The sequence below is a fragment of the Nicotiana sylvestris genome, chromosome 5, assembly GCF_000393655.2.
Source record: "Nicotiana sylvestris chromosome 5, ASM39365v2, whole genome shotgun sequence".
Taxonomy (NCBI): domain Eukaryota; kingdom Viridiplantae; phylum Streptophyta; class Magnoliopsida; order Solanales; family Solanaceae; genus Nicotiana; species Nicotiana sylvestris.
Genome location: NC_091061.1, coordinates 144,659,556 through 144,731,644, shown reverse-complemented (window position 1 = coordinate 144,731,644; position 72,089 = coordinate 144,659,556). Strand labels below are relative to the sequence as shown.

The 72,089-nt window shown below is 37.5% G+C and overlaps 2 protein-coding genes across 9 annotated transcripts; both read left to right on the top strand.

Moving 5' to 3' along the window:
- Positions 1 to 45,628: 45,628 nt before the first annotated feature.
- LOC104230018 (protein SENSITIVITY TO RED LIGHT REDUCED 1-like) lies at positions 45,629 to 56,502 on the top strand. Of its 6 annotated transcripts, none has more exons than XM_070174686.1 (7): positions 45,631 to 45,715; positions 46,153 to 46,295; positions 48,362 to 49,978; positions 53,533 to 53,868; positions 54,429 to 55,244; positions 55,340 to 55,403; positions 55,771 to 56,502. In XM_070174686.1, exons 5-7 carry the CDS (start codon positions 54,524 to 54,526, stop codon positions 56,165 to 56,167), a joined length of 1,182 nt encoding a protein of 393 aa, XP_070030787.1. In that variant the 5' UTR covers positions 45,631 to 45,715; positions 46,153 to 46,295; positions 48,362 to 49,978; positions 53,533 to 53,868; positions 54,429 to 54,523; the 3' UTR covers positions 56,168 to 56,502. The 6 variants fall into 6 exon arrangements, with proteins under 6 accessions (XP_070030783.1, XP_070030787.1, XP_070030784.1 ...); XM_070174685.1 differs by lacking the exons at positions 45,631 to 45,715; positions 46,153 to 46,295 and adding exons at positions 47,476 to 47,843; positions 47,938 to 48,001; XM_070174682.1 differs by lacking the exon at positions 46,153 to 46,295 and having other exon boundaries at positions 45,629 to 45,715.
- Positions 56,503 to 61,040: 4,538 nt separating this feature from the next.
- Positions 61,041 to 65,733, top strand: LOC104230036 (uncharacterized). Of its 3 annotated transcripts, XR_011407699.1 has the most exons (6): positions 61,041 to 61,117; positions 61,258 to 61,358; positions 62,372 to 63,268; positions 63,365 to 63,425; positions 63,775 to 64,567; positions 65,321 to 65,733. XR_011407699.1 is itself a non-coding variant. In XM_070174681.1 (5 exons), the coding sequence occupies exons 3-5, from the start codon at positions 62,611 to 62,613 to the stop codon at positions 64,301 to 64,303; spliced, it is 1,248 nt and encodes a 415-aa protein (XP_070030782.1). In that variant the 5' UTR covers positions 61,041 to 61,117; positions 61,258 to 61,358; positions 62,372 to 62,610; the 3' UTR covers positions 64,304 to 64,779. The 3 variants fall into 3 exon arrangements, 2 of the variants coding, with proteins under 2 accessions (XP_070030782.1, XP_009781071.2); XM_070174681.1 differs by lacking the exon at positions 65,321 to 65,733 and having other exon boundaries at positions 63,775 to 64,779; XM_009782769.2 differs by lacking the exons at positions 61,041 to 61,117; positions 61,258 to 61,358; positions 65,321 to 65,733 and having other exon boundaries at positions 61,451 to 63,268; positions 63,775 to 64,779.
- The last annotated feature ends 6,356 nt before the right edge of the window (positions 65,734 to 72,089 follow it).

The following is a 72,089-nucleotide window of genomic DNA, read 5'->3' as shown; positions in this document are numbered from 1 at the left end:
GTCCATGTGAGTGATACTTCTTCCTCATCATTACCAAAAGCAATTTATTCTTTGCTTTTGGATCATTCCTTAAGTGCATCCAAGATACACGGACATGGTTATGATGGAGCTAGTAATATGCAAGAAAAAATAAATGGTCTCAAGTCTTTGATTTTACAAGATACTTTCTCTGCATATTGTATTCGATATTTTGCTCATCAATTGCAACTAGCACTTGTAGCTTTTTATAAAAAGCATTTCGGATGGGGATAACTTCTTTTATGTCGTGATTAATGTTTTGAATACTGTCGAATCTTCATTTAAGCGCATGGAGTCACTTCGACAACATCAAGTAGCTTAAATTTGGAGAAGTCTATACGGGGCAAGGATTGAATCAAGAATGTAGCCTCTAACGATCGAGTGATACTCGTTGGGGGTCTCATTTTAAAACCTTGGATAATTTGATGGTTTTATTTCCTTCAATTGTTAATGTGATTAAAGATATAAAGCGTGAGTATCCATATCATCTTGATAGATTTGCGGCGGGAAACTTTTAAGCCAAATTTAAGAATTTGGATCTATTTTTATATTGCACTTGATGTTTAAGGTATTACTATTAGCAAATGAATGGAACAAAGCTTTATAAAAGAAAGATCAAAATATTGTTAATGCTATTAGAATACTTGACCGTGCGAAGAAAAGATTCTAAATAATGAGAAAAACTGAATGGAACTCTTTGTTAGATGAGATGTGCTCATTTTGTAATAAACATAATATTCTAGTTTCCAAAATGGATGAAGACTATGCTATAGAAAAGTTAAAGCGTAAGTCTGAAGTTTCATATTTACATCAATTTTGTGTGGAAGTATTTTATGTGGTTATTGATTTGAACTTCAAGAGTTGAATACTCGTTTTGATATTGTGACTACTGACTTACTACTTAGTATGGTCAGTTTGAATCCGGTTGATTCATTTGCTAATTTTGATAAGGACAGGATAATGAAGTTCGCGGAGTATTTTCGCAACGAATTTTTGTAGTACGAAAAATAAACTGCAACGAAAATAAAATGAAGAAAAAGAAATTTTATTGATAAATATTTGTAAGTACAATTCTATGTATCCCTTGATTCTCCTCTCTGAAATTCTCCGTGATTCGAGGGCCTGAGAAGCGTCTTTCTCGAATGTAGGACGATGCAGACCTCCTTGTGATGTATTTAATTGCCAAGAACGCTGAGTAGCAATTTGTTGTTTCGGGTTGATTTTCGGGAAAAACTCCATTGATCACTCCTTTGTTGAAGGGCTATGCACTTGATGATTGATCTCTCTATTTGTGGATGCCTTCACCAGTTGCGGAATGCTCTTCTCTAACTTTGAATATCCCCAGAGAGTTATGTAACTCCTCTATTTATAGTGGTAGAGGATGAACAGTCCAGCTGCATATGAACTCTCTTGCTTGATTCTGATTGGCTCGTGCGGGGTATCAAACCTATCACATAAGCTATGTGATAAGTTTGCTTGTGATTGGCCAAGACATGTCATTTTAGATACTTCGCAACTCTTGATTGGTCATTGCTTTAGACTTGGATTGCTACCTCATTTAACACGTGGCGTCATCTATTTGGCTTTAAGTTTGACGGGATATGCCATGTTATTTGACACATGGCATGAGTCTGGGCCTTAAAATAAAATGGACTTTGGGCTTGAAAATAATAAAATGAACTAATTTAATTTGTAAAGTCCAATTTAATTATTTAACCCAAAATAAAATTAAGATTCAATCCAAAATTTGTATGGATTAAATTTTATATGCCTACATATACTCCTACTTTAAGGTTTGTCGTAATATGGCATACTGAGACTTTGTACCAGTAAATATTACATACTTTTTCCCGAGTAGAGTTAACACTTTTCATCCAAGCAAAGACCTTTTGTTGGACAAGTTTAACTCGGGACATGGTGTTTTATACTCCAAATAAAGAAGAAAAAAAATGGTCTTCGATTCAAAGCACGACAATTGGTAGTAAGCCAACTTAATTTAAAATTTTGTTGGACATTTTCTTTTGACACCACGTTATCATCCACTTTGGGCCACATTTGATAATTTCATATTTATCTCCTGTTGACATGTAGTAATAAGATAAAATATTTCACTTTAGATTCTCAGCAATGCAAGTGCCCCCTCATCAGTAGGATTGCTTGGCAAATCCAAATTAAGGCCGATGTCATTGGGCATGTGTTTTGGGACTTTGACACAAGCATTTTTTCCGTTTTCTTGTTTTATTCCAACAAGACACTCCGCTTCAAATGTAAACTCTTCCTTGATGATAATTCTTCTCCTATTGAAAGACAAATTCTTTCTTGCGCAACTCCTAGGAGGTCCTACTAGCTCAAATTGTAACCAAAACTTGACCTTCCTCGCTATGTCTTTCTTCTCGGTTTCTTTTGCTACAAGCGGTCGTCCATGTAGCTTGTGCATGACTGGTCGAAACTGTTGGTGTGACACTCAACCACTTAGTTCATGGTCGAGATAGAGATTAATAGGGCTTCTTGTTAGATCTAAATCTAAGTTTCAATGATGACAACCTATTTACATTGATTGCGGAAATCAAGGGATCAACAAAAGGAAAGAAAGCTGCCAAAAGGAAAGAAGCTGATAATGCTAAATCAAAGGAGTTGATGATGTCTAAAAAAAAGGAGATGCTACTGGATTAAAGGACAAGAAGCCATCAAAAAAGGAAACTAAATCTGTTGTACCCTCTCAGTCTTAATCGAAGGAGATCAAGATTATCAAACAAGGAAAGATATCAGTGAAGATCTAAGAGTATCCGGGTTATCCAATCAGAAAAGTCGAAGGCTCAAACTCTCCATTAAATAAGGACGTGGCAAGGAAAGTCATGGACGAATCCAGCCCATCTCTAGGGCAGGATTCGAGAGGCATCCCTTGGGTCAAATCTCTTAGAAGATTCTGTGCCTCAATCAAATCAAAGTGCAACGGCTCTCAAACTCTCCTATAAGAAGTCTGCTCAGTTCATGAAGAAGTTTTGCGCAACTACAAACATTGTCTTCTAAGTCTCTCTACTTCTTAGCATAAACACTATATTCTCAAGTTTATTAGTGTCATAAAAGATCAGAAGAGTTAGAAAGCAACAGAGAGTTATGTCAACATTCAAAACATATAGTTGCTACATTCCGTTAGTGGTGAACGAGTTAAAACCACCGTTGTTGTAACTATTTTTCAAGATCTAAGAGAACCCTTGTGACCCAAGAAAAACTGGACGTAAGTACCACACTAGTACCGAACCTATATAAAAATTTCTGTGTGTTGCTCAGTTTACTATTCTGTCTGTTCATTTCCATTTGCACACTGCACGATATCTAGTCGAATAATCTCATCCTTAGTCAGCTAATTTTACTAGACCACAATTCACCCTCTCCCCTATACTTTCAATTAGTATCAGAGTTAGGCTCACAAACTTTGCTTAACAGCTAGTGAGAAAAAGATTATGGGATCAAACACAGTCGTTGGTGCATTATTTCAAGAAGGAACCTCTCAAGTACGACCACCATACTTCAACGGACAACACTTTTCTCATTATAAAGTGCGTATGGAAACATACACCAAGTCGTATGACATCAAAGTCTGGCGGGTGATCAAAAAGGAAAATCTTCCAATTCCTCCAAATAAAGATGAGAATGGTCAAGTAATAGTATTCACTGATCCATTTGATTTGGATGACTACACTGATGAGCAAGTTGTTGTCATAACTGTGACTGCTAAAGCAAAAACTCTGTTGTACAATGCTCTCGAAAAATTCTCAGATGTCTACCTACGATTTGTCAGATGTGACTTAATAGCCTTTGATAAAACTCACTTGGATAGACAAATTCAACAAGAAAAGAAAAAAACAGTTGCCTTCAAACCAAATGTGGCTGAACCAGAAGAGGAAGAAGGAGAACATGATGAAAACATAGTCATGCTCTCTCAAGTTGTAACAAGCATGATGAGAAAAAACAGAAATAGAAGAAGAGGTAAACCAAACTTCATAAAGGGAAGAACAAACAATGAAAATGATGGAAGATGCTACGAATGTGGAAAACACGGACACATTCAAGATGATTGTCCCGAACTAAAGAAGAAGCTCAGCATGAACCTTCAAAAGAAGAAGTCTTTTGGAGCCTGGAGTGATGAAGAAGAATCTGACCATGAAGAAATTGCAAACATGTATTTCATAGCCATAAAAGATGATAGCAATGAGGAATTAGGAGAACGCGGATTCACATGAAACAAAAGGAGCGGATGAGGAAGAAGAGTCATGTGAACTTGGCCTTATGGCAGATGAGAAAACCAGTGAGGTATGTTCCCCTACTTGTCCTAAAGGGTTCTGAACTTCAAGAATTTATTGATATTGCTCTTACAGATATTGAAGGAGTTCTAAATAAACTCGAAAAGATCCAAATAAAAAAGAAAGATTAGGCCTTGAAGCTGGAAGTTTGTGAAATTGAGCGTGACATGCTTCAAGAAGAAGTTAATGAACTTCAACTTCAACTGAATGGGTTATAAAAATCCTCTAGTCATAGATCTGTAAAATTAAATCATACTGCCCTCATAATTCCTTGATTAGAACTAGAAACTGTCATGCACGTTCGCACTGTGGTAAAAATGGTCATAACACTAACCAATGCAGGAACAGATCAGAGCAGAAAAAAGCTCTGAGAATCCCAGAAATCCATCATGTTTTTATTGTGGGAAATATGGTGACACCTCTAACCGTTGCAGGTTCAAGGATAACAGGAGATGGGTCTGGCGACCTATATCGTTTAGTCAAGATAACACTCAGAAATCTAACCATTCAGGACCCAAGCAGGCTTGGGTACCTAAAAACAAGTAACTTTGTTTTGCAGAAACATCGCAAGAAGAACAGAAAAGAAAAATGGTATCTTGACAGCGCGTGTTCTAGACATATGACTAGTGACAAACAATTATTCAAAAAAGTCACCAAACTAGATGGAGGAACAATTACCTTTGGAGATAAATCAAAAGGTAACATTATTGGAGTTGAAAAAGTTCCCCTAAGCTCAACATGTGATGTGGACGAAGTTTACCTGGTCGATGAACTCGGTTACAATCTTCTCAGTATCAGTCAACTGTGTGACAATGACTATGAGGTTCATTTTAAAAAGCATGGCTGGTTTATAAAAGATGAATCAGGTAAAGTTATTCTTTCAGGAAATAAAGACAGAAATGTCTACACTATCAGTAATTTAGATAACCTTAGTGATCAAATATGTCTTGCATTTATGATTAACGATCCTTGGGTTTGGAATAGAAAACTTGGACATGATAGCATTCATACTATTCAAAAACTTTCTAAACACGATCTTGTCATTGGCCTTCCAAAACTAGATTTTTCAAAATATCATATTTGCGATGCATGTCAACTTGGAAAACAAACTCGCTTATCTTTCAAAATCAAAAACATTGTTTCTGCCTCTAAACCTCTTCAACTATTACATATGGATTTGTTTGGCCCAATTAGAACTGCTAGTATAGGTGGTAGGAAATATACCTTTGTTATTGTGGATGATTTTTCTCGATTTACATGGGTTATGTTTTTGAGTCATAAAGATGAAGCTCTAAGGAATTTTGAAGTATTTTGTAAGAAGATTCAACGAGAAAATGGATATTACATTTCTTCCATCATAAGTGATCATGGAGCAGAATTTGAAAGCAGAGCTTTTGAAAATTTTTGCAATGATCAAGGACTCTCTCACAACTTCTCTTCACCAAGGTCACCACAACAGAATGAAGTGGTAGAACGTAAAAATAGAACTTTCCAGGACATAGCAATGACCATGATTGTGGAGAATTCTCTACCTCACCATTTTTGGGTAGAAGCTGTGATCACAGCATGTCATATCATCAACATGTGTCTGATTAGACCAATTCTCAAAAAGACTCCATATGAACTATGTAATGGTAAGAAACCCAACATCAGCTATTTTCACCTTTTTGGGTGCAAATATTTCATTCACAATAATGGAAAGGACAATCTGAGTAAGTTTGATCCTAAAAGTGATGAAGGTATATTTCTTGGATACTCTCTCTCAAGTAGAGTATATAGGGTTTATACTAAAAGAACCTTGTGCGTTGAAATCAAGTCATGTTATTTTCGTTGATACTAAACCTCACTTAAGGAATGAAAAATTTCCTGAAGATGAGGAAATTTCTATTGTCCCTAAATTTGTTGTTGTAGAAAAAGATCATCAAAATGAATCAACTGGTCAGCAAACTCACTCAACTGAAGAGCATATTGAAGATCACGAACCTTCTCAAATAGATCAGTCAACTAATGTGGAAAGAGAACCTTCCTCAAACAGTCCAAATGAATGGAAAAATGAACCTAGCTATCCTCACAAATTCATTATCGGAGATCCACAGGAAGGAATCACTACTAGAAGATCCCAAAAGCTCAAATCGCATGTGGCTTTAATTTCCCAACTTGAGCCAAAGAAAGTGGATGAAGCTATGAAAGATATCACTGGATCAAAGCAATGCAGGATGAACTTGATCAGTTTAAGAAAAATAAAGTGTGGGAGCTAGTTCCAAAACCCTCAAATTCATCTATTATAGGAACAAAATGGGTGTTCAGGAATAAATTGAATGAATCTGGACAAGTAGTTCGAAACAAAGCAAGGCTTATTGCGCAAGGATACTCTCAACAAGAAGGAATCGACTCTAGTGAAACCTTCGCACCTGTAACAAGACTGGAATCTATTCGAATACTACTTGCATTTTCTGCTCACAAAGGATTCAAACTGTTTCAAATGGACTTAGAAGTGCATTTCTAAAGGGGTACATTTCTGAAGAGGTATATGTAAAGCAACCTCTTGGATTTGTGAATGTATCTCTCCCGGATCATATATACAAGCTGACTAAAGCTCTGTACAGACTCAAGCAAGCTCCTTGTGCATGGTATGAAAGGTTAAGCTCATTCCTTCTAGATCAAGGTTTCAAACGAGGTACTATAGATACAACTCTGTTTATTAAGCATTCAAGTTCAAGTAATCTTATTACTCAAATTTATGTCGATGATATTATTTTTGGTAGTCCTAACTCTGTTCTATGTGAAGAATTTGCCCTTTCTATGAAAGAAGAATTTGAAATGAGTATGATGGGAGAATTAACCTTCTTTCTTGGACTGCAAATCAAACAGTCTCCTAAAGGGATTTTCATTAGCCAAACCAAGTATACCAAGGAACTTATAAAGAAATTTGGCATGGAGAATTCTAAGTGTATTGGAACTCCGATGAGTCCAACAACGATGCTTGATGAAGATAGCAATGGAAAAGTGTTGATGAAACTATGTATGGAAAAAGTGTTGATGGAGAATTCAGTATTTGCAAATATGCAAGATTTCAGTCGACTCCTACGGAATCCCATCTTACTGCTGTTAAACGTATTATAAGATACCTTATTGGTACTTCTGAACTAGGATTATGGTATGCTCATTCTAACAATTTTGCTTTAAGTGGATTTTCAGATGCAGATTTTGCAGGTGATAAGATCGACAGGAAAAGTACCAGTGACACATATCAACTCTTGGGAAATGCACTAGTTTTTGGCATAGCAAGAAACAAAATTGTATTACCTTATCAACAAAAAAAGCATAATATTTAGCCGTTGGAAGCTGTTGTACACAAGTTATATGGATAATGCATCAGCTTCTCGACTACGATCTATCTCTTACCTCTACTCCTATATTTTGCAATAATACTAGTGCCATATGTTTGTCAAAAAATTATGTGCATCATTCTAGAGCAAAGCATATAGAAATAAAGCACCATTTTATCCGTGATCATGTTGCTAAAGGTGATATCATATTAGAATTCATTAGTACTGATTCTCAACTTGCTGATATTTTTACAAACCCTCTTTTAGAGGAAAGATTTTGCTTACTACAGAAAAATCTTGGTATTGTGTAAATTTTGTAAAACAAATCTTTTGTATCTTTCTAAAATATTTTCTTACCATTATTATGAGTGTTTAATTTTAATTTGCTGTGAACATCATTATTACTTTTCCATCTGTACCGCTGAAACATCCCTTCATAAAGGTCACTTCCTTTCTGAATTCGCCATTTCCATTAACCAAGACGACTCTTCAATATTTCCAACGCTCTTTTAAAACCCATTTTTCTTCCTTTTACTTCTCATTCTCTTCTAGAAAATCTTCTCACCATGGAAAAAAGAAATCTTTCCTCTTCCATTGTAACCAGACAAAGCAAAAGGTTTCAAAAAACCCTCAGCCCTGAAGAAAATGTGGACTTAGAGTCATCCATCGGCTCAGATTTCCTCAAAACAGACAATGAGAGTAGTGAATCTTCACAAAATCCTCCTATTAGCCAGAAAAAGGAAGGAAAAAGGCCCATGGAGCAAACCCCTAAAAAGCATGCATGCAAGAAAGGAAAGTTGGAAAGCATGGAATTCGGACCTAAGAACAAAATGATCTTCTATAGACCCAATGAAAAAGCAAGGTTTGAGTCTTATAAGTCAAAATCTATGGCTTATGGACGTTCTATAAGTCTTTCTCTTATGAAAAATCTACACTGTGATGTGACTGCTATATTTAATTTTCAACATCTTTCTTCTCTATTTGATACTATTGACAACTCTGTTTATGAAGAGACTGTGAGAATATTCTATGTAAATTTGTTTGTGAATGATAAAGACAACTTGGAATCCATGGTTTTAGGCACTCGAATTGTTCTAGACTCTTATCGAATTTGAAAAGATTTTCTCTACTAAATTTTGTGGGTTTGATGTCTTTGTGCAAAACTCTTGGCCAAAAGATTTTGAAGTCTCTTTTGAGGAAGCAAAAGTCGTTCTGTCTGATAACCCTCCTGATATTTGTCCCAAGAATCTTAAGTTTGAACATTGTGTTTTGGTTCGCATGATTGCTACTACTTTACTTCTTAAAACTGGGTCCCTTAGCACTTTATTCACTATCTATGCCCTTTATTGTCTTGTTAATAATAAAAGATTGGACTGGTTTGTGTGGATTCGACAATACATGCTTGAGAGTATAAGGGACATATCTTCTTTTGTTGCTTGCTTACCATATGGTTTCCTTATCTCACACATTATTGAAGTTATGAAGTTAGACTTGGCACCTTTCTCACCCAAGCATATCACCAACACTTATGATAAGACAGCTTTTTCAATGATAGGTTACACTTTGGGTGATGATGGATGGGAAGCTCACCAAAGTTGAAACCGTTCCAGTGCCAGTTGAAGCTCATACCACACCACAAGAATCTTAGTCGACTGCCCCTCAAAATCTTCAGCAGATGCAACTATATCTAGATGAGGTAAAGCTACTAATCATTGAGATGAGGGAACATGTGAACAAGATCAGGGAAATCATTAAAGAGACAGGTACAGATGTGTCCAAGCTTAGGATGGACATGGGAGCCACACGGAGGCAAGGAACCAGAGCATTCAACTCCATGACAAAAAATATGGACAAGGTTGTCAAAGATGTCGAAAATTCCTATGACTCCTTCTGCACCAAAGTGATCAATACCCTCTAAGTATTTCCTAGGAAGAGGCTAATGCGTGGTTGTGTGATGATGTTGTTAAAAACAATTTGTTTTGCTTAATTTGCTTACTTACTTTAGGTCCTTAAACTTATTTTTGATTTGGTTTGTATAAACCATCCTCTATGCCTCTGTTGTAGGCATTACTATTGCTGCTCTAACTAGTATGTTCTTAATATTATTATTAATTCCTATGTTACACGACTTGTTTTTGTTTTCCTTTTTGATTGATGCTAAATGGGGAGAGCAGGTACAGTAAAAAGTAAAGTATCAACTCAGGGGGAGCAGGCATAATGAAAGGGAAGGAAGCATCAACTCAGGGGGGGCAGACATAATGAAAGGGAAGTATTCTTAGCTTATTTACTATTTACTCTCTCTTTATTGTCATCATAAAAAAGGGGGAGATTATTAGATCTAAATCTAAGTTTTAATGAGGACAATCTATTTACATTGATTGCAAAAATCAAGGGATCAACAAAAGGAAAGAAAGCTGCCAAAAGGAAAGAAGCTGATAATGTTAAATCAAAGAAGTTGATAGTGTCTAAACAAAAGGAGATGCTACTGGATTAAAGGACAAGAAGCCATCAAAAAAGGAAACCAAATCTGATGTACCCTCTCAAATCTCTCCAAAAAATAAGGACGTGACAAGGAAAGTCATGGATGAATCCATCCCATCTCTAGGGCAGGATTCGAGAGGCATCCCTTGGGTCAAATCTCTTAGAAGATTTTGTGCCTCAAATCAAATTAAAGTGCAACGGCTCACAAACTCTCCTATAAAAAGTCTGCTCAGTTCATGAAGAAGTTTTGCGCAACTACAAACATTGTCTTCTAAGTCTCTCTACTTCTTAGCATAAACACTATATTCTCAAGTTTATCATTGTCATAAAAGATAGGAAGAGTTAGAAAGCAAAAGAGAGTTGTGTCAACATTCAAAACATATAGCTGCTACATTCCGTTAGTGGTGAACGAGTTAAAACCATCATTGCCGTAACTATTTTTCAAGATCTAATAGAACCCTTGTGACTCAAGAGAAACTGGACGTAAGTACCACACCGGTACCGAACCAGTATAAAAATTTCTGTGTGTTGCTCAGTTTACTATTCTGTCTATTCATTTCCATTTGCACTCTGCACGATATATAGTCGACTAATCTCATCCTTAGTCAATTAATTTTAATAGACCACAATTCATCCCCCTCTTGTACTTTCACTGCTTAATTTCAACTTCTCTTTCCATGCCAATGTGTTTTAGTTAAACTTTCTTTTACTGATCATGCTAACCCCTTTTTTGGAGAAGTCTTACTTGTGCACCAGTAGAGTTACCAAACGAAATACATCATCTGCCTTAGTCCATGAAGCATTTGCTCGAAAGTAGAAAGTCTTAAATGGTGCATTGAATACCTCCATCTATTGTAGTTAACAAACCCAACGTGCGAGAATCACATGTAGAGGCTATGCTACTGTATTCTACAAGAAGATAGCAGTAGCCTTACGACAAATTGAAGCGTCTCGTCATCGATATTGATACTTACAGCTGAATTGAAGCTTTACATTGTTTACATCATCATATAGCATCAAAAGCTTTATGACATTGGGACTGATTTACATCATGCCGAATTAAAGCGTCATGTTACTAGTATCATACCCATAGAAACTTCGTGCTATTAGCACCAAGGGCTCCATAATCTCTTTTTTACAGGTTTCCAACATATTGCAAGATGTTTGATATCACTAATACAATGCACAAGATGTCACAATGATCGGTGGCGAACCACTCATATCTTTGTTGCAGCTTGGTGAGAGGGACACATGAAGTATCCTTTCAACCTCGGCAACAAAATCCCTACTCTTGGAGGCTTGGACAAACTATATTTCATCATTGGTGAGAACAACATGCACCACATCGCATCGTTGCAGGCTGGCGAGGAAGACAACTGGAGTAGGCCTTTCCAACTTCGGCAAGCAATCACCTGGCGCATCTCTGCTGCTTTGAAAAAATTATATCTCGACCTAGGAGTGTTCAAACTGCAATCCGCTTGTCTTACAGAATCAAAACTTGCACCACAGCAACATACCCACAATTTAGGGAAAATTCCATCGGGACAAGTCAGAATGAACTTTCGAAGGCAATGCACAAGTCCGTCATTTCGACTTCACAACACTACATGTTGTCATTGGAAAGTACATATATCAAACTAGGAACGTCCAAATAGTGAGTCGTCTATGCCATCAAAAATAGAAGTTCGTAACCTACAATACCTGGAAATATCGTAGTGGAATCCTTTTAGATTGGCCGCAATATTATTTTGAAGTCGCTCCTGATGTCTGCCTTGCTGCTTTTCAGCTTTGTGCACTCTCAACTAGAAATTCATATCTCGAGCTTCGGGTATCAGAATCGTGAGTCATCTATACTTTTGGAAAGAAAATCGGAAACTCACAATATCTGTAAATACCATGGAAAAAAAACATTTAGAATGCCCCCCATAATATTTTGAAGTTGCTACAGACATCTACCGCACTTGATTTCCAAATTTATGCATTCTGGATAAAGAAAATCATATCTTGGGCTAGGAATGTAGAAATCACGAGCCGTTTATGCCACCGGAAAGAAGACTCAGAGATAAGAAAATTCTCAAAATATCACAGAAGTATTCCTTCCAGATTGACCCTATCAACTTCTTGAAATTGATATAGACGTGTGCCTTGCTAATTTTCAGCTTTGCGCGCTCCAGCCGAAAAATTCATCTCTCGAGCTAGGAATATCTAAGTTGTGATCCATTTGTGCTATTAGAAATTAAACTCATAGAGATGCATACATATTAATTTCATGGCAGGACTCCTTTTCGGCTGGAAACAGAAAATTTTCAAAGTGCGACCTAGCTGCAGTAAACTTTCATATTCGAGTAATTCCGGCAAAAAAATTGCATCTTGAGCTAGGAGCATCCAAATCGCAAATGGTTTGTATTGTTGGAAATTATACATCCAAATATACAACTTATAAAATGTTAGGGGCAGAACGTCTTCCAGATAGACCGCATTAACTTTTCAAAATTGATCATGTCGTCCATTGAGTACAGTCTAACATGTTAGCTAAAGTTACTACATGCATTAGCTAACATATTTCACAAATCTTACCTCTTCATTTATTTATTTTGTAGACTCGCAAAGAAGATCAAGGGGTCCAAATATCAGACTGAGATGTCATATAAGATGCGGAGCCACCCCTTCACCAATTGTTGCACTTGATTTGTTGATAGTCTTGAAGTTCATCAATGGCGGCTCCCATGGTGATTGAAGGTTTTTCAAGAGAGACAACTTCTTATATATGGGACCTTCAACCAACACTTGCACAAAAGAAGCAAACTATCATACTCGAGGCCCAACAACAAGATACGTGGTCAAGAGATCATCACAACTACTGAACGCGGGAGACATACGTAGAGAATGGTATTAAATGTGGAGACGTGATACAGACTTGGAAAATCATTTAAGATGCGTCAGCACCAAAGCCTAGTTCACGATTATTTTCATTACTTAGGCTTTGTATAGGATAATATCTAATCTTTCGACTCCACATTTTTGGATGTACCAACTTTTGTATTATTGAAGCATTATAATATATGTTACACTTCAATGCAAATTGTCTTCTTTCTCATATTTATATATGCCTATGTACTTGAAAGAGTTAATGTGATGATCCCATAAGAGAAACCTTTTTTTTTAAAACTCACGCGACTTAACTTAGAATTAAACTTTAAGATGCCTACGTACCTCAGTTAAAAGGATCAAGTCATAAAGTAGTTTCGAGGGATGCGTTTTTATTTTTTATTTTTTATGTCCTAATTTTTGCCTAGGCCGCCTCTCGCGAGGTTTTCAACCTAGCGGACTTTTTTTTGTCTTGACTTTTGCCTAGGCTTCCTCTTTAGAGATTTTCTACCTAGCAGACTTTCTTTCTTTTTTTGACCTACGCAGTTTAGACTCGGGTGGGCCAGGGGTGCAACAACGTGCAGTTTAGGCTCATGTGTCAAAGAGCCCCATGACTTGCAGTTTAGGCTCGTACGCCGAGGACCATAACAACGTGCATTTTAGGCTCATGCATCAAGGAGCGCAGCAACGTGCAGTTTAGGCTCATGTGTCAAGGAGCGTTGATGACTTTTATGGGAAGTACTACTTCAAAAATTTGTCATTTATTGGACCAACTCTAAGACCATCCTTATCAACAATTTTGTATGCTCCACTTGAATAAGCTTCATTCACAATGTACGGACCATCCCACTTTGAAATAAACTTGTCCCCCATGAGTTTGTTAAGGATTACGGATCTTCGAACAGCTAGGACCAAGTCTCCCACTTGGAATGATCGTGGCCGCACTTTCTTGTTGAAGGCTCTAGCTAGTCGAGCTTAATAGCACTCCAATCTTTTTGCGCTTCCAATATTTTCTCATCCAATGCCTCTAACTCTGCTAAATGAAGTTAAGCATTCTCTTCGAATGTGAGTCCTTCTTGGACTATGACTCGCAATGATGGAATTTGTTGCTCCAGTTGAAGGACTGCTTCTATGCCATATACCAAAGCATAAGGAGTTACTTGTGTGGTAGTTCTGATGGCTGTCCGGTATGTCGACAAAGCTTTAAAAATTATTTCATGTCGGTCTCTCATGTTCTTTGCAATAATTTTTTTAAAAAAGTTACCAAGCATCTTGTTAAAAGCTTCAGCAAGGCCATTGGCGGGTGCATTGTACATTGAGGACATGCACCACATTTCATGCTAACATTGAAAAAATTATATCTCGACCTAGGAGTGTTCAAACTGCAATCCGCTTGTTCTACAGAATCAAAACTTGCACCACAGCAACATACCCACAATTTAGGGAAAAATTCCATCGGGACAAGTCAGAATGAACTTTCGAAGGCAATGCACAAGTCCGTCATTTCGACTTCACAACACTACATGTTGTCATTGGAAAGTACATATATCAAACTAGGAACGTCCAAATAGTGAGTCGTCTATGCCATCAAAAATAGAAGTTCGTAACCTACAATACCTGGAAATATCGTAGTGGAATCCTTTTAGATTGGCCGCAATATTACTTTGAAGTCGCTCCTGATGTCTGCCTTGCTGCTTTTCAGCTTTGTGCACTCTCAACTAGAAATTCATATCTCGAGCTTCGGGTATCAGAATCGTGAGTCATCTATACTTTTGGAAAGAAAATCGGAAACTCACAATATCTGTAAATACCATGGAAAAAAACCATTTAGAATGCCCCCCATAATATTTTGAAGTTGCTACAGACATCTACCGCACTTGATTTCCAAATTTATGCATTCTGGATAAAGAAAATCATATCTTGGGCTAGGAATGTAGAAATAATGAGCCGTTTATGCCACCGGAAAGAAGACTCAGAGATAAGAAAATTCTCAAAATATCACAGAAGTATTCCTTCCAGATTGACCCTAGCAACTTCTTGAAATTGATATAGACGTGTGCCTTGCTAATTTTCAGCTTTGCGCGCTCCAGCCGAAAAATTCATCTCTCGAGCTAGGAATATCTAAGTTGTGATCCATTTGTGCTATTAGAAATTAAACTCATAGAGATGCATACATATTAATTTCATGGCAGGACTCCTTTTCGGCTGGAAACAGAAAATTTTCAAAGTGCGACCTAGCTGCAGTAAACTTTCATATTCGAGTAATTCCGGCAAAAAAATTGCATCTTGAGCTAGGAGCCTCCAAATCGCAAATGGTTTGTATTGTTGGAAATTATACATCCAAATATACAACTTATAAAATGTTAGGGGCAGAACGTCTTCCAGATAGACCGCATTAACTTTTCAAAATTGATCATGTCGTCCATTGAGTACAGTCTAACATGTTAGCTAAAGTTACTACATGCATTAGCTAACATGTTTCACAAATCTTACCTCTTCATTTATTTATTTTGTAGACTCGCAAAGAAGATCAAGGGGTCCAAATATCAGACTGAGATGTCATATAAGATGCGGAGCCACCCCTTCACCAATTGTTGCACTTGATTTGTTGATAGTCTTGAAGTTCATCAATGGCGGCTCCCATGGTGATTGAAGGTTTTTCAAGAGAGACAACTTCTTATATATGGGACCTTCAACCAACACTTGCACAAAAGAAGCAAACTATCATACTCGAGGCCCAACAACAAGATACGTGGTCAAGAGATCATCACAACTACTGAACGCGGGAGACATACGTAGAGAATGGTATTAAATGTGGAGACGTGATACAGACTTGGAAAATCATTTAAGATGTGTCAGCACCAAAGCCTAGTTCACGATTATTTTCATTACTTAGGCTTTGTATAGGATAATATCTAATCTTTCGACTCCACATTTTTGGATGTACCAACTTTTGTATTATTGAAGCATTATAATATATGTTACACTTCAATGCAAATTGTCTTCTTTCTCATATTTATATATGCCTATGTACTTGAAAGAGTTAATGTGATGATCCCATAAGAGAAACCTTTTTTTTTAAAACTCACGTGACTTAACTTAGAATTAAACTTTAAGATGCCTACGTACCTCAGTTAAAAGGATCAAGTCATAAAGTAGTTTCGAGGGATGCGTTTTTATTTTTTATTTTTTATGTCCTAATTTTTGCCTAGGCCGCCTCTCGCGAGGTTTTCAACCTAGCGGACTTTTTTTTGTCTTGACTTTTGCCTAGGCTTCCTCTTTAGAGATTTTCTACCTAGCAGACTTTCTTTCTTTTTTTGACCTACGCAGTTTAGACTCGGGTGGGCCAGGGGTGCAACAACGTGCAGTTTAGGCTCATGTGTCAAAGAGCCCCATGACTTGCAGTTTAGGCTCGTACGCCGAGGACCATAACAACGTGCATTTTAGGCTCATGCATCAAGGAGCGCAGCAACGTGCAGTTTAGGCTCATGTGTCAAGGAGCGTTGATGACTTTTATGGGAAGTACTACTTCAGAAATTTGTCATTTATTGGACCAACTCTAAGACCATCCTTATCAATAATTTTGTATGCTCCACTTGAATAAGCTTCATTCACAATGTACGGACCATCCCACTTTGAAATAAACTTGTCCCCCATGAGTTTGTTAAGGATTACGGATCTTCGAACAGCTAGGACCAAGTCTCCCACTTGGAATGATCGTGGCCGCACTTTCTTGTTGAAGGCTCTAGCTAGTCGAGCTTAATAGCACTCCAATCTTTTTGCGCTTCCAATATTTTCTCATCCAATGCCTCTAACTCTCCTAAATGAAGTTAAGCATTCTCTTCGAATGTGAGTCCTTCTTGGACTATGACTCGCAATGATGGAATTTGTTGCTCCAGTTGAAGGACTGCTTCTATGCCATATACCAAAGCATAAGGAGTTACTTGTGTGGTAGTTCTGATGGCTGTCCGGTATGTCGACAAAGTTTTAAAAATTATTTCATGTCGGTCTCTCATGTTCTTTGCAATAATTTTTTTTAAAAAGTTACCAAGCATCTTGTTAAAAGCTTCAGCAAGGCCATTGGCGGGTGCATTGTACATTGAGGACTTACGTTGCTCGAAACCAAACTTCTCGCATAGACTCCTTATGAGCTTGTTGACTTCGGCTTCAATTTGTGCTACTAGCTTGGGTCGAAACATGCATCTGCTTCATAGGGTGTGCTCTACTTTTGATCCCCAAATGACGAACAGTTACCTTAGGACTAAGGCCATGCATCTCTTTATACGACCAAGAAAAGACATTTTGTACTCAGTCAACAACTTGAAGTATTCTTCCTCCTCTTGAGTCATAAGAAACGCACTAATGAAGGTTGGGCGTGGATCTTCCAGAGTGCCTAATTAAGTTCCTTAAGCTCATCTACAGTTGATTTCCCACCATCTTCTAGTTGAGGGGAAGCCTCTCAGACTTCATTATCAACGTCAAGGCATTGGCTATCATCCACTATTATGTGATGGAATGTTTCTACAAAGTTTGACTTTTCTCTTTGACTTCCTTGGTTGGTCGGAATGACCTCTTTCTCTTTCTCTACTTCTTTACGAGGCTGAAAAGTGTAAACAATGGTTCTCCTTTGCACCTTCAATGGACCATCCGTGGATGTTGACAAAATAGACTTCCTCTTCATACGTGATGGAAAAGCACTACAGATTCCTTTGTTAGCATCAACTTTACGATGACCTTGCTCCTCGTGGACTTGCTCCTCATGTTTTGAAAATATCTTTCTATATGGTGACTTGTGGTTCCCATGCGACAAATGATGGAGGTCTTTGAGGTAGTGGAAACTTCCTTTAGATGTTTGGAAGATACACGTTCACTTTTCTGACTTAGCCTTTCAAACAGTGAGACCCGAGGGGTTGAGCCTCCAATGCGATCAAACACTGAAGCCTATTGTTTTATTTTTTTGCCCTTAACTTTCTTCATCTCCTCTACCGAGTTGTGTTATGATGAAGCTATCTCTTTGCTTCTCTTAGATGAAATTCGAAGAGGCTCTGCCAAACTGAATCCTAATCCAAACTTAGGAGTAGCGACGTAGTGTCCTTACTTTCTTAACCTCAATTGGGACTCAGTAAGACCATGCATTTTTTCACTAATGACTTCATCTTTGAGCTCTCCTAGCCCTGATGGATTGGAGAAGTCGTACCCAGACTTTTCAAGCAGTGTGAAGGCCTTTGGATCAAAGTGCCCTTTTTATCAATTTGGGGATTGCCTTTAGTAGGCTTCTAAGTCACAGATGGGATTTGTGCAATTGGGACCGTCATATGCTTCTTCAAATCTTGGATAGCTTCGTGGCTCATTTGCTTCTTTGGAGTACATTCCTCTAACAGAGGTTGCCCTTTCTTTCGATGCTCACGTAGAATATAGCAAAAAATTGGATGCTCTTTGTCAGTCTTTGTCTGTATGTCACCTTCAGATGATGATAGCTTAACAGAAACTTCTTCAGTTGTCTTCTTAGATAGCATGGTGGTAGTCCATTGAGCCCACTTTCTTCTTTTGAATTGAGATCAGCGTCATCAACTGATGATGGTTTCTACACACTCCGTACGCAAGAATCTGGGTAGAATTTTGCATCATTTTTGACTATTTCTCCATCCTTTATGTACTTCAGACATTGATGCAAAGTGGATGATACCACTCCATTCTCATGAATCCTAGGACATCCAAGCAGCAAGTTGTATGATTTTTAACATCTATGACGTGAATCAGGGTGTTTGACTTCATGTCACCAATAGATAATCCCACGCAGATCATACTTATGGCTTGTTGTCCTCCTTGGTTGAAACCTTAGATTGTTAGGTTACTTTTGGATAGCTCATCGATAGAGATCCCAAACTTTTTTAGCACTATCTTTGGCATGATGTCGACATCCAAACCATCATCGACAAGTATGCAATTGAGATGTTGTTCCCGAATGGCCCCTTCAATAAACAAAGGTCTGTTATGTGGCTTCGACCCCAGCAGCAAGTCATCATCTGTGAAGGAAATTGTTGCACAACATGTGACAACTTTTCCGTTATCATGATATTCTTGTGTTTTCATTGGAGCAAGCTCATTGTTGCTTTCCGTTGTTTCATCAGTAGTAGAAACTGTATGAGTTGCACTAACGTGACCTCTATGAAGAAATTTTCCAGGAAAGAATTCATGCAATATGATGGGCTTTCAGAACTTTGGTGATAAGGCACCAATAATCTTCTTGCTAATAGAAGATTTGATAATTTTCTTGCTGGTTGTAGCTTATCCACATCGCTCATTTTTTCTCTTGGCTAAGGAAGTCGTAGCCTCAATACTGCTTGATGTTTTCGTTTCTTATGACTGACTAGAGTCCAAACCTCATCATCTTTGTCTTTGGACTGAGTGTCCAACTCTAGTGAACCTTCAAGATTTTTCATTGGAAGATCAACTTCAACGGGCTTGAAACCTCCAAATTGTAAGAAGGCAGTGCTTGACACATTCTGCAACCTTGAACACTTCTTTTCCTTGAGAGCGATACTTGCATGATTTGCTTCTGCTATTTCATCCATGTCTATGATTAATTTTTCTTCACTTACAAGAGCCATGATTTTCTACTTCAAGACGAAGCATTTCTATGTAGGGTGGCTACTAATGCGATGAAACTTGTAGTATTTTGGATCACTAACTTTACCAATTTCCTCAGGACTTTTTGATTCAGGGAGATCGATGACTTTCTTGTCCAGCAATTCATCAAGGATTGTGGGTACGTTTGAATCTGAAAATGTGTACCTTTACCTCTAGTTCCTTCAAGGTTGGACGACATTTCTCCTGTTTGGGATATTGACTCAGGGTCTTATCCTCCTTCACCTTTTGCTTAGTTGTGACTTTCATAGAAGTTGCTTTCACCGCCATAGATTCTTTAGTTTGGTTCTTTGATACAACATTTTCTTGATCTCCTTTTGATCAGAAAATGGAGATGTCTTTCCATGACTTGCAATGCTTAAATCCATGTCGTGAGCTCGCGTTGTGAGTTCTTCAAAAGTTCGTGGTTTGATCCCTTTTAGGATGTACAAAAGGTCTCAATGCATTCCCTGAATGCACATCTCCACAGTAGATATTTCTAAAAGAGATCCTTGCAGTCTAAACTAAACGCTCTTCAATGATTGATGTAATCCACCACGGGTCCGTCCTGCCTTTGCTTGGTGCCTGTCAACTCTATCATGCTTTTAATTCTTTAGGTACTGTAAAAGCGATTGAGGAATTCCTTCTCAATTTGCTCCCAACTATCAATAGACTCAGGCTCCAAGTAAATATACTAATCAAATACGTTCCCTTTCAGCGAACAAACAAATTGTTTTACTAAAAGGTCATCATGTTTTTTAGCATTGCTACAAGTTTCGATAAAGTGGGCAATATGTTGCCTTGGGTTTCCTTTGCCATCAAAATTGATGTAGCTTTGGTGGTTGATAATTAGTCGGCATTGTTAGACAATCAATCCGCTTAGTATACAGCTTAGAGTAGTACAACGAACTTTGCAATGGTCTATCATATTGAGCTCTGATGGTGTTTGTTATCATGTCTTACAATTGTTGGCTAGATAACACCATAACTGAATTGGATTACTATTCCTTTTGAACGCTGAACTTGGCAAGTGATTCCTCAACAGCCATTTTCTGCGAGGTGGACTCAGGTGAACAAGGAGGCTCGTGGCTTGACTCTCCAGGTGTATAGGCCTCCAATTTGTTCATGAGTTGAGCGATTTGAAGGTATTTGTCTTTAACATATTTCTTCAAGACTTTTATTGTCCGTTCCATCATAAAAAACTTTTCATCTACATTAGTTGCGTCAGTCATTAAGGTGTTGACTTTTGTTGAAACTGGAGAATCCATCAAATCCTCAAATTCGCTAAGGTTGGAGGTGGTTTGAGAAAGTTTGTCAAATAGAGAGAATGATGTGTCACCACCAAAGATTGCGGTTGCAGACATTATGTGAGATCTGCTCTTTCTTTGCCATCTCCAAGGAGGAGAAATATCCGGATCCATCCAAGCCACTAGCCTTGAACTTTCTTTGAGTGATGGGCCAACATGGCTAAGCATGAGGGATGCGGGAGTAGTAGAATCTTTGTATGGAACATCATCACAGTTACAGAAAGCCATTGCAGTAACAGATATGAAGTTTCAACTTGTAAGAGGAAGAGATGAAGGGCGGAATTGGTCCCATTGGGCGTGCCAAAATTTGTTTGCAACAAATTTTTGTAATACGGAAAATAAATAACAATAAAAATAATCTATAGAAAAAGAGATTTTATTGATAACCATTTGTAAGTACAATTCTATATATCCCTTGATTCTTCTCTCTGAAATTCTCCATGACGAGAGCTTGAGAAGCATCTTTATCGAATATAAGACGATTTAGACCTCCTTATGATGTATTTAATCGCCAAGAAGATTGATTAGCACTTTGTTGTTACGGGGAGATATGGGAAAAACTCCATTGATCACCCGTTTGTTGAAGAACTATGCACTTGATGATTGATCTCTCTATTTGTGAATGCCTTCACCAATTGCGAAATGCTCTTCTCCAATTCTGAATATCCCCATAGAGTTATGTAACCACTCTATTTATAGTGGTAGAGGATGGACAATCCAGCTACATATGAACTCTCTTGCTTGATTCTGAATGGCTCATGCGGTAATCAAATCTATCACATAAGCTATGTGATAAGTGTACGATCTGACTGATCTTTTTCCTTTCTAAGTCCTCGTTCCCCTAATTTAGACTCCCCGTATGTATTTTTACTATTTTATGACTTGCGGAGATGGTTGGTTCGGGTTGAAATCGAGACACTTAGTTCCTTAAACCCATAATGGCCAAGTTTGACTTGAGTCAAAATTTTGAGTAAACGACCTCAGAAACGGTATTTAATGGTCCCAATAGGTTCATATGATGAGCTTGTGTTCCGATCGGGTTTCGGATGACCCGGGAGCATTTCGGCACTTAATATTGAAAGTTGGCGCATTCAAGGTTTTCAAATTCCTTAAGTTTGGTTTGGAGTAGGCTTTGGTGTTATCGAGGTCCGTTTGGGATTCCGAGCCTGAGAATAGTTTCGTATGGTAATTTATGACTTGCACGCAAAATATGGTATCATTCCGAGTAGTCTAAGTATGATTCAGCGCGTTCGGAGTAAGTGGAAAAGCTTGAAGTATATAACTTAATTCAATTTGGTTTTAAGGTGCGATTCTTAGATTTGATGTTGTTTTACATGGTTTGAGAGTTCGAGCAGATCAGTATTATGGTTATGGATTTGTTGGTGCATTTGGACGGGGTCCCTGGTGGCTTAGGTGAGTTTCGGACCGCCCAGAGCTAAGTCCAAAAATCTAGTGTTGTTCTGGTTTCCTTCTTCGCGATTGCGAGGGCTGTGTCGCGTTCGTGGAGAAAGAAAATGTGAGGGGCTGATATTTTCTCTTTGCATTTGCATGAAGGGTCCCGCGTTTGCGTAGGAAGAAGGGAATGAACTCTGCTCCTCTTCGCGTTCGCGAGCTGGGCTCCGCGTTCGCAAAGTTCAGGCATGTCAGCCTTCACGTTCGCGTGTGGGTCCTCACATTTGCGAAGACCATTTTTCCTGGGCCTGGACAGCTTGCCTTCGCGATCGCAATGCCTTTTCCAGGATTGCTAAGAAGAAATACCTGGGCAGTGTATTTTAAATCAGGACTTAGGCTCATTTTCTTCATTTCTCTCACTTGTTTGTCAAATTTAGAGCTCTTTGAGGAGGGGTTTTCACCTAGCACTTTGAGGTAAGTAACTTCTATACAATATGAGTTTAAATCATGCATTATGGGTAGATTTAATTTTAACATAAAAATTATGGAAATTTTAGAAAATTATTGGAAAGCCTAGGTTTTGATAAAAATGGGATTAGACCACGAAAATGATTATGAAATTGAGTAAAAGTTATATATTTGGGTTCGTGAGGTTATGGGTAACATTAATCTTCGAATATTTCTGGAATCCGGGCATGCGGACCTGGGGTTAATTTTTAGGAATCTTTCAGTTTGGGTTGGGTAATCACTATAATAGTTAAGTTATAAACTTTTGAGTATATATTGATTACTTTATGCAATATTTGGCTAGTTTCGGATTGTTCTGCTTTGACTTGAGGATTAGAGCGAATTTTGTGGACTAAAAATGAGTTCCAGAACGAGGTAAGTCTCTTGCCTAACCTTGTAAAAGAGAATTTACCCCATAAGTGTTTTAAATTACTATTTGCTTCTAATTGTGGGGTGCTACGTATGCACGAAGTGATGAGAGTCCATGCGTAGCTACAAATCATACTTATGTCCTGGTAGTTTTAGGACCCTATCATGAAATACTTGTATTGTTTGCACTCTACTTTTTAATTTAAATGCTTAAATTATATTGAAACTTGATAAAGGATTTGTAAAGACCGAACTTCACTTACTTTGAGTTTTGGCGAGTTACTTGACCATTGATAGAAATTGTGCCTCCCTATATATTAGTCTTGTGATAACCGTTAAATCGGATGTTTGTAGAGCATTTTATCTTCTTGTGGAGCGGGCCAAACGCATCGGCAGTATAATAGATGCATCTATGGTTCGTGCCGGTGGACACTCGGCGGTGTACACATTATTCTGGATCGGGCCGTATGACCTCGGCATAAATCATGCGTGATAATGCTCGGAGTCCGAATACACTTGATATTACCTTCATGACTTGAGAAATTATAATTTACTTGATGTCCCATATTTGTTGAAGTTAGTATGTTCTACTTGGAGATTTTTTATCACGCCCAACTCTAGTCCTAAAAAAGATAAGCGGTCGCAGCAAATATAATCCGGTCTAAAAGTCCGGAGTTGAATCCCATAGAGAACTAAGGCTTAGCTATATCTATTTAATATCACTAAAAAGACAAGTTTGAACAATTTTCTAAATTATAAAGATTGAGATTTATATTTCTAACTAATCAACTAGAAAATACTAGAAAGCGGTAAAATTATCAACTAACGAGACAAAGGTTTGGAGACTAATTAAGGAGGTCTAGAGTTATAATTTCCCCAATTGTCGGAATCCTTCTAGCTATGTTCCCTACAATTTTGCCAATATATTCTCTACTGATCGTGAGCACTTTAGGTGCCGTAATTATCTCTCGAGCAACTACAACAATTTACTAGACATATTCTCTCGAACTACGCTAGTTGTCTTTATCTAACCGCTCACTATGACCACGTCAAGGCTTTGTTATTTCTAAACCTGCCTTTAAACCTACTGTATTGATTTCTCACATAAATTAGGAGTGGCGTTGTTCAACAACAACCTAAATATGGATCCTTTCTCAAGCAACACATAATAAATAGGTACAGTCAATCGATGGTCATTTAATCAACAACAATAAATACGTAGTTGAACAAGTAGAGAAATCCAATGGCTCAATTATATAAAAACATAACAAGAATTTATCCTACAAAAGGTTCTATCAAAACCCTAGATAACAAATTAGCTATTCATAATAGTTATGTAAAACTACAATACTAAAAGTCATAACCAACAATGAAAAATAGGAAGAGGAAGGAAAAACTCGTAGAAGAATTCCCCGCCTTGCTCCTATTACGTCTCTGCCTCATTAGGTCGAATTTGTGTCAAAAATCTGTCCAACCTCCTCAAAATACCATTTTTCATGTATATATACCAAGTAAGGTCGGGCCCAAACAATTATACCTTCTCTTATACGAAAAAGGACAATTTTTCAGGTCTAGACGCTCGCGGTCACGGTCCGGGCGCGGTAGTTTCCCACTGCACTGCCTCAGTCCGCGTCCAGGTCCGTGGTCGCGGTTTCGACCGCATTTTTCACCCTGTTCCCTTTGGAATTTTGGAAAACGTAAAACATGAAAATTGTATCCCTTTGAGTTAGATTTCTAACCATATATTGTGAAGCCCAAATAGAGTTCTGAGCGAAAAGTTATGTGCATATTACTAGACAGTAAGCAATATGCCTACTCGATTCTTCGTTTCGTTGCTCTATCATCCGTTGATCCCCGAATACGATCCTGGCTTAATTCCTTGGGCTTTTACTCAGAATTGAAAGCTCCATGTGATGACCCAAAGGGTCATCACCTGTTTTAATTGCATTTTGTGCTTCCGAGGCCTTGAAAACCTCATTTAGAGTTGCCTCGAGTTGCGTGCATAGTCCGGGCGCGTAGCTGGAAAGCTTAAATATGAAATTCTGTGAAAATGATGAAATTTGAGTTTAAAATGAATATATTTGACTTCGGTCAACATTTTAGGTAAACGGACCCGGATCCGTGATTTGACGGTCCCGGAGGGTTCGTAGGGAAATATGGGACTTGGGCGTATGCCCGAAATTGAATTCCAAGGTCCCGAGCCCGAGAAATAAATTTTTTGAAGGAAATGTTTTTCTGAAATTGGTAAGGACAATTGAAATGAAATTTGATTAGAACGTGTTGGTATCAGGGCCATATTTTGGTTCCGGCTCCCGGTACAGGTCCTATATATGATTTAAGATGTTTCTGTAAAGTTTGGTTAAAATCGGACGTCGTTTGACGTGTTTCGGACTTAAAATCCTAAATTTGAAACTTGATGAAGTATTTGGAAAAATTCTTGATTTTGAGGTTTGATTCATTGTTTTTGAGGTTATTTAGGCGATTTGATCGCACTGATAGGTTCGTACGATGATGTTGAGTTAGTGCATGTATTTGGTTAGGAGCCCCGAGGGCTCGGGAGTGTTTCGGAGTGGTTTTAGACTTATGAAAATTGCAGGTTTCCAGTTCTGGTATGGTCTTCTTCGCATTCGCAGGAGAACCCTCGCGAACACGATGAATAAATTTGCTGAAGGAAATTCCCTTCTACGCGAACGCGTAGACCAGGTCACGAACGTGAGGCAGCGGGGGGTTAGACCTTCGCGTACGCGTTCCTGGCTATGCAAACGCGAAGGGAATGGGTAGAACACCTTACGCGAACGCGACCCCAAGGACGCGAACACAAGGGCTCGAGGATCTACAGCTTCGCGAACGCGAGCTCCTATCCGTGAACGCGAAGGCCAAAAAGCCTGACCCATAGTGAACGCGAGAGGTCTATCGCGAACGCGTAGATTCATTTTGCCCAGTTATTTTAAAGTTCCAAAAGAGAACCAAAAATAGGATTTCATAAACCCTTTCTTCTCCAAAGCTCCTAGGCGATTTTTGAAGCATTTCTTCACCAAAGTTTCTTGGATAAGCACTGTTTAACTCGTTTTCTTCATTTTCCATCAACATCTATTGAAATTCTAGGCCTAAAACATGTAATTAAGAGTAGACATTAGGGAATTGGGTAGAGTTAGGGCTTTTTGATTTTTCTTGATTTAGACCTCGTTTTGGGGTCGAATTTGAAAATAAATTATATATTCGGGATCGTGGGTGAATGGGTGATTTGAATTTGGTCCGAACCTCGTGTTTTGACCAAACGGGCCCGGGGTCGATTTTTGGGATTTTGGGAAGAATGATTGGATAGTTATAATTGAACATTGGAATTGGATTGTTTAGCACTTATTGATGATATTGAGTCAATTATGTATAGATTCGATTGGGTTGGAGCCGAACTTGAGAGGAAAAGCGGTGTTCGAGGCTTGAGTTGGTCGTGAAAGTTCAAGGTAAGTGTTCGGTCTAACTTTAGCTTGAGGGATTAGGAGTTGAGTCCTATTTGCTACTTGCTTCTTGTTGAGTGCGACGTATAGGAATGGTGACGAGTATCTATACGTTCTGTCGAGCATGACCATGAGTCTTAAATCTGAACGTTGGTGTGCTCTTAGATGACACTTAGGATGCTTTAATTAATGATCCCCTATATTGAGTAAAGATTAATTTTATCCTTGTAGATCTTAGTTATGATTGATTATTGTCATTAATTAAGCTGAGTACAAAATGAGTTAGGATTTGGTTATAGTTGATTCTCCCTTACCGGGATAACTGTTTCGATATTATTGTTCCCTTATCGGGAAGTTATTATATTATTGTTGTTCCCTTTCCAGGAAGTTATTATATTATTTTTGTTCCCTTGCCGGAATTTCTTGTAATTTTGTGATGACTTGTAAATGGGAGTGGGTGGTATGCCTACCACAAGATATAATGAAATGGGAACGGGTGGTACGCCTACCACAAGATATAATGAAATGGGAGCGGGTGATACGCCTACCACAAGATATAATGAAATGGGAACGGGTGGTACGCCTACCACAAGATATAATAAAATAGGAGCGGGTGGTACGCCTACCACAAGATATAATGAATTAGGAGAGGGTGGTACACCTACCACGAGATATAATAAAATGGGAGCGGGTGGTACGCCTACCACAAGATATGAGAAATGGGATCGGGTTGCACGCCTGCAACAAGATGAAACTGAAAGTGAAAGTTGCCTTATTTCTTTTATCCATGTTAGAAGTTAAATTGTAGTTTCCTTATTATTCTTTGGTATTCTGTTTTATCTGCTACCCCCGAAGCATGCTCCCCTTCCCCATCTTTGATTTCTTATTACCTGTTTACTTTTTTTGCCATATATTATATAACTGCACAGGTTTATCTGGAGTCTGGTCCTAGCCTCGTCACTACCTCGCCGGGGTTAGGCCAGACACTTACCAGCACATGGGGTCGGTTGTGCTAATACTACACTCTGCACTCTGTGCAGATACCGGAGTAGCTTTTGGTCAGTAGTAGTAGCTCGGGAGCCAGCCTTCAGTCCACCGAGACACCGAGGTAGCCTTGCAGGCGTCCGCAGGCCGGGCATCTCCTCTATCTTATTTCATATTCTGTTATCTCATGTATTCAAGACAAACAGTGCTATATTTCTTTCAAACGGTTGTATTTAGTACTCTTAGTAGTCCATGGATGTTGTGACACCAGGTTCTGGTTAGAGGCACGTGATGGTCTTTGAGACATTTTCGTTTTCTATTTATTTAAGACTTCCGCTAAATTTCATATTCCGCTGCTATTTAACTATTTATTTCCTTGTTATTATAATTGGTAAGAAGTTTTAATAAAGGAGTTAATGATTTCTAAGTTCATGGCTTGCCTAGCTTCTACGAGTAGGCGCCATCACGACTCCCGAGGGTGGGAAATCCGGGTCGTGATACTCCAAATCACTTGAATTCATTCCATAACATCTATATAGCTCGGAATCACTCCTACAAGGCATAAAACACATAATTAGTGCAAAACACTAGCGATTAAAGCGCAAACTCAACTAAAGTGCAGTAAATTAAAGTGTAATAATGGACTAAAATACGTAATTATAGCCTATCATCAACACCCCATACTTAAACCATTGCTCGTCCTCGATCAATCAAACTACACTTTATATAGACACGACCTTTTTAAACAATTCTCCTAACTCATCACACCAAGAGTATTTAAAATAGACTAAGCACAAAAGTGTAACATCTTCACCTCAAGATTTGACTCACAAGTACCACGCATTATTCATAATTCACCCACTTACTCTAACAAAGAGGTCAGTGACATTACCTTTTCTTCATGAATCAAGTGCCCTCACACAACAAAAGAGAGTAGTTTCACACAATAAAATTTAAGAACATTTAGGAACTCAAGATAGAAATAATTCACTCACTCTCAAAAATAACATTCATATGCCACGAAAAATGTATCATAGGCTTGCCCGTAGTGTACTACTCTACTAATCGAGCTTATTCAGTCTAGGATCAAGTAGGACTTTATTTGGTTGTAATGTAGGCTGCGGGACGGGTAGGATACATTTAGATATAAGAGTGACTACACCTCCCTAAGCACTTTAATACATATACTTTAATATTCAAACCTCATACTTATGTCAAACCAAACTCCACCTTCACCTCAATGTATATTACCCCATACTTCTTTAAGCACAAGCACAATTGCATCAAGAGTCACCACTTATCAAGGAATTATTTTCTTTCTTTCTTTTTATTTATTTATTTAAGTGGCTCTTACTTTTTCAAAACAGTGCACCTTTCTCCTTATTTCATTAGTTCCACTCAAAAGCCAAATCAACCACCTCACACTTTAATTTTTACACAGTTCATAACAATTCAAGTGCTCATGAGAGATTAAAAGGTTCAAATAGATAGTTAATTCAAACAAATGGGTAAGGCTTGTAATGTGGTTGCCAAAGAAACAGGATTACATGCCCAAAGGGGTTAACTACGATACATAACAATTAGGCGGGTAAAATAGACGTATCTGGCTCAACAAAGAAACGCCTATATCACTTCCAAGACTGAACAAAACTACTATTTCGCTTTGCAAACACACGGAGCAAGTTCTAGGCATCAAATGCAATTCATAGAATAACACACAAACCTCACACACACATGGCACTTAACTCACTCAGGATTGGATTCATCAAGACACTCTAGTAAAAGCAGTTAAGCAACTTTAAGATCATACAATTTAAGGTACTTATATAAGAGTCAAAAACTGAGCCTAAGCGTCACAACCAAAGTACTCACTATTCTCAAGGCATAACAAAGTCAAGAGATATTGTTTCATTTCAAAACATAACACAATGGCTCCTATTCCTAAAAAAACTAACTACACCCGGTTCAAACAAAACTCTTGAAAAAGAACCACGACACAAAGAAAAACTAAGGGATAATTGTTGCACTACCTAACAAAAGAAAATCTTTTTGTCTTTTTTTTTTCTTTAAACTTAAATCCCTCAAGAAAATATCTAATAGATCCATCGTCGGGAAAAGTCCAATCTTTTAAAAAAAGTATTATTTAATTAAACTAACACAGCTAAAGTAGCATGAAAAGTCACCCAGACAATCTCCTCATCCCACACTTAAAATTGTGCATTGTCCCCAATGCACATCATAACTATAAGAGGATAAGAGAAACTCTCTGGTAGGCCAAAGGCCGAAACACTAGCAGCTCATGGGGTACTCAGACTTCTCTCAGGCTTGGTCTTTCATGCGGGAACCTCACACTTAGTTCCAACCATCTGGTTTGTTGTTGCATCCTTCCAATAGCTTTGTTTTTCATGCTCTTAGAAATAAAAAATTGACACTACAAAAATAATACAATTAAAAATAATAATAATAATAATAATAATAATAATAATAATAAAAGAAAGCAATAAAGCTGGGTTGCCTCACAACAAGCGCTTGATTTAATATCACGGCACGACGCGAATCACTTTTTGCCTCCACCTCGAGCTTATGAATTGAACCCCAAGTTTTGATTCAAGCTTATGATTATGGTCATGGGTCGGTAGAACGAATCTAACTGGCTCAAGGCAATAATGTAGTATTCTGCACTCCTTGGCCTTTGTATGAGGTATGTAGTCCTGATTTTCTGGCAAGAAGAATTCCAGAATGCGTGCACCTTGTTCCTCATTCCTTGACTCTTCAATTGGTTTGGGTGACTCTATTTCCATATCATCATCCAAACATAATGTGGAAAAATGCTTGGAGTGTGAACCAATGCACTCAAACACATGAACTTCAGGACTTTCAACATCCTCAACATCAATGATACTAGAGTCAACAAAATTTATATCCTCAAAGTCCTTGACTGGCTCTAGTCTCACTTCTTCAGCATTGACATCCTCAAATTGTAGTTGGCTAGGTTGTTTATGTTCTACTCTGACCTCCCAATTAACACCTCAAATTCATGCTCTTCTTGGCTACTATCCTCAATATTGGCTTGTTAAGCATTAAAAGCTCCAACCACTTGACTCAATTGAGCCTCCAACTTGCGAATAGTTGCCTCTTGCCTTTCTATCTGCAATTATTTTTCATTATTTTGTTTCAGAAGGCACTTTAACATATCCTTGATCTCATTCAGGTCTGCATCCCCAGGTTCTTTGTTCCTGTTAACTTCACAAGAAAAGGTAGAACCATCATAGTAAGGGGTTGGGGGAAGATAAGAAATATAAGCACAACCATAAAAGTGACCATTTTTACCACCACACACATCACACATATTCCACAAATAAGATTGAGTTGGTGCACGTAACTCGCTCTCAAGAACGTTTTGAAAATTTTGCCACGGCTGATTTCCTTCACAATATGTATGGAGATCAATAGTAGAATTATCTACACCTAAATTCTCATAATTCCAAGATGTCATGTTTCTCAAATCAACAATTATAAAAAAAATACAGAAAACACAAAACAAAATAAAAGTTCAAACTTGAACCCGAGCAATATATACAGCTACAACTACATCGTTAGTTCCCCGGCAACGGTGCCAAAATTTGATCACGCCCAACTCTAGTCTGAATGGTGTGCAATAGGCACGATTTTGAAAAGTTGCGTGTGTAAAGTGATATTGGTCCTCAGAAAAGTATGTAATGGAAATTTGGTTGCCATCTAAAATCAAACCTTAAAAGTAGATATAATTCGAACGGAGCAAACAGTCACCTCAAATTGACAATAAAAAATTCAAATCGAAGTTCTCATATTAAATTTGATCTGCACAAACGGCCACCCTGAGTTGGCATACATGTTTGCTGGTGTTCACATTGAAATTAAGGGTAATTGAACTTTTGCTCTTATTGCTTTTAGGGTATGCTTTAAGCACTAGACATTGCACTGTATTGCTAATAAAGCCTCTTGTCCTATTTTATGTAATGTTTTTTTATTTTTGGTCTGTACCAAAAAGAAATTACTATATTTTCTTATTTTGTATTTAAATTTAGTCTTTTAACAGAATCCTTAATGGTATAATTTGTATGGATTCACATAATATAAAAGTCCATCTTTTACAACAACAAAAAAAAAACTATCCTACACTAGAAAACAAAAAAGATATGTGAAATTCTCACAAATATTCATTCAATTAGAGGTAGTAAGAGTAATTATGACATTTTACATATTATTAGTCTTGAAAATCTCAAATTTGAAACAATATTGTCAAGTGTCAACCATTCTCGGCTTCTTGGGAATGAACCGACAAAGGCACTCCTATAATTAAAACTGATTCATTGCTGATTACTTTTCTTGGGCAAGTTATATATTTAGCAGTATTTTAAAGGTGTACGCGTAAGACGAGACATTTACATATATCTCAGCACGACATAAGTTCCGAGGAACGGGACATAAGTCTCATGGTTATTTAATTTTTAATTTTTATAAAATATAATATAATTACTGTAAATCATTTTAAATAGATAAAATTGCAAAAAATTTAGAGAAAACTATAAATAAGTAAAAATATATATATAAATATGATCCATCCCCATAAAAAATTAGTCAAATCAATATGTTATACGTTACTTACAAGTACAAGTGACTTGAGTTGAAAAGAATAAAAAAAAATTTTACATGGAGAAACAAAAAGGATGACTAACATACAACTTAAACTTTGAACTTGTTGCTATGGAGGAGAATAGAATTTTCTTTTAGGCCAAATACATCGGCAACCCCTTTAACTTGTTTTCACTTTCCATTTTAACACTTATTCTTAAGGTCGTTCCATTTAAACACTCCAACCAGCCCTTTAGTGTGTCACCCAGACACAAAAAGCTGACATGGCAACGCGAATATTTCTCACTTTTTTCAAGCGCGTGAAATAGTCCAAAAACAAACTTCTCTTTAAATTTTTCAGAAAATACTATGTACACAAAGGAATAATTATAAGTTGTGCCAAACTTCTGTTTCAAGATCGAAGATTCTGCTTTAATACATAGGATTTAATATTGATTATCTCGGTTTTAAGATCCAAGCTTCTGCTTCAAGACTTACTCAAAAACAACCATGACTAAGAGTAGCTTTCTGGCAGAAAAAGTTTAGCGTTCATATATGAACAAGAATTACTCGAATCGGTACTATTTTTTTCTTTTAACCAAAAACTATATGAGAGGATTGTATTTGATGAGAAGAAGCATGTACAACATCTGAAGCTTGCTGAATTGGAGTGAAATTGAAATTGACATTTTATCGAATACCTTGTATACCTAACTTGCCAAATTCTCCCTTTTTCAAATTCGTCAAAGATGAGTGGATCACAACTGAAAAGGAGGGGTTAAAAACACTCCCTTGAGGTGCAGAAATTGTTCGGCATTGATTTTACTGTATTTGATTGGCTTGAACACCATCTCCGCCCAAATAGAGCTCGTCGGAGCTTGGAGCTTCATCGGAGTTGCCATTTTTGAAGTTGGAATGATCCAAATTTTAGTGGGGAGATAGATTACGACCTGGGAAAGAACCTCCCGCGCTTGGATTGGATCGAATCTATTCAGAACTGTTGTGTAGTTGGAATGCCCAGGTATTTTTTGCTACAGTTTTTCCTTGTGTCCGGCAAGTTTAGTGAGAGAATTTGTTTAATTATTAAAAGGAAAGATGAAAGAATGATGAAGAATAGGCCAAGGTTTGTACTGAATGGTTAACCTTACTGAATGGTTGTATTGGCAGAAGAAATTGGGGAGGGGGTCGGGAAGAAATGGTTGTATTGGCAGAAGAAATTGGGGAGGGGTCGGGAAGAAGATGACAGGTAGTTCTTATTTTACTTTAACTTTTTCTTTTTTCCTTTTTCCTAAAAGTTTTTTTAGTGTGTCATCCACGTGTCTCCATTTTATTGGTCATTCTAGCGTGTGAATTATACGCATCTATCGTGTTTGGCTGTCTAACATTTTAGTGTCTGGATGACTGTCACGATCCGGATTTTCCACCCTCGGGAGTCATGATGGCGCCTACTAGTATGAGCTAGGCAAGCCAATTATGTGAACAATTTACCTTTTTCACCCATTTTATATTCATTGACAATTGCGAAGTAATAATATTTAAACAGCGGAATTTAGCCTAAGCGAAAGAAAACAATAAGTCATCTGAACATGAATATCTATTACAACTGTTTGAGTCTCGACTACCCAGAACTGATGTCACAGTTACACAGACGGTCTAAGAATTCTAAAAATAAAGGTCTAAAAGAATTAAATACAACACTATCTCTGGAAATACATGTAAGAAACAGGAAAGTAGATAGAAGGAGACGCCAAGGCCTACGAATGTCTGCAGGGTTACCTCGGGTTGCCTGATGAACAAGATTCAGCAATCTCACTGCGGTCCGAAGTCTACAACACTAGGGTCTGCACAAAAGAGTGCAGAGTGTAGTATCAGCACAACCGACCCCATGTGCTGGTAAGTGTCTGGCCTAACCTCAGCGAAGTAGTGACGAGGCTAGGACCAGACCACCAAATAAACTTGTGTAGTTATATAATATACATCGGAAAGTAAAGCAGGAATAAACAAGTAAAGATGGGAGGGGGAAACATGCTTCGGGGAAAACAGGTAAAACAGAATATCAAGAGATCTATAAAGGAATCAAAATCCAACTACTAACAAGAATAAGGAAAAGAAAGGCAGATTTCACTTTTCTTTTCACATCTTATTACAGGTGTGCAACCTGATCCCATTTCCTGTATCTCGTGGTAGGTGTACCACCCGCTCCCATTTCACCATATCTTGTGGTAGACGTACCACCCGCTCCCATTTCACTATATCTTTGTTGCGGCGTGCAACCCGACCCACATGTAATATTGTTGCGGCGTGCAACCCGATCCACATATATTGTTGTGGCGTGCAACCCGATCCACATATAATATTGTTGTTGCGTGCAACCTGATCCACATATAATATTATTACGGCGCGCAACCCGATCCATATATAATATTTACAATTATAACAAGAGTCCCGACAAGAGATCAATAAGGTCTACACTGTCTCGGCAAGGGATTCGACAGCATAAGCAATCATGTCCCGGCAAGGGAGAAATAGCTATAACCAAACTTGACACCACACCTAACTACCTCAGCTATAACTAAACTCGTTACAACATCTAACAACCTCAACTATGACCAAACTCGTTACAACATCTAACCACCTCAGCTATGACCAAACTCGTCACCACACCTAACTATCTCAGCCATAAACAACCTCATTCCGATGCCTAACTGCCTCAGCTATACCCATAATCCCTACCCAACACAAAGAATCCTCAACCTAAGCATCCGTAATATCAATTAAGAACACAATGCAAGGGAACCACAATTCAACAATAGCCCGGCAATGGGCCAACATAATGGTCTCTTCTCTTTCTCACTCTTACTTCACAATTCACTTCACAACTCGAGTCAATGCTCTAGAGTTTTCAATTATCACTTATACTTTCACAACTCGAGCCAATGCTCTAAAAGTTCCATTGTCACTTATACTTTTACAATTTCGCTATACGACTTGAGCCAACGCTCCTCAATGTTCATAGGTCACAATTATTCCCACAAACTTTATACAACAATTAGAAATCTTCATCAAGGCATGAATAATACAATGAAATCATGAAAAATCACAATATTAGACACACGGTCATGCTTGACACCAATGTATAGATACTCGTCAGCATGCCTGTACGTCGTACTCAACAAGAAGCAAATAGCAAATAGGACACAACTCCTAATCCCTCAAGCTAAGGTTAGACCAAACATTTACCTCAATGCCTCGAACACAACTCAATCTTCAATTATAACTTTACCTCATGATTCCACCGCCAATTCGCACGTATCTAGCCACAAGTTACTTAATTACATCAATAAGCGCTAAATGAATCAACTCCAATGCATGAAAATGATTTTTCTATAGTTTTACCTAAAAAGTCAAAACTTGCTATCAGGCCCACATGGTTAAAACCCGAGGTTCAAACCACAACCCGATTGCCCATTCCCCCATGAACCCAGATATGTAATTTGTTTTTAAATCGGACCTTAAATCGAGGTCCAAATCCCCAATTTTTGAAAAACCTAGGTTTTACCCAAAACACCCAATTTCCCCCATGAAAATCATTGATTTGAAGTTGAAATCATGTTAAAAGATGTTAATGATTGAATAAAACTAGTTAAAAATGACTTACAATTGATTTGGAGAAGAAAGGTTGTTTGAAAAATCGCCTCTTATGTTTTAGGATTTTTGAAAAGTGGAAAATAACTGAAAGGTCCGTTTAAATATACCCGCTCAGACCCTTACCGCGAACTGCACAAAAAAGGCTGCGACCGCGGAGCTCCACCGTGGACCGCGAGAAATCAAGCACGGCCGCGAAGGTTGGCCTTGCTCACCGCAGACCGCACAATCCCCACCGTGGTCGCGAAGTCCCCACCGCGGCCGCAAAGCTTCCATCGCGAACCGCGTGACCTAGCTTAAGAGACCCGCAACTTTTCCTAAGTTCAAAACTTCCCAAAACACATCCGAAATACACCAGAGCCCTCGGGGTTCCTAACCAAACATACGTACTAACTTGACAACATCATACGAACTCATCTGTGCGATCAAATCGCCAAAATAACCTCAATAACAATGAATCAAACCTTAAAATCAAGAACTTTTTCTCAAACTTCATCAATTATCAAATTCAGCAATTTAGATCCGGATCACGTCAAACGACGTCCGTTTTCAACCAAACTTTACAGAAATGACTTAAATCATATACAAGACCTGTACCGGGCACCGGAACCAAAATACGGGCCCGATACCATCATGTTATAATCAAATTTCATTTCAAATTTCTTTAAACAATTTCAGAAAATAATTTTCTTTGAAAATTCATTTCTCGGGTTCGAGACCTCGGAATTCGATTCCGGGCATACGCCCAAGTCCCATATTTTCCTACGGACCCTACGGGACAGTCAAATTATCGGTCCGGATCCGTTTACCCAAAATATTGACCGAAGTCAAATTAACTCATTCTATAATCAAAACTTATCGTTTTTCATAGATTATCATATTTAAGCTTTCCGGTTACGCGCCCGGACTGCGCATGCAACTCGAGGTGACTATAAATGAGGTTTTCAAGGCCTCAGAACACGGAGGTTTTGTTTTAAAACAAGTGATGACCTTTTGGGTCATCATATTCTCCACCTCTAAAACAATCGTTCGTCCTCGAACGGACAGAAGAAAGAATTACCTGAGTCAAGGAAAAGATGGGGATAACAGTTCCGCATATCGAACTCGGACTCCCAGGTCGATGCCATAGGAGGCTGACCTCTCCACTGAACACGAACAGAAGGAAAATTCTTCGACCTCAACTGACGAACCTGCTGGTCTAGAATAGTTACTGACTCATCCTCATAAGATAAGTCCTTGTCCAATTGGACAGTGCTGAAATTTAACACGTGGGATGGATCGCCGTGATATTTCCGAAGCATAGACACATGAAACACGGGATGCACGGCTGATAAGCTCGACAGCAGTGCGAGTCTATAAGCCACCTCTCCCACTCGATCAAGAATCTCAAACGGGCCAATGAACCTAGGGCTAAGCTTGCCCTTCTTCCCAAATCTCATCACGCCCTTCATAGGCGACACTCAAAGCAATACCCGCTCACCTACCATGAATGCCAAATCTCGAACCTTGTGGTCGACATAACTTTTTTGCCTGGACTGAGCTGTACGAAGCCTATCCTGAATAATCCTGACCTTGTCCAAGGCATCCTAACCAGATCTGTACCCAACAATCGAGCCTCTCCCGGCTCAAACCATCCAACCGGAGATCGACACCGCCTACCATACAAAGCCTCATAAGGAGCCATCTGGATACTCGACTGGTAACTGTTGTTGTAGGCAAACTCTGCTAAAGGCAAAAACGGATCCCACGAGCCTCCAAAGTCAATGACACAAGCCCAGAGCATATCCTCCAAAATTTGAATAGTCCGCTCGGACTGTCCATCCGTCTGAGGATGAAATGTTGTACTCAACTCAACCTGAGTGCCCAACTCTCGCTGAACTGCTCTCCAGAAATGCGAGGTAAACCGCATACCTCGGTCCGAAATGATAGATACAGGTACACCATGAAGACGAACAATCTCCCGGATATAGATCTCAGCCAACCTCTCGGATGAATAGGAGACTACCACAGGAATGAAATGCGCTGACTTGGTCAGCCTATCAACAATGACCCATACTACATCAAACTTCCTCCAAGTCTGCGGGAGTCCAACAACGAAATCCATAGTGATCCGCTCCCACTTCCACTCGAGAAGCTCGATCCTCTGAAATAACCCACCAGCCCTCTGATGCTCGTACTTAACCTGCTGACAATTCAAACACCGAGCTACATATGCAACGATATCCTTCTTCATTCTACGCCACCAATAATGTTGCCGCAAATCCTGATACATCTTCGCGGCGGCTGGATGAATAGAGTACCAGGAACTATGAGCCTCCTCTAAGATCAACTCTTGGAGTCCATCCACATTAGACACACAAACTCGACCCCGCAATCTTAAAACTCCATCATCATTTAAGGTAACCTGCTTGGCACCTCTGCGCTGCACCGTGTCTCTAAGGACACACAAATGGGGATCATCATACCGTCGATCACGGATACTCTTCAATAAAGGAGAACGAGCGACCGTGCAAGCTAATATCGACAAGGCTCAGAAACATCCAACCTCACGAACTGATTGGCGAAGGCCTGAACATCCAAAGAAAGCGGTCTCTCACCGACTGGAATATAAGCAAGACTGCCCATACTGGCTGACTTCCTACTTAAAGCATCGGCCACCACATTGGCCTTTCCCGGATGATATAAGATGGTGATATCATAATCCTTTAACAACTCCAACCACCTCCTCTGTCTCAAATTCAACTCCTTTTGCATGAACAAATACTGAAGACTCTTGTGATCCGTGAACACCTCACATGCCACGCCATACAGATAATGCCTCCAAATCTTCAATGCGTGAACTATGGCTGCCAACTCTAAATCATGAACTGGATAGTTCTTCTCATGAATCTTCAACTGCCGCGAAGCATAAGCAATGACCTTGCCATCCTACATCAACACTGTACCAAGCCCAATACGAGATGCATCACAATAAACTGTATAAGGCCCTGAACCTGTGGGAAAAACCAACACTGGTGCCGTAGTCAAAGCTGTCTTGAGCTTCTGAAAGCTCGCCTCACACTCATCCGACCATCTGAACTGGGCACCCTTCTGGGTCAACTGGTCATCGGGGCTGCGATAGATGAGAACCCCTCCATGAACCGACGGTAGTAGCCTGCCAAATCCCAAGAAACTCCGAATCTCTGTAGCTGATGCTGGTCTAGGCCAGTTCTTGACTGCCTCAATCTTCTTCGGATCAACCTGAATACCCTCTGCTGATACAACATGACCCAGAAATGCAACTAAACTCAACCAGAACTCACACTTCGAGAACTTAGCATATAACTAGCTATCCCTCGAGGTCTGAAGAACCACTCTACGATGTTGCTCGTGCTCCTCCCGGCTGCGGGAATATATCAAAATATCATCAGTGAAGACTATCACGAATGAGTCCAAATAAGGCCTGAACACTCGGTTCATCAAATCCATGAAAGTTGATAGGGCATTTGTCAACCCGAATGACATAACCAAGAACTCATAATGCTTGTACCGAGTGCGGAAAGCTGTCTTAGGGACATCGGATGCCCTAATCCTCAATTGATGGTAGCCAGATCTCAAGTTAATCTTTGAAAATACTTTGGCACCCTGAAGCTGAGCAAACAAATCATCAATCCTCAGCAATGTATACTTATTCTTGATCGTAACCTTGTTCAACTGCCGATAATCAATACACATTCTCATCGGCCCATCCTTCTTCTTAACAAACAACACCGACGCACCCCAAGGCGAAATACTAGGTCTAATGAAACCCTTCTCAAGCAAGTCTTGCAACTGTTCCTTCAATTCTTTCAACTCATGCGGGGCCATACGATACGACGGGATAGAAATGAGCTGAGTGCCCAGAGCCAAATCAATGCAAAAGTCGATTTGTCTGTCGGGCGACATACCCAGCAGGTCTGAAGAGAATCCCTCAGGAAACTCACGAACGACGGGCACAGAATCAATAAAGGAATCCTCATTACTAGAATCACGAACATATGCTAAATAGGCCAAACACCCCTTCTCGATCATACGACGAGCCTTCACATAAGAGATAACACTACGGGTAGAATGACCAGGAGTCCCTCTCCACTCTAAATGAGGCGAACCCGGTAAAGCTAAGGTCACAATCTTGGCATGACAGTCTAAAATAGCGTGGTAAAGTGATAACCAGTCCATCCCTAATATAACATCGACATCAACCATGTCCAGAAGAAGCAAATCTATACGAGTCTCAAGATCTCCAATAACCATTATACATGAACAATGGGCGCGATTCACCACAATAGAATCACTCACCGGCGTAGACTCATAACAGGGGCACTCAAAGAATCACTAGGCATGACCAGATATGGCGCAAAATAAAACCGAAGCTTCTCTACTGTAAACCCGAACAGTACCTGCACCTCCACCTCTAATACCTCTACCTCCACCTCTAGCATCTCTAACTATACCTCTAATACCACTACCTCCACCTCTAGCTACTGAGCAGGCTGGACGAGTCCCTCAATGAACCTCTTTGCTCTCCCTCTCAGTGGGAAGCATGATAAGAGCATGATGAGCCAAGTCGATGAATCTGATCTCGTACTGAGTAACAGTCATAGAACCCTGCTGGAGACGCTCAAACTGCCTCCGATAGGTCTCTCTCTGAGTGATGGGGAGAAACTTCTCCAAAAATAGCTGCATGAACTGTTCTCAAGTCGAAGCTGATGACCCAACTAGTATAGCCATTCAATAATCTCTCCAACAGGTCTTGGCGGATCCGGACAACCGAAAAGTAGCAAAATCGACCCCATTGGTCTCCACGATCCCCATGTTCCTGAGAACCTTATTACAATTGTCTAGATAATCTTGGGGATCCTCAGAAGATGCACCGCTGAAAGTAGTAGTGAAGAGCTTGGAGAAACTTATCCAACCTCCACAAAGACTCCAAAGACGTAGCTGATCTATCACCGGTCTATGCTGCTGCTCGGCCGAAGAAGCGGTACATGACCTTGCCATTCGCGAAAGGACATGAGTAAAGGTTTCAATTTAGCATTGAGAGAACAAAATCGCACAACAAGGAAGAATAGAAGTGAAACTTTTCCTAACTATGTAGCCTCTGGGGATAAATACAGGCGTCTCCGTACCGATCCCTCAGACTCTACTAAGCTTGTCTGTGAACTATGAGACCCATGTAACCTAGAGCTCTGATACCAACTTGTCACGACCCGGATTTCCCACCCTGGGAAGTTGTGATGACGCCTACTAGTATGAGCTAGGCAAGCCAATTATGTGAACAATTTACCCTTTTTACCCATTTTATATTCATTGACAATTGGGAAGTAATAATATTTAAACAGCGGAATTTAGCATAAGCGGAAGAAAACAATAAACCATATGAACATGAATATCTATTACAACTGTTTGAGTCTCGACTACCCAAAACTGATGTCACAGTTATACAAACGGGCTAAGAATTCTACAAATAAAGGTTTGAAAGAATTAAATACAACACTGTCACTGGAAATACGTGTAAGAAACAGGAAAGCAGATAGAAGGAGACGTCAAGGCCTGCGAACGTCTGCAAGGCTACCTCGGGTCGCCTGATGAACAAGATTCAGCAATCTCACTGCGGTCTGAAGTCTACAACACTAGGGTCTGCACAAAAGAGTGCAGAGTGTAGTATCAGCACAACTGACCCCATGTGCTAGTAAGTGTCTAGCCTAACCTCGGCGAAGTAGTGACGAGGCTAGGACCAGACCATTAAATAAACCTGTGCAATTATATAATATACATCAGAAAGTAAAGCAGGAATAAACAAGTAAAGATGGGAGGGGGAAACATTTTTCGGGGAAAACAGGTAAAACAGAATATCAAGAGAACTATAAAGGAATCAAAATCCAACCACTAACAAGAATAAGGAAAACAAAGGCAGATTTCACTTTATTTTTCACATCTTGTTGCAGGCGTGCAACCCGATCCCATTTCCTGTATCTAGTGGTAGGCGTACCACCCGCTCCCATTTCACTATATCTTTGTTGCAGCGTGCAACCCAACCCGCATGTAATACTGTTGTGGCGTGCAACCCGATCCACATATAATATTGTTGCGGCGTGCAACCCGATCCACATATAATATTGTTGCGGCGTGCAACCCGACCCACATGTAATATTGTTGCGGCGTGCAACCCGATCCACATATATTGTTGCGGCGTGCAACCCGATCCACATATAATATTATTGCGGCGTGCAACCCGATCCACATATAATGATATTGTGGCGTGCAACCCGATCCATATATAATATTTACAATTATAACGAGAGTCCTCACAAGAGATCAATAAGGTCTACACTGTCTCGGCAAGGGATTCGACAGCATAAGCAATCAGGTCCCGGCAAGGGAGAAACATCTATAACCAAACTTGACACCACACCTAACTACCTCAGCTTAAACTAAACTCGTTACAACATCTAACAACCTCAACTATGACCAAACTTGTTACAACATCTAACCACCTCAGCTATGACGAAACTCGTCACCACACCTAACTATCTCAGCCATAAACAACCTCATTCTGATGCCTAACTGCCTCAGCTATACCCATAATCCCTACCCAACACAAAGAATCCTCAACCTAAGCATCCGTAATATCAATTAAGAACACAATGCAAGGGAACCACAATTCAACAATAGGCCGGCAATGGGGCAACATAATGGTCTCTTATCTTTCTCACTCTTACTTCACAATTCACTTCATAACTCGAGTCAATGCTGTAGAGTTTTCAATTATCACCTATACTTTAACAACTCGAGCCAATGCTCTAAAAGTTCAATTGTCACTTATACTTTCACAATTTCGCTATACGACTTGAGCCAACGCTCCTCAATGTTCATAGGTCACAATTATTCCCACAAACTTTATACAACAATTAGAAATCTTCACCAAGACATGAATAATACAATGAAATCATAAAAAATCACAATATAAGACTCACGGTCATGCTTGACACCAATGTATAGATACTCGTCAGCATGCCTGTACGTCGTACTCAACAAGAAGCAAATAGCAAATAGGACACAACTCCTAATCCCTCAAGCTAAGGTTAGACCAAACATTTACCTCAATGCCTCGAACACAACTCAATCTTCAATTATAACTTTACCTCATGATTCCACCGCCAATTCGCACGTATCTAGCCACAAGTTACTTAATTACATCAATAAGCGCTAAATGAATCAACTCCAATGCATGAAAATGATTTTTCTATAGTTTTACCTAAAAAGTCAAAACTTGCTATCAGGCCCACATGGTTAAAACCCGAGGTTCAAACCACAACCCGATTGCCCATTCCCCCATGAACCCAGATATGTAATTTGTTTTTAAATCGGACCTTAAATCGAGGTCCAAATCCCCAATTTTTGAAAAACCTAGGTTTTACCCAAAACACCCAATTTCCCCCATGAAAATCATTGATTTGAAGTTGAAATCATGTTAAAAGATGTTAATGATTGAATAAAACTAGTTAAAAATGACTTACAATTGTTTTGGAGAAGAAAGGTTGTTTGAAAAATCGCTTCTTATGTTTTAGGGTTTTTGAAAAGTGAAAAATAACTGAAAGGTCCGTTTAAATATACCCTCTCAGACCCTCACCGCGGACCGCACAAAAAAGGTTGCGACCGCGGAGCTCTACCGCGGACCGCGAAAAATCGAGTGCGGCCGCGAAGGTTGGCCTAGCTCACCGCGATCGCGGAGTCCCCACCGCGGCCGCGAAGCTTCCACCGCGGACCGCGTGATCTGGCTTCAGAGACCTGCAACTTTTCCTAAGTTCAAAACTTCCCGAAACACATCCGAAACACACGTACTAACTCGACAACATCATACGAACTCATCCGCGCGATCAAATCGCCAAAATAACCTCAATAACAATGAATCAAACCTCAAAATCAAGAACTTTTTCTCAAACTTCATCAATTATCAAATTCAGCAATTTAGATCCGGATCACGTCAAACGACGTCCGTTTTCAACCAAACTTTACAGAAATGACTTAAATCATATATATGACCTGTACCGGCGCCAGAACCAAAATACGGTCCCGATACCATCATATTCTAAAAAAAATTTATTTCAAATTTCTTTAAACAATTTCAGAAAACAATTTTCTTTGAAAATTCATTTCTCGGGCTCGTGAACTCGGAATTCGATTCCAGGCATATGCCCAAGTCCCATATTTTCCTACGGACCCTCCAGGACTGTCAAATCAAAGGTCCGGGTCCGTTTACCCAAAACGTTGACCGAAGTCAAATTAGCTTATTCTATAATCAAAACTTATCGTTTTTCACAGATTATCATATTTAAGCTTTCCGACTACGCGCCCGGATTGCGCATGCAACTCGAGGTGACTCTAGATGAGGTTATCAAGGCCTCAGAATACGGAAGTTTCGTTTTAAAACAAGTGATGACCTTTATCACAATGACACACTAAAGGGTTGGTTGGATTGTTTAAATGAAACGACCTTAAGAATAAGTGTTAAAGTGAAAAATGAAAACAAGTTAAAGGGGCTGCCGATGTATTTGGCCTTTCTTTTATTTGCATAAAAAAAATTAAATGTGATTGTTCCTGACTTTTGGGAGATAGTATCAGACTAACTAACAAGATAAAGAATTGAGAAAAATCATAAATTATGGTTCTAGTAATTAAAAAAGGTCTTGACTTTTAGGGTATGTATGGTACGAAGGAAAGTAATTTCTGAAAAATATTTTCCAATTTTTCCACGTTTGGTTGACTTAAATATTTTGGAATTTTTTTTCCTCATAAAGTCAGAAGGAAAACATTTTTCAAAACTCTTTTTCAACCTTTCCCACCCTATTTCTATCCCCACATTGCACCCACCCACCTCTACCCCTACCCCTACCACCCCCACCCCCACCCCCACACCTACCCAACCCAACCCACACCCTACCCCCAACCCCCACATCCACCCAAAACAAAATATTATTACGAATACTTTCTTTTTATGTTGTAGAGAGAGTACTTTCTTTTTATTTCAACTAAATGAATATTTTCTTTTCATGACGTGAAAAAAGTATTTTCTTTCATTTGAACAAAAAAAAAAAACTTTATTTTCATGAAGTAAAAAAATATTTTCTTTCATCTCGAATAGTAAAGATATTTTCTTTCATTTTAACAAAATGAGTATTTCTTTTCATGACGTGGAAAAAATATTTTCTTTTATTTTATCAAAATGACTAATTTCTTTTAGGAGGGTTAGGAAATTTGCATAAAAAATTATTTTCCTATTCTATAAACAAACATTAGAAAATATTTTTCGGAAAAAGTTTTACTCACCAACCAAACAAGAAAAAATAAGTGATAACCCACTCATTTTTCAAGAAAATATTTTCTATGAAAAATATTTTCCTTCGTACCAAATACACCCTTAAACTTAATATTTCAGTTTCTTTTTAAAATATTTGAAAAATTAAGCTGACTTTTGAGAATTTGAGTATTATATTAAGGACTTATTAAACAAATATTATTTTAATTTAAAAATGTCTTTTGGGCTTATGCCTCACTACAAAAACGCGCCGGGCGTACAAGAGACTTTCGCCCCCTGTCATCCGAAAATACCTTTTAAAACACTGATATTTAGCCAAAAATAATTATATTAATATAAAATATATATATTAATATGTAATATAAATTAATATACATTTGCTTTGAAGAGCTGGACTTGCATTACTTTCGTCCCCTTTTATTTGAGCGCGCTTTCTACAGCTCCTAAGCCATCTCGCCGCCGGCGGAATCGAGGTGTAAGTGTACTGCTTCTTTCTCGTTAGAGCTCTCTATCCCCTCCTCTTCACCTTTACTTCATACTTTTGGTGTTTTTTGATTAAAACAATAATTTGGCGCTGTGGAACGTTTTTTCGTATTTGATTTTGTTTGATATTAAGTTAGTCGAAGGGGACAACTAATGAAATTCCAAAAGCTCTCATTAATTACTTCAAGATAACTCTTCAATTCCAAATACTTGCACTGTATTTTTCTTAGTATTTACATTTCTTGGTTTGGTTGTAAAACTAAATTATACGTATGTGTTTTGTGAGGATTCCATTAAATTGCATTTGTAATTAGTGATTGTTTGAATTCCACTGAAGGATGTTGCATTTCCTTCTCGTGTATGTCCATCGCCCTATATTTTTCTGTGTTCAAAATACTCCTTTCTCATATATAACTTTTGTCTATGTAGAAAACATTAGGTGATTTCTTCTCATCTGCCTAAGCCTTGGGGGGCAAGTTACCTGGTATGTGTACTGGTGGGAGGTATCATGTATCCGGTGAAATAGTTGAGTTGTGCGCAAATTGGCCCAGTCACCGCATCATTAAAAAAAGGTTCCTTTGTTGCCTCTTCATTTCAAGTTCAGAAGATAAACTATTTGTTGTAGTTGAACTGCAACAGCAACAATAACAATAACAAAAGAAACCTAGTATAGTCCCACAAATGGGGTATGGGGAGGATAGTGTATACGCAGACCTTACCACTACCTTGAAGGTAGTGTGCGCAGACCTACCTTGCAGTTCAACTGCAATGCTTGTTAGTTCGTAAAACATATCCGGATGAAATACAGACTATGTTATGCTTTAGATGGAAAGAGGAAATTATGAGAAAATATGATTCATGTTTTTCCTTCGGATTAGATATGTGATTTGGCAAATTGGAGTATCAATTTTTCTGTACTTTTGACTTCTATACTTGCAGATAATGGGAAATGCATTTTTATTGTTGAAAAGCTACTTCAGCCTGCTACTCTTTGCACTTAAAGCTCTACACTTAAAGGTTTATATTATGCACTTAAAGTCCTACACTTAGAGGTTTATATTAGCTCCAGAACACAAGAGAGACTTGCTGCATTATTGGCTGTTCCAAATTGTGTTTAAATTGCTAAAGTCCAGCGTCCTAATACTATTATTAAATAATAATAATAAGGAATATACCAACACAAAATCTTCTAAATCTTGAGATGGAAATTCCTATACATTCTCTTCTATTTGATTACTTGTTCTATTCTAAATCACTAAGAAAAAATAAGAAAAAAGACAAAAAGACCTCCTGATTCTATTTATAGAAAAAAATAGAAATCTTTAAAGAATTTCTAATTAAAGAAGAAATAAGATAAGTAATTAATTTAGAATTCCCCGTCTTTAGAGAAAATCCTGGATGAAAACAAGAGAAACAAGAGAATTTGTATAAGAGTAATATATAGTTAGAAGGTTCTACTAACTAAATAAAATGGAAATAAGTATAATGGAAATAAAATCGGATTCCAGTCGATGAATCTTGCAATGAGATATGCCCTACAATAAACCAATAAACAAAGCAAACTAGACGGTTCGATCAAAATGAATTCTTGTTTTGACTAAATAGTTATGGATGACTTGACAATTCCAATTCGAATCGACCAATCGAATCCGGTATATTTTCCACGTTCATAGGAGTGCGTTTATGTTTCTGCTTTACGAATATGATTTTTTTTGGGCATTTCTAATAATATCTATCCTTGTTCCTATTTTTAAAGGAACAGGGTTTTGAGGTTTTGAACATGGATGAAAATTGTAAGAGGCAAGTTCAGAGACCAACAATGTTCTACATGCCTGTTCCTAGTTATTGTCTTATAGGCTACCTGCTGGGAGTGAACTGGTCTTCGTCTTGTATTAACCAGATTTTTCTTCTGACAAACTCATTTCGTGATGCGTTGACCACTATTTCACCATGTAGTTTGAATAGAGAAACAGTGCAACACCTGGAGAGAATTATCCCCTTCACAACAGAGGTTGACATAAAAACTAGCTATGCAGAGATCTATACTAATGTGTTCTCAAAATTTGCCTGGCATTTCTTTGATGTGGATCCCAACATTGACATGGAAACTTCACTGCCTGGTACTGGATTTCTCTCTATCTTGATTCAAGTTGGAGAATTTATTGGTTGGACTCAGGACATGTACACTGAACAGATTTATCTTTTTTGATTCAGTGACTGAAATTATAGTATATAAAAGAAATGACAAAGAAGACTGTTCTTGGTTGGATATGCAAAGGTACATATATGTGAGACTAGATACTGAACTTTCCCTTTATTGTCGAATACAATTCCCTTATGTAGTTCTGTTGATTCTGGGAAACATTGGTGCTGCCAGTTAGCATATCGTTGAAGTCATCATCCCTTTACTTTCTCTCTGTACGATTGTTTCCTTTCGTTCTCTCGTGATAAGATGTCTATACATGCATTTATTTTCGTGCTAGCTGGAAAACATAGATTCTTTTTGTTGGAATATGCAAAGTACTTCGAAATTATTTTCTTACACGAAACTGTAGAGTTATAAAGGTGAGCTGAAGGAACCACAGGAGGGTAAAGTATATTTCATTCTTATGATTTCACTTCTAATTTCGTCTCGCAGGTCTCTTGAAGAAAATATTTTGGAAGACATGCAAATCGATATAAGCAGTGAGGGATGGGCGCAATTTTTTGGTGAATATCGTGGGCCTCGTCGTTTAAGATGCAACTCCGTTCCTCCCCCTTCAGGTTGGATTAAGCTAAACATCTATGGGATTGGTAAAGCTGGTGATCAGCAAGGACGATATAGTGGCGTCTTCCAAGATGAAACTGGAATCCTTTTAGGCAGCTACAGTTGTACCATTCATGTTGACGACAATGTGATTGCTGGACTGGAGGCCTTGAGGCACGGGTTAATCAGATGCACGGAAGGAAAGCCGAATGCACAAAAGTTGATTGTGGAGTCCGATAATTTTATACTTGTCCAATTTGTTAATCGTCGCCCTGAGCCAAAAGAAATAATCATGTCCAGGTTGAAAGAAATTTTTGGCTTGATGGAGCGTATAACTTGTGTAATTTACCATGTCTATGAAGAAGCCAATGAAGCTGCTAGAGACTTGGCTCTGAGAGATGAACGTCACAATCGTGCATAGATAGCTTTGTTTTTGGCTCAAGGATAGGGTGAGGCTTTCTAGGTTCAACTATCCAGGTTTCAAATGCAATTTGCGTTCTGTGGAAGGTGATGTTGCAGCAGACATGGATCCTGACAGTACGCAGTACACATCACACCGACTTCTCATTACTATTTTTTTTGTTTGTCAAATGATGATGAATGCAACATTGAAAAGCAAAAAAGAAAAAAGAGAAAAACAAATGCATTCCTGAGGACTATATGTTAACTAATTTGTGCAAACTGAAGCAATTTTTGTGATCTATGTTAATGTTCATTGAATGTATTTAGTCGTCCTTGTCTATTTAATTTGATAATATTTACTGTTTGGACTAAAGTTTTCAGCCCAAGAATGAAAAATATGTACCTTGTTTTAATGAGGCAAGAGCAAGATATGAGATATTGTTGAAAAATCAAATAATCTATAGGAGCTAATTAAGGCCAATACTGTTCCTGCAACACCATGGGGAACATGCAGATGCTGTAAATAAAGTTGGGAGATTAAGGATAGAAACCAAACTTTTCAAAAATGGATGATAAGTCAATTGCTCTTCCACTGTTATTAAAGAAGCTGTTGATCTGGTACACACCTGTAGTTAGTTCTACGTTCTTCTTGTTCGTAGTTGTCTTTCAATGTACAAACTCTTACAGTAAGTCAGGAATTAAGATATAAGAAGTGATATGCTTCCCTCAGGTTCCTATTATCCTTCCAAAAGCAGTGCACTCCAGGCCTTTTACTTATGAAATATATCCGCACTGCCCAAGTATTAGCTTTGTATAAAGTGTCGTGCTTCTTGACTGCGGATACAGCTTACCGAATCAGAGAACGTGCACGTTCAATCTGTTGTTAGTAGATTTACTTTGGATCATGCATGCTTGAACTAGCACTTATTTTATATGAATTTGTGGGTGTTCATACCATGCATTTTGTAAGAGTATGGGGCTTTTAGTGATTAGACAAATTTACGTGGTGGCGATATGTGAATTTCTGCCAGAGGCATCAAAGTCTTTTACAATGAAGCAGCTGATGATGAATGTAAGATATTCAAGCGAACTGTGTGACAATGGCAGGTACTTATTCAAGGAATTTGTTAAGAGCAAAATGTGGACTAGACACAATTAAGGTTTTACTCAAGCAGATTATTGCATCAGATTATGCGTGTTATCTTTTACCTTTATATCAACATTTTCTGTCATGTATCTAATCATCTTGGATAAGGACTATTGTAATCAGCTTTTATGCATGTAATGAATTTGCTTATTAGCTGCACAGTTGCTGGAACTTGCAGTATTTCTAGCTATCTTACAGTTGATTTTGCTGCCTGACAATAGTAAAGTTTACTGAGATTTGCTACCTGTGACCATAATCTAACACTGAGATTAAACTTCTTGATCATACTTAAACCTGCTGAAATAAAGTTGAATCATTAATTCGCTTGATTCATTCTAATTTCTTCAATCTTGGGAGGCATGTGCTAAAAGTAACTAGTTGTGTATAGAATAGTGATTACATTGAAGCATATGTATTTTTCATTGTACTCACAAATGAACAACTTTTTTACAAAAATACATAGGAATCTTATTGTTGAGAGAGAATCAGATATAATGAGTCAATCACCACCTTTACATCCAAAATGAATTAATTTACTGGATTTACAGTACAAATTATTTATTGTGATTATAGTTTGACTCCAACAGAGATTGAACAAGAGCTTGCTGAGTAATAGCCTTTTGGCCAAGTTGGCAAAATCCGCTTATTTTGAGAAGTGTTTTTTCCTAAAGTGCTTTTCGAAAAAGTACTTTTGGAGAGAAGCAGTTTGTGTTTGGCTAATCAATCTGAAAAACACTTTTGAGGAATAATTTGTATTTGGCCAAGCTTTCATGAAGAGATTTACTTAATAGTTACTATTATATGAATATATAAATAATCTCAAATGTTTATTATTAAAGATAATAATTAAGTTTTTTCATTTTATTTAAGTAAAACATGAAAATAAAATTAAAAAGTACTTTAATTCTTTCAAGATGATTTAAATATATCAAAAAATCGTTTAACAAATATAAAAGCATTCATCCCAAAAGTTACCATATATTAGAAAGCTATCATAAAAATAAAAAAAAATATTTATACATTAGGAGAGTTAAATAATATAATCTCTAATTCTAAGTATTAGGTTTAAAATAAGTAAGGTTATTTTGATATATACCATATATTGTTAAGGGTATTTTTGGTAAGAATAAAAGTCAAAACTGCTTCTGCTTCTAGGGAGAAACTACTTTTTTCTGCTTCTCTAAAACTGCTTCTGCTTTAACCTAAAGCATCCCCTCCCCCCCACCCCCCCAAAAAAAAAAAAAAAAAAACCTTTTCCAAACACCTCAAGTTGAGAAAAAAGTGCTTTTTTAGAAAAAAAACACCTTTGGGGTGGGGAGAAGCTTGGCCAAACAGGCTATTACTCTATATATTATGTGAATGTAACAATTGTCGATTTCATTGCGTGGTACTTTAGTATTCCCTCTGTTTCAAATTAATGAGGTACTTTCCTTTTTAGTTTGTTCTAAAATAAATGACACATTTCTAAATTTGGAAATAATTCAAATTTAAACTCTTCATTTTACTCATTTTACCCTTAATGAGAAGCTTTTATAACCACATAAATGTCATGGCCCCATAAAGCCGTTACCCCTTAAGCTTTTAAGGCCACAAGTTTCAAAAGTCTTTTTTTTTTCTTAAACTCCGTGCCGAGTCAAACTACCTCATCTAAATTGAAACGGATGGAGTACTATTTACTTTGAAAGTGGTTCTAATAATATCAAGATTATGAACGCCATTTAGCATTAAGATGCCATAGAGTGTAATACCATTTTCCTTGCACTTACTGTGACAAGGGCATGCAACCAGGTGGAGGAATTGATAGACTCATACTGCTTGTTCTAGTCCTGTCCTCATGAATCAGTGGTATTTTTATCAGCCAAATGTGGTAAACATGGGATTGAATAGGAAAAGAGACAGTGGTCTGCTTAGTTTATTAAGAAGGAAGCGGTGCCCGCAAGAAATAGGTTAACTTAGCAGCTTTTCGTCCAAAAGGCTAGGAAAAAATTGTACTCAATAGGAAAGTTATTTGACTATTTTCTTATTTGCTTTGACCATTAAAAACTAAAGCAAAATCAATGAATTAGTTGTTGCTTAAGCGGTCCATTACCCATTTCGTAGTTCAAGAACCCTCTTGGCTCTTACTAAGAATAGTAGATTTGCTTCGTCTGGGAAAATCCGGCTTTACTAAATATTAGAGATGTCACTGGTGGTATCTTCCCATCCAGCAAGCTTTTGTTTGATGTCCTTTTTCCTTTTTATCTTATTTGATTCGATAGGGATGGTGGTAGTATTTTGACTTTGGTGCGTCTCCTAGTTAGCCTCGAGTCTTACCATGCCAATGATGAAATTAGTCGGCTTCATATTACTAGTTTCTTAGGGATAGAGGAGCTTCAGAATGTTGTTGTGACCATCCTCTGGGATATTCACAGAGGATACAAGGATGCTTGTTCTTAGTTGATTGGATGTCCTACTCATCCATACAGTTGGACATTATTAGTATAAGATTATGCTCCCTGTGACAAAATCTATGTACTGTTTCTGTCTAAACACTTTAGGCAATTTTAGCTGGACATCATCCAAAACTTTCAATTGACGTCTTGTTGGTTGCTATTTTTGGTTCAGCTGTGAATTCCAGCTGCTTGGGTGTTGGTTCTTACAACCAGTTTATTCAGTTGATCATGTAGAATTTTAGTTATTTGCTGAAAACTTTTTTCTGCCATGAATTTAATCTTGAATGTATGATCTCTTACATTAATGTCTAAGTTGTTATATCAGCGAAGCTCAATGTGATCCTTGTTTCTTCAAGTTATTGAGCTGTGCGTTAACGTTGAAAGAATCTGAGAATCGGTTTAAATGAGAAAACTGTTAACATTTTGGAAGCCTGATATATATTTCCTCAGATCGTGTATGGTATCAATTTCTCCTTGAAATTTTCTTTTCACTTTTTTTGTTTCTGCAGCATCCTTTTACCTATTGTCTTTTCCTGAACTTGTTTGAAAATGCTTCTAAAGAAAAGATTCAATTGAAATTGTGACTGCTATCGTATTGATCACGCTAACTTGCATCCTTCACTACTTCTCTTGGAATTTATCAAAGAAGAGTGACTTGGAGTATATTTGATTGACTGATAGAGGACAGATATGAAAGCCAAAGAAGTGAAATTGTTTCTGATTGTCATGTATAGATAATCACGCGTAGGAAATCATTCATGTCTGGATAAGCGAGAAACAAGAGAGGAAGTATAGATTACTTATTAAGAAAAAAATGAAGGAAGAAGATGCTGTATTAGTCAATATTAGAACAAGTTCGTTATTAGTTTACTTATGGTTCCTTTTGGATTTGACAAGAAAATACACACAATATAAGAGCTGTCAAGCCTTTATGTAGGAGAAAAGATATATTTGCACAAGTACTTGATTCCCCTATATCCAAATCCCTTTACTGCATTTAATGTATCGATATTTGACACCAAAAACTAGTTCACATTTAATTTCTTTCATTCTATTTGGACGCAAAAATTAATTCTTTGTAGATTACAATCTGGAGTCCATAAGATATTCGTGGGGATGTGTCAAGGAAAGGTTGAAAAGACAATGCAGCCCTGGCATTGTGTGTTAAAGCGTCGTTCCCTATGCTGAAGTACCCAATCTTTTTCTCTGCATTCCTTGTTTATCAGGGTGAAGCAAAGCTTATTTGGTTGAAAGACCAAAATAGCCCTAACGATGTGTGTGAAGGCGGAGAGGCCTATGATGTGCTCATTTTTCTTCCTTTCCAATTAATTTATTGAATAGCTGCGCGAGACATACCCTATTTGCCTTCGTCCTTCCTCTGGCGGTAGATCAGCTTTCTGGTGGTACTTCATGTCAGGGTAAGCAAAATCTTATTTGATTGGTTGTGTCAACTCATTTACCTCTACATCCTTCCACAAGTGACTGATCTTTTGCTTTTGTGAGGGCTTTTCGCTTGTGCCTTCCTATTCTGCAGGCCCATGTGAATTTTGTCGAATAACTTTGAGTTGTTAAGTGTTTCCATGAGTTTTCAATTATCGTTGGCCTTCTTCCCGGCGTATCTAGAAAATGATTCATTGCTACATTTACCTCGGTTATTTACATTTTCCCTTTCGAAAGTTTTCTAAATGTATCTGTTGATTTACTTCCAATGCTAGTTGCGGAAATTTGTGGAAAATTAGCAGTTAATTCCATGTTATGGATGGGGCTCTGGTAATGACATTTGAGTCAAATGCCATATATCTGCTGACTATTTGTGTTTATTTGAAGTATTAGTTGTGTGCATATATGGAAATGAAGTATGTTCTCAATTATTGTGATCTTGTTGAGGGATATTTTGTTATGGAAACTTTCATCGTGGAGATTGCCATTAAATTGCTATTTGAACACCCTTCATGTTGCTAGTCCACACTCTTTGCAGGTTTATATTAAGCCCAGGACACACGAGATAGTTGCTGCAACATTAGCTGTTTCAGATTAGTGTGTAACTGCTAAAGCTGACCCACAGGTGAAAAGATGAATCACGGTGAGAATATGGAGTCCAATATTGATTATCACATACAAGATGAGGCAGAAAGGCTGCTTAAAGAGATTGAACTGATGACGAAGAATGTTGAGAACTCTAAATTATATGCTGAATTGTGCTTCGATCTTGAACAGAATGAAACAATTCAACAACATCTGTTTCGCCATTTAGGCTCCCATTCACGCATTCAGCTGGTAATCTATTCTTTGGGAAGCATGGGATACAGTTTTCATTCACAGTTTCAGCTTGCCATAGTTCTCCTATTAAAACGAAATTTTTCCAATCTGATTGGCAATATAGAAGTATATGATCCTGCAATGTCTCCCACTGATATCATAGTTTTCAAGGAACTCGGTATTGAGGTTCTAACCATTGATGAAAATTGTAAGAGGCAAGTCCAGAAACCAACAATGTTCTACATGCCTTATCCTGATTATAATCTTATTGGCAACCTGCTGGGAGCAAACTGGTCTTCGTCTTGTATCAACCAGATTTTTCTATTGACAAACTCATTTCGCAGTACATTGAACGTTATTCGACAGTGTGATTTTAGTGGAGAAACTGTGCAACGTCTAGAGAGAATTTTCGGTTTCACAACAGAAATTGACATACAAACTAGCTATGACATGATGTATATTAGTTTGTTCTCAGTATTTTCTTGGCATTTCTTTGATGTGGATCCCGACGTTGACATGGAAACTTCACTGCCTGGTACTGGATTTCCTTCTACTTTGATTTAAATTGGATAATCTATTGGTTGGTCTCATGACACGTGCACTGAACAGATTTATCTTTTGTTGGTTCAGTGACTGAAATTACAGAATATAAAAGAGATGTCAAACTGGGACGTTCTTGGTTGGATATGCAAAGGTACTTATATGTGAGATATATACCTTTCTATATTTTATCGAGTACAGTTCTCTTATTATTTCTGTTAATTCTGGGAAACTGTGGTGCTGCTAATTAGCATATCATTGAAGTCATTAGCCCTTTACTTCCTCTATGTGTATGATTGTTTGAATTCTTTCCCCTCATGAATTGTGATAAGATGTGTTTTACACATGAATGATTTAAGTGCTAGATGATGATCTAGAATTTGTTGTTTGGGATGAGCAAAGTACTTTGAAATTATTTGCTTACACGAAACTATAGAGTGATAAAGGTGAGTTGAAGGAACCAAAGGAGGGTAAAGCATACTTCATCCTTAAAGATTTAACTTTTAACTTTCGTCTTGCAGGTGTCTTGAAGAAAATCTTTTGGAATATATGCAAAGTGATATGACTAGTGAGGAATTAGCGCAAATTTTTGGTGAACATCGTGGGCCTCGTCATTTAAGATGCAACTCAGTTCCTCCTCCTCCAGGTTGGATTAACCTAAACATCTATGGAATTGGTAAAAAGGGTGATCAGCCAGGACGATATAGTGGTGCCTTTCAAGATGAAACTGGAATGTGTTTAGGTAGGTATAGTGGTACCATTCATGTTGACGACAATGTGATTGCTGGACTGGAGGCCTTGAGGCACGGGTTAATCAGATGCACGGAAGGAAAGCCGAATGCACAAAAGTTGATTGTGGAGTCCGATAATTTATACTTGTCCAATTTGTTAATCGTCGCCCTGAGCCAAAAGAAATAATCATGTCCAGGTTGAAAGAAATTTTTGGCTTGATGGAGCGGATAACTTGTGTAATTTACCATGTGTATGAAGAAGCCAATGAAGCTGCTAGAGACTTGGCTCTGAGAGATGAACGTGATAATCGTGCATAGATAGCTTTGTTCAAACAGGTTTCAAATTCAATTCGCATTTTATGGAAAAGCGATGTTTTGGTTTGTCAAGGAGAGACTTGAAGAATGGATGTTTAAGTTGTCAGGATAATTTACATTTTAACTTTTGTTTAATTTTGCTTTGGATGTTTAGGATGATATACCCTGCCTGGTCTAACTTTATTTTTAACATAATGGTCTCTGTGTTCCGAGTGTTAGAACTATATATAATTGGAAATTTGGCATGATCCTAAATCTTGGAAAGATCAGAAGAAAGTGAATATTAGCTATATTCTTTTCTTTTGGTGGATTATAATTTATACCATGCCCTAAAATTAGAGAAATTCCTTTAATAGTTTCACTATCCATATTGTAAGTTAGAAAGGGAGCCTAGGAGCAGCTTTAAAGTTGTCTCTGTGTGACTTATAGGTCATGAGTTCGAGCCCTGGAAACAACCACTAATGCTTACATTAGGTTAGGCTGTCTACATCATACCCATTGAGGTGTGGCTCTTCTCCGGACCCTGCGTGATCGAGGGAAGCCTTGAGCGTAGGGCTGCCCTTTTACCATCCATATTGTGATTTAACTTATTGAATATATCGTGTCTAGGTTACTTTATTATTGATTAGTGCTGTGTGATTTTACTTTATCTGACCTAGTGTCTAACAGTTATCACTGTGAACCTTAATTGTTTGTGCAGGAGGGTGAATTGCGCCCTGATTAAAATTTGGTCGACTAAATGGGGATTTTGGTCAGCTAATTGTGAATACTCTGCACAGTAAGTTAACAGGATATTCCACAAACAACATAAAAGTGAAGTGCAGTAAAGTAAATGACACCATTAATTTTGCACTAGTACGCGCACTGCTTACATTCGGTCCCCTTGAAGTGCAAGAGTGTTATCTTTTAGAGCTCTTGAAATTGAATTGTTTAAAACCTTGTGTGGTTTTGTTACACTCATCACTAATGTTTACCGCTGCTGGTTTTCGCTCGATCACCAACAAACAAACCCTTTGATTTTCTAGATCACCCAAGAAACTATGATTCTTTTTGTACACGTAAGACTTGAATGACAGAGAATTACTGGTATTTGAAGAATAAGAGAGGGAAATTGAGAGTGAAGCTGTCTGTCTTCTTTTGAAGAGCTAGTATTTATAGCATGTCTTGTGTTAGGCTTTTGCATAAGTTAGAAGAGTTTGGTGATTATTCCTCTATCTTCCTTCTAGCATTGTATATAAAACAACAACAACAACTATCCAGTAAAATCCTACATAGTGGGATTTGGGAAAGGTAATGTGTACGCAGACCTTACCCCTGCCCCGATAGAGGCAGAGGAGCTGTTTTCGATAGACCCTCGGCTCAGAAAGACGAAGATAAAATAAGAAACAAGAAAAGAGAATTCATTAGTAACTCCAGTAGAAACCGTAATAGTAACAGAAGCATAAAAACCAAAAGATGAATGACATGCCATAACAGTAACCAGAATCTAAGGCCCGGGGCTAAGATAAACAACAAGAATAGTGTGGGTTCAACATAAACTGCAAGTCATCTAAGATCAACCCTAGTCCAACCCCGCCTCACCCCCGGTATGAAGTAAGAAAAGCTTTACTACCCATATTCTACAACCCTAATGCTTGACCTCCAGACTTTCCTATCAAGGGCCATGTCCTCGGAAATCTGCAGTCGTACCATGTTCTGCCTGATCACCTCTCCCCAATACTACTTAGGTCTCCCTCTACCTCTTCTCGTATCCACCACGGCCAACCGCTCACACTTCCTCACTGGTGCATCCCTATCCTACAACCCTAATGCTTGACCTCCAGACTTTCCTATCAAGGGCCATGTCCTCGGAAATCTGCAGTCGTACCATGTTCTGCCTGATCACCTCTCCCCAATACTACTTAGGTCTCCCTCTACCTCTTCTCGTATCCACCACGGCCAACCGCTCACACTTCCTCACCGGTGCATTAAGGCTTCTCCTCTGCACGTGCCCGAACCATTTGAGCCTCGCTTCCCGCATCTTGTCATCCACAGGGGCGACGCCCACCTTCTTCCGAATATCTTCATTCCTGATCTTGTCTATCCTACCATTGTATATCTTCTCCTTAATTAATTCTGAGCGATGCGTGTTGGTTCTTTGATTGAAGGCTACACCTTAAATTTGAAAGTCTGCGATTGCGAACTTCTCTTGAATCTCCAATTTTATTTTGTACCAATAATTAAAATACTTAGGAGGCTAACATTAATGTTCAGCCATCTGAAAAATGTAAAGAACATTAGCTCCATTTTTTTTTTCCTTTTAGACTTATAGAAGCAAAAATAAAAGTTTTTTGGTTTCTCTTGGTGCTGTTGTTTCTTTTCGTTGAAATACTGAATCATTTAACAGCATTATACAATGGAGCAAAAAACTTTGGGTTGCCCCTAGTTCCACATTTGCACGAATACATCTTCAATCAAAGGTTTTGCAATTAGAAATACCATTGTTTCGTACACACGAAAATGTTCCCCTTGGCTTTCAGCCTATCATGACCAATTTGTTCTGACTTCCCTCTCTTCCTTTGTCGCAGCAAAAAACTAAAATGGACTACTTTTTTAAAATATTGGTTCGTTTCAGCTAGTTTCCAAGATACAAATTACAATGCAACACATTCTAGCACTGCTTTCTTTCGTTTTCTTTTGCTCTTTTTGGTGTACTGCACAAAGTGCCATAGTGAAAAATGGACAACCTTCTTAAGAGGCCACAAATAAAGGGTGGCTTGAGTTCAAGGTTGAGGAAGGGGATGCAGAAACTTAAGATAGTTGGATATTCTTGGAGGCTTTAGTCCAAGGTTGCACTATATTGCCGATATAAGGGTGAAAATAACACGGGCTAGCTAGTTTTCGGACTGGTAATTGAAAAATAGCCAGTATTAATAGCCAACATTTTTAAAGTCGTTGAAAAATAGCCATTATTTTACTACAACACGGAAAGTTCCAACATAATATACCAGAGATTGGTGCACTTGTGTATGAACTTCCAGCATATTATGCTGGAACTCCAGTACACGGAAAGTTCCAGCATAATATACTGGAGATTGGAGCACCTGTGTATGAACTTCCAACATATTATGCTGTATCAGTATATTATGATGGAGTTTCAGTTATTATTTATACCGGAACTCCATCATAATATACTAGAGTTCCAACATTATATACTGGAACTCCAGTATATTATGCTGGAAGTTGACATGTAACTAATTCGAACTCCAGTATATTATGCCGGAATATTTTTCGGATTTTGAACAGTGTTTTCGTTCAGATTTATCTACATGAAAAGTGGCTAAATTTCGATTACTTTTGATACTATGACTATTTTTTAATTACCCACTTGTAAATCTGGCTATGTTTGAATTTCACCCGATATAAGGTGTTACTCTTTCTGTCCCATTTGATGTAGCATACTTTTTTTTTCTTTCTAATTTGCCCAAGCAAGAATAGCGCCTTTTCCTATTTGAAAACTATTTAAATTAAGCTCCTAATTTTATCCGTAATTAATTTGTTTGGACCACTTAATATAAAGGCCTATTCATTTATTAGGAAATGGATTTCCGGGGATTTTTATGCAAATAAGCATCCGTATTCTTTGTTTACTTTTTTTAGCCATATACATAAATTATATATTGATTATACACAATTATACACATATAATACCTAAATTAAGAATATATTATACTTCCACCGGCTATTTTTAGTTTAAATAGTCGGGTGGACGGCTATTTGAATTAATTCTTCAAATAGAAAATGAAAAAATATATGAAACTATCGAAAAAGAGATGAAGGAGCGTCAACTAGATCGATAGGCCAAAGTGATCAGCTTATTAGACTAACTAATCAGCGATCCTTTGACCTACCTAACACAAGTATCTCTGAAATTGGAGCAGCAAAGTCATTTTGCTGTCACTGAAAGCTCAATCACATAATCGATATTAAAAAAAACATATCTTTAAACCTATCCTTCAATAAAGGTATTGAAGTCGAGGCCGACCCAAAAAGGATTTTTAATAGATCCACAATTACATTAAATTTTTAATTATTGATACGTAGAAAATTTTGATACGTTAGACATAGTAGCTTATGTATTAATAGTCTTTAATTAATTCTCAAACTTTATTATATATATCCAGCTAAATAACTTCAGATAAACTGGGCCTCAAAAAATAAATTATGATTTATACACCAACTGTATAATACAATAATTTTTTTCACTATTAATACAATTTAACCTATTATTATTCATCACTTATTATTTATTTTAAGTTATTAATTATCCATGTTATTAAATAGAATGGTCTGAAATTACATTTTTAGTGATATGATATGAAATTACATTTTGAGATTACATTGTGGAAGTAATTTTTACACGGACTGTTAACTCTTAGGGGTCGTTTGGTATGATGGATAAGCAAAGATAATCTTGGGATAAAAATTTAGTACCATTTTATTCTTTGTTTGATTATTAATCTTGGGATAAATTATCTCATGATTAAAAATAATACCGGAATAACTTAGATAAATAAGTGATCCAAGATAACACAGTAAAAATAACAACCTAGATTAATACAACATACAGTACCAAATAATCAATAAAAAATAATATCAGGATAACTATTCTCAACATAACTTATTTCAATATAACTAATCCCTTTGTCTTCAAACCAAACGACCCCTTATTTTATTAGTGGACTCGCTTGCATATATTTGGTTCAACTTTAGCGCGCTTTCTCCTCCTCCAACGCCAACACTTTTGCCCTACTCTGCTCTCTTTCTCCGGCGGAATCGACATGTAAGTGCACTTCTTCTTTCTCGCTATAGCTCTCTATTCCCACCATCCCCACTTTTTTCTTCATATATTTGGGGTTTTTTCTTTTATAAAAAAATGGCGTTGCGAGAAGTTATTTGCATTTGATTTTGTCTGATATTAAGGTCGTCGAAGCTGGAAACGACAACAAGTGATTACTTGAAGGTAGCTCTTCAATCGCGAGGGACCATTTGCTGAGGGCTATACACTTCCAGTGACCGTTGCGGTCAGTATCTCCTCTTTTACTCTTAATATTTCTTATTTTTTTTATTTCTTTAATTTTTTGATGGTAAAACTAAATTATAGGTATGTGTTTTGTGAGGATTCGGTTAAATTGCATTCGTAATTAGTGATTGCTTTGAATTTGACTAAAGGATCTCGCATTACCACCGCCCTATAATTTTCTGTGTTCTTTTGGTGCCACTTGTCAATGAAGTGCGAGGAGAACATGAGGTAAAAATACTAGGTGATTTCTTCCTATTTGCTTAAGACTTGGGGGGAAGAGTTACCTGGTACCTGTACTGGTAGGAGGTATCAGGTGGAGTTGAGGTACTCGCAAATGGCCCTGATTCATTAAAAAAAGAAGGCCAATCATTTTAAGTTCAGAAGAGCAACAGTTTTGCTGCAATTTTTTTACCTTTGAATAAAATAAAATTCTAAAAAAATAAGATTGATGTTTTTCCTTGGAGTTAGATTTATGATTTGGCACTTTACAGTATCAATTTTCATTAGTGCAAAGGTTCTTTGTGAATCTGTACTGGTAGTTGAAGTAGGTGACTGCAACTTTAGTTCAGAATAGCTTATATTCGTACTCAATGATTGCAAATCCTGCGTGATTGGTTTTGAATGGGTTAAAGAAAGTAGATGAATGGATTGCCCCTAAACGGAAGAAGTTGAGTTCAGAAGAAGTTGGTTTTTGAACTTAGTGATTACAAATCATACAAGATTGTTCTGAATGGGTTAAAGAAAGAGGGTATGTTCATATTCCTCTTATCTCTTAGTACCCTCTTCTATATCAATTAAACCCATTTATAATAGAGAAGATGTCAACTGAGTGCTTCTTGAAATATCTCGTGGCGTCAAGTAAGCAACATTTGATGTGCAGCAAGTATACTTTTAGCCTGCTAGCAATTCTGTAATTTTGAGTTCGATACTTGCAGATAATGAGAAATGCATTTTGTAGCTGAAAAGCTACTTCAGCATGCTACTGATTTTGTACTTTAAGTACCACACTTGCAGGTTTATATTAACTCCAGAACAAAGTACTACACTTACAGGTTTATATTAACTCCAGAACATAAGAGTGAGTTGCTGCATTATTAGCTGTTTCAAACAGTATTTAAATTGCTAGACCCCAACGTTAATCTGAACCTGGGGCATAAAGATGAATTCCAGTGAGAATATGGAGTCCAATGTTTATTTTCACATAAAAGATGAGGCAGAAATGTTGCTTAAAGAGATTGAACTGATGATGAAGAATGTTGAGAACTCTGAAATGTATGCTGGAATGCGCTTGGAACTCTGAAATGTATGCTGGAATGCGCTTCGATCTCGAACAGAGTAAAACTTTTCAACAACATCTGTTTCGCCTTTTAGTCTCCCATTCACATGTCCAGGTGGTAATCTATGCTTTGGGAAGCATGGAATACAGTTTTCATTCGCAGTTTCAGCTTGCCGTAGTTCTCCTACTAAAACGAGCTCTTCCCAATTGGATTGGCAATATAGAAGTATATGATCCTTTATTGTCTCCAGCTGATATGATAGTTTTGACGAAACTGGGATTTGAGGTTTTGACCATTGATGAAAATTGTAGGAGGCAAGTTCGGAGACCAACAATGTTCTACATGCCTGTTCCTAATTATAATCTTCTTGGCAACCTGCTGGGAGCAAACTGGTCTTTGTCTTGTATCAACCAGATATTTCTACTGACAAACTCATTTCGCCATTCATTGACCAGTATTTCACCATGTAGTTTGTATGGAGAAACAGTGCAACGTCTAGAGAGAATTCTCCCCTTCACAACAGAGATTGACATAAAAACTAGCTACAAGCAGATCTATACTAATGTCTTCTCAAGATTTGCTTGTCATTTCTTTGATGTGGATCCTAACATTGACATGGAAACTTCACTGCCTGGTACTAGTTTTCTTTCTATCTTGATTCAAGTTGGAGAATTTATTGGTTGATCTCATGATACTTGCACTAAACAGATGTTTTTGTTTGTTGATTCAGTGACTAAGATTACAGGATATATAAAGGATGGTGGACAGCGACCTTGGTTGGATTGGCAAAGGTACTTAAATGTGAGACTAGATACTGAACTTTCTATTTATTACTGAATGCAGTTCTTATATGCAGAGCCAGCTAATTCTGTTAATTGTTGATTCCTGGAAACAACGGTGTTTCAACTTAGCATATCATTGAAGTCATTGCCCTTTTACTTTCTCTTGTTCTTTACACATGCGAATGACTTAAGTTCTTGCTGGAGAATCTAGATTTTGTTGGTTGGATTATGCAATGTAATTTGAATTTTTTTGCTTAATTGAAACTATAGAGTGATAAAAGTGAGCTGAAGGAGGAACCAAAGGAGGGTAAAGTGTGCTTCATCCCTAAAGATGTAACTTTCAACTTTTGTATTGCAGGTATTTTGAAGAAGCATTTTTGGAATATATGCGAAGTGATATGACTAGTGAGGAATTTGCGCAAATTCTTGGTGAATATCGTGGGCCTCGTTGTTTAAGATGCAACTCGGTTCCTCCTCCTCTAGGTTGGATTAAGCTAAACATCTATGGGATCGGTACAGAAGGTGATCAGCCAGGACGATATAGTGGCGTCTTTCAAGACGAAACTGGAATGTGTTTAGGTAGGTATAGTGGTGCCATTCATGTTGAAGATAATGTGATTGCTGGACTGGAGGCCTTGAGGCATGGGTTAGTCAGATGTGTGGAAGGAAAGCCGAATGCACATAAGTTGATTGTGGAGTCAGATAATGTTATACTTGTCCAATATGTCAATGGTCACCCTGAGCCAAATGAAATAACCATGAATAGGTTGAAAGAAATTTTTGACATGCTGGAGCGTGTAACTTGTGCAATTTACCATGTGTATGAAGAAGCCAATAAAGCTGCTAGAGACTTGGCTATGAGACATGAATGTCACAATCGTGCATAGATAGCTTTGTTTTCGGCTCAAGGGGTAGGGTGAAGTTTTCCTGGTTCAATTAGGTTTTCACATGTAATTTGCATTTTATGGCAAGTGGTATTGCAGCAGACTGATGCAAACACGGTCCCTGACAGTACACATCACAGAGCAGACACTTCTGTGTATGTCCGACTTCTCATACAGGTTTTTTTTTGTTTGTCAAGTGATGATGGATGCAACATTTGAAAAAGCAAAAAAGAAAGAGAGGAAAACAAATGCATTCCCGAGACAAAGGCAAGCCCTATATGTTATCTAATTTGTGCAAAGCGAAGCAATTTTTTTGATCTGTGTTAATGTTCACTGGAGTGTATTTAGTCATCTTTGTCTATTTAATTTGGTGATATTACACTATTTGAACTAAAGGTTTCAGCCCAAGAATGAAGATTATGTACCTTGTTTCATGAGGCAAGAGCGAGATATGAAATGTTGTTAAAGAATCTAATAAACTATAGGAGCAAATTAAGATCAATATAGTTCCTGCAACAACGTGGGGATCATAAATAAAGTTGGGAGATTAAGGATAGGAACTCTTTAAGAGTACTCATACAAGGAACTTGTTAAGAGTAAAATGTGGACTAAACATAATTAAGGTTTTACTCGACCAGATTATAGGCTCAGATTATGCTTGTTATCATACCTTTATATCGACATTTTCTATCAAGTGTCTAATTATCTTGGATTCAAAGACTACTGTAATTTCTCTGCTTTTGTATGATATACCTTTACGCACGTAATGAATTTGCTTATTAGTTGCACAGTTGCTGTAACTTCCAGTATTTCTACCTATCTTAAAATTGATTTTGCAGTCTGATCCATGATATAGTAAATTTTCCCTGAGATTTTCTACCTGTCACTATATTCTAACAATGAGATTAAACTTCTTAATTGTACTTAAACTTGCTGCAGTAAAGTTGAATCATTAATCTTACAGCCAGTTTGTTCTGTCGCTCATGTAGAATTTTAGCAATTTGCTTAAAGGAATTGCAGGGTAAGGGTGCCATGTGACCAGGAGGTCACGGGTTGCTGCCGTGGAAACAACCTCATGCACAAATCCAAGGTAAGTTTGCGTACAATAGACCCTTGTGGCTCGGCTCTTCCCCGAATCCCGCGCATAGCTGGAGCTTAGCGCACCGGGCTGCCCTTTTTTGCTTAAAAGAATTATTCTGTCATGGATTTGATCTTGAATGTATTCTCTTTACATTAATGGCAATATTGCTATATGGCAAAAGCTCAATATGATCCTTGCTCTTGTCAAGTTATTGAGCTGTACCTTAAAGTAGAAAGAATCTGAGAATGGGTTTAAATGGGGAAACTGTTACTTAAGATCTAGTATGGTATCAGTTTCTCCTTGAAATTTTCTGGTGTTTCACTTTTTTCTTTCTGCAACATCCCTTTTCCTATTGCCTTTTCCTGGACTTGTTTGAAAATGCCTTCCAAAGAGAAGATTTAGTCAGAGTGATTAAATGTTAATTAATGTTGATAAGCTAGCTAATTTCTGATTAACTGTGTAAAAAGTGGCTATTTGCCCATTTCTCCCACCTATATCTGGAATAGAGTTTTAGGCCTATTAATTGGCTAGACTCGGTTTTGACTAGGGAAAGGTAAATGTGGTATTTCCAACTTCTAAAAAATAATCTCTACCCCTTCCAACTATTATCCAAATATAACAATTGCCACTTGCTAAGTTTTACAAGGGAAGTTCAATCATTTATTTTCCCCTTCTTATTTGCCTACAAAGATTGATTGAGTTGGTTGGGTGAGTGGTGGGACGGATTTCCCTTACCAGCACTTCTCCAGTCAGAATTTGTCACACCGGACTTGCCTAGTGCGGTTTATATTTCCTATGCAGTTTGCAAGCTATTGCACAGTGAGCAGTTTATCCAATGCGCACCCGAAGGGTGGCGACTGTGGGTTTCCATGAGAATCCCCCCCCCCCCCCACACACAAAAAACACGTAAAATATTCTTTCTTAAAGAATAAAACTTTCCTTTAATATAAAGTAAAATTTAAGTGCGGTGGAATAAGCACTTCATGCCCATCAAGGTACTAGTAAATGAAACCAAACTTAAAGAAGTTTAGCTTTCTATTGTGCGGAGAAATTAAAGGGATTTTTTCATTCTTATACATTATTTGAAACTTTATTACGAAAAATGTCCATGTTTTGGTATTTATCTGACCTAAACACATTTTAGTTATAAAATATATACAATTTACCTAAAAGGCTCTCAATCCATTATTTGTGCCTTCAATCAAGGGATTTAGTTACATCCTTTTCCTTTTTTTCTCTCCTCTCTCCCTTCTTCTCTCCCCCGATTGAACTTATATTTAGGGATTTAGAGAATCTTATCCCTCATGTATGAACTGATGCATATAGCTTGAGTTGGAAATTCGAATTCAATTGTGCATAATCTGCTTTTCATCTTCCAAGAACACCGATCCTTCCTTTTCTGGCCAAAGATAGCCAAAGTGATTTCACCATTAGCAAAGATATGATATAAGTGATTGTTTTGTACATATTAAAAACTTCTCGTTGTGTCGTTCTGCTACTTTCTTCAACTGTTAACCTTTAAAGAAACTAGCCTAAAGTTCATCTTCTAAAATGCAGCTGATTAACTTCTATCTATCCTTGAGACTAATTTCACCATTTGTCTAGTTTGGTATTGAAGGTCATGTCTAAATTTTCTAGCACCCAGTGATATTATTTCTTGCCTCTTATTTTCCTAAAACATACCCTCAACAGGGTCAATCTGTGTGCAACAGTCGTTTTTTCTGATGGAAATCATGGCTCTCAGAAGCGTTACAACATATATTTATAGCATCATGAAGGTGTATAAAAAAGCCATCAATGAACAAGTATAATTATATACATAATAATTATATATTATACAACTTATCTACAACTTTTCTACAATTTTCATACATTATTTCTACCCAGTTATATACAACTGCAATATCATACCACTTAAATACAATTTTATACAAATTTTATACAATGTCTTTTGTATATTTTGTATTTGATTTGTACATAGTAAAAATAAATTTCATACAACTAATTATATATTATACAATTTATCTACAACTTTCATACATTATTTCTACCCAGTTATAGACAACTACAATATCATACAACTTAAATACAATTTTTATACAAATATTGTTCAACTTTCATACAATATTTAAATAAAAATATATATATAAACAATAGAATATAATTTTTCTACAATTTTACTATAACTGTACTACAATTTCGTAAGTATAATGTATGTCATGTCGTCTTCTTCTTCGAGTTTCAATATGAAATTCAGCCAAAATCAAGTCTAATCTTCACCAAAACACCCTCAAAATTGAGATATAAACTCCAAATCATATTCCCAATTGTTTGCAACAACACCCAATCCAAACAAATAATGGTTTTTAAAAACCCAAATTCGAATTCAAAGCTTTTTAATGGCTGTCAATGGTGGAAATGGCTGCTCTATTTTCCTTTGGTTTACATTACTGGAATTAGGAATTGAGAGATAGAGAGAGACGTAGAGCGAATTCCCAATAGTATGCAACAACACCCAATTCAAACAAATAATATTTTTTGAAAACCCAAATTCGAATTTAAAGCTTTGTTAATGCCTGTCAATGGTGGAATTGCTGTTCTCTTTTTTTTTTGCTCTACATTACTGGAATTAGGGATTGAGAGATACAGAGAGAGAGAGAGAGAGCATGAGGGAGAGAGAATAAGGATGAGAAATAATTGATTCCTAATATAAAGGGATACTCATTTAATTTCTAAAGTGTATATAATTGGTAAATTTGTATATAGAAGGTAATTAAATTAAAACTTGAGTAGGGAGGGTAATAAAGTTTCCAATAGTGTATAAGTATGTAAAAATTCCGAAATTAAATGACAATTATACTTCACACAATTTTGACAAATAAAATTAAGCAGCATTATTTGTTTTCACTTATTTATCGTTCAGACCTCAACTCCTAATGTGTCTTTGATTTTTTCTTTTCTTCCTTTTCTTTAACGACAACACTATTTGAATAAATTTGGTTCATTTAGATCATTGATAAAATTGTCTTATATTACTCATAGCTCATTTTAGCCGCACAACCACAACTATCAACCACCACTGTTGCTGTCACTTCCAGTTTATATTCCTCTTCTCTAAACTCCTCCTTTCCTTCCCATATAATAGCAATTGAAAGTGATTTTCATGATTCTATTAAACAAAAGATATTAGTTACATCTATTGACATCGATATAACATTTGGCCAGTTCTTTTTGCTCTCTGTTTAACATGTGAAAAACTTCAATGCATTTGAAATAGGTCTTATTTGAGAGTGTGATGCACACGAGAAATAACCCTCTTTTTCATATATTTTTTCTATATGCAATTTCTTTTTTAGTTCGGTTTACTCAAAAAGTTATGTCCGGGAAAAAAATTTAAATTAGGTGTTCATGAGGCTAGAGCTTAAAATTTGGACACAATTTTGAAACACGAAATTAATATAATCAAAGCGTAAAGATTTGTAAAATAATAAAAAATAAAAGATTTGTAAAATAATTGCACCAAGTACCTTGCAAAGTACTTATACAACATTGTTAGTAGTATCCGTTTGTTTCCTTAAGGCACTATTAAAGGAGTCTTTAAAGTATACAGTTAGAAAAAAGTTGTAAGTACTACACAAATTTAGAAATACATTATTTCAACGTTTATTTATTTTTTCATGCATTAGATAACACTTCATCTTTGGCATTAATTTTCAAAGAAAGTACTCTAGAAACAATCATAATTCAATCCACCTGGTTATACTTGAATAAAAAATTTGTTTTGTGAATTTTGGAATTCATGCTCACGATATCTTTCTTCAAAAAAAAAAAAATGAAAAAAAAATATATAAGTTTCATCTTGATTTAGTGAATTGAAAAATTGTGAAAGAAATGGCTTAGGTCTCTCCCACACCGGATAGAGACAATAAGATATGAGCATTTTTAATTAGTGACCGGCTTCCAAGGAGCAAACGCAGTCAACGAAATTCGTTGTACAGGGTGTATCAAGAAGCATTCGATTTTTCAGAAGTTTGGAAGCACACATATATCCTGAAACTAATAATAGTTCAGATCAGATATTTAGCAGGCAACAAAAAAATAAATTTAGAACAGAACAACAAAATTAATCGTGTAATACCTTCACTAAATAAATAAATAATAGTAGTCAACGAAGGAATTAAATTAAAACATAACAATAAAAATAATTAAGGCATCTTTTCGCAAACATTTTCCAAAGATTCCTTACGAATTTACTTGCGGACTTTCATAGGAGAAAATCCACAGGAAATTCCTTTTTCTCATGAATTTTTACCAAAAGTTTCTTGCGGATATTTAGTTTTTCTTGCGACAAAATCTGTAGGTAATTTACATATGGATTCAAAATTCTCAGGTAAGTTACATGGGGATTTTAAAATTCGCAGGTAATAATTACTTACGAAGGTTTTTTTATCGGAATTTTTTTCTTAGGAAACTGAATTACCTGCGAATTTTTCTGAATAATCCCTAAGAAAATCTCCATGCAATACAATTTTCTTGTAGTGTCATGGCCGTGGTCGGGGAAGAAACTCTAATCGTGGTAATAATAATGCACCAAAGAACCCTCCTCACCACCAGCAGTGGAAAAGGAAGGAACAAAAGCATGAAGCGGTGCAAGCACCAAATGCAGAAAATGCATGCTATAGATGTGGAGGAAAAGGACACTGGTCACGTACCTGTCGTACGCCAAAGTACTTGGTTGAGCTTTATCAAGCCTCCCTGAAGAAGACAGAGAAAAATGTAGAAGCAAATTTTATTTCTGAAGATAATTTAAACTTCATGCATTTGGATGTAGCTGATTACTTTGCACTCCCAGAAGAAGAAACAAGTCATGTAATCGGTAGTGAATCTATAGAAATATAAATATTTTAATTTTTGTTGTTTGTAATAGATAGTATGGTTATGTAATTGTTGTACATAAATAAAAGTTATGCTTTGATAATGATGATTACTATAATATATTTTATTTATGTCATTTTGAAGAATATGGATAATCCTCAAATTATGTTTGGACCAAAGACAAATCATGAAGATATTTGTGTTATTGATAGTACAACTCATGCCATATTCAAGGATCAGAAATATTTTTCTTATTTGCATAAGGAAAAAGCAAATGTTTCAACAATTTCTGGTAATATAAGTTTGATTGAAGGCTCTGGAAGAGCCATAATATTTCTGTCTAAGGGAACAAAACTTATTATAGACAATGCATTGTTCTCCTCCAAGTCCCGAAGAAACTTGTTGAGTTTTATAGATATCCGCCGAAATGGGTATCATGTTGAGACAATAGATGAAATGAACAGGGAATATCTTTGTATTACAAAGAATATTTCTGGCCAGAAATGCATTGTAGAAAAGTTACCAACTTTATCTTCTGGCTTATACTATTCAAAAATTAGTACAATTGAAGCACACTCTATCGTAAACCAGAAGTTTACGGATTCAAATACTTTTGTGCTTTGGCATGGCCGTTTGGGCCATCCCGGATCAATAATGATGAGACGAATTACTGAAAATTCGAGTGGGCATCCATTAAAGAACCTGAAGATTCTTACAAATGACGAATTTTCTTGTGATGCTTGTTATCAAGGCAAAATGATTACTAGACCATCACCAATGAAGGTTGACATTGAATCCCATGCCTTTTTAGAGTGTATACATGGGGATATATGTGGACCTATTCACCCACCAAGTGGGTTGTTTAGATATTTTATGGTCCTAATAGATGCATCTTCAAGATGGTCTCTCATGTGTGCCTACTATCATCTCGCAACCTGGCGTTTGCAAAGCTATTAGCCCAAATAATTCGATTAAGGGCACAATTCCCAAATTATCCTATAAAGGCTATTCGCCTTGATAATGCTGGAGAATTCTCATCTCAAGCTTTTGATGATTATTGTCTATCAGTTGGGATAAAAGTGAGCATCCTGTAGCTTATGTTCATACTCAAAATGGCCTTGCAGAGTCATTTATTAAATGCTTGCAATTGATAACAAGACCACTACTTATGAAAACAACGTTGCCCACTACTGTTTGGGGCCATGCTATCTTGCATGCAACATCACTTATCCGTCTCAGACTGGCACATTATAATAAATATTTTCCGTCACGATTAGTTTTTGGTCATGAACTAAATATTGTCCATCTACGAATTTTCGGATGTGTTGTATATATGCCAGTAGCACCACTACAACGCAGTAAAATGGGACCACAGAGAAGGATAGGAATATATGTTGGGTTTGAATCACCCGCTATTATTCGCTATCTTGAACCATTGACAGGAGATTTATTTACTGCTCGATTTGCAAATTATCGGTTTGATGAAATAAATTTCCCACAATTAGGGGGAGAGAAGAAGGAAATCAAAAGAGAAATTGTGTGGAAAGTTTCATCATTATCTCACTTTGATCCCGTACCCCTATGTGTAATCAAGAGGTCCAAAAGATCATCCATTTACAGAATATAGCAAATCAAATGCCAGACGCATTTACTGATTTAAAAAAGATAACAAAGTCACATATCCTAGCAAAGAATGTGCTTATCCGAATCGGTGTCCCAGTAGGACCATCTACTAGCATGAGAGCTAGTGAACCTAAAGCACACCTGAAGCGTGGTAGGCCTTTGGATTCTAAGGATCGAAATCCTCGAAAAAGAAAATCGATAAATGATCAA

Excerpts from the sequence above, each read along its gene's own strand:
- LOC104230018 (XM_070174682.1), top strand. The coding sequence starts at position 54,524 with ATGAATCACGGTGAGAATATGGAGTCCAATATTGATTATCACATACAA. Across the intron at positions 55,245-55,339 it reads CATGGAAACTTCACTGCCTG|TGACTGAAATTACAGAATAT; the intron begins GTACTGGATTTC and ends TTGTTGGTTCAG. Across the intron at positions 55,404-55,770 it reads TCTTGGTTGGATATGCAAAG|GTGTCTTGAAGAAAATCTTT; the intron begins GTACTTATATGT and ends TTCGTCTTGCAG.
- LOC104230036 (XM_070174681.1), top strand. The coding sequence starts at position 62,611 with ATGTTGAGAACTCTGAAATGTATGCTGGAATGCGCTTGGAACTCTGAA. Across the intron at positions 63,269-63,364 it reads CATGGAAACTTCACTGCCTG|TGACTAAGATTACAGGATAT; the intron begins GTACTAGTTTTC and ends TTGTTGATTCAG. Across the intron at positions 63,426-63,774 it reads CCTTGGTTGGATTGGCAAAG|GTATTTTGAAGAAGCATTTT; the intron begins GTACTTAAATGT and ends TTTGTATTGCAG.